The 68,160-nt window shown below is 43.3% G+C and overlaps 2 protein-coding genes across 7 annotated transcripts; one reads left to right on the forward strand and one right to left on the reverse strand.

The window, feature by feature from the left end:
* Positions 1–9,947: 9,947 nt before the first annotated feature.
* Positions 9,948–30,331, reverse strand: LOC141923963 (C-type lectin domain family 2 member B-like). 3 transcript variants are annotated; one of them, XM_074825728.1, is made up of 7 exons: positions 30,195–30,331; positions 28,611–28,856; positions 21,803–21,968; positions 20,907–20,957; positions 18,501–18,682; positions 16,278–16,381; positions 9,948–13,528 (listed from the first exon to the last, which is right to left on the reverse strand). In XM_074825728.1, the coding sequence occupies exons 3-7, from the start codon at positions 21,960–21,962 to the stop codon at positions 13,423–13,425; spliced, it is 603 nt and encodes a 200-aa protein (XP_074681829.1). In that variant the 5' UTR covers positions 21,963–21,968; positions 28,611–28,856; positions 30,195–30,331; the 3' UTR covers positions 9,948–13,422. The 3 variants fall into 3 exon arrangements, with proteins under 3 accessions (XP_074681829.1, XP_074681831.1, XP_074681830.1); XM_074825730.1 differs by lacking the exon at positions 30,195–30,331 and adding an exon at positions 29,089–29,338; XM_074825729.1 differs by lacking the exons at positions 28,611–28,856; positions 30,195–30,331 and adding an exon at positions 22,979–23,060.
* LOC141923962 (C-type lectin domain family 2 member B-like) lies at positions 29,436–59,018 on the forward strand. 4 transcript variants are annotated; one of them, XR_012623438.1, is made up of 10 exons: positions 29,436–30,529; positions 30,936–31,025; positions 31,873–32,036; positions 33,622–33,725; positions 34,647–34,957; positions 48,601–48,697; positions 49,812–49,880; positions 54,311–54,391; positions 57,057–57,200; positions 58,019–59,018. XR_012623438.1 is itself a non-coding variant. In XM_074825727.1 (5 exons), exons 1-5 carry the CDS (start codon positions 30,295–30,297, stop codon positions 34,780–34,782), a joined length of 729 nt encoding a protein of 242 aa, XP_074681828.1. In that variant the 5' UTR covers positions 29,436–30,294; the 3' UTR covers positions 34,783–36,514. The 4 variants fall into 4 exon arrangements, 1 of the variants encoding a protein (XP_074681828.1); XR_012623437.1 differs by lacking the exon at positions 49,812–49,880; XR_012623439.1 differs by lacking the exons at positions 49,812–49,880; positions 57,057–57,200.
* The last annotated feature ends 9,142 nt before the right edge of the window (positions 59,019–68,160 follow it).

Below are 68,160 nucleotides of genomic sequence, written 5' to 3' on the forward strand. Positions count from 1 at the left end.
GCTAATTTGACTCAAGGAAAATGAAAAGGACATTTAAAATAGTAATTTCTTTTTTGGCTTCACAGCAACACTGGCAGCATGCATAAGTTGTCAGTTCTCTGAGAATACGTTGCCTTTACTGAATTTATGCCTCACTTAATTGTTTTTGATGGAATCAAATTTGCATCAGGCCTCCTGTAAGACAAAGCCAGTCTCAGTATTGTTGTGTTGATGCTATCGTTCTACACTGCATAGTTGTTTGAAGACTAAAGTGTCTCTTCAGCTTTTGGCAACAGTTAACACGACTGTGAGGACTCGCTGTTCCTGTGTTTACACAGAGGTCTGAAGCACCAGATCGGTGATGGGACGTGACTTCTGGTAAGTTATGCACTTCCCTCTCCTAAACACTGACTGCAGACTGCTAAATCGCTGTATTTCTTTCCAGCTGGGGAGGTGAGATTCCTGATGTGATTCTGGGGGTTGAGGCCACAGTCAGATGTGCCTCTGCCTTTGATGTTTCTGAAGAGAGGAAACCTTGCACATCACATAGTGACTTTTGTACAGTTGAGCAGCCTACAGAGAGAAGCCTCAGCACTTGAGCAAAGCTTCTTCAGGTCTAGCTTTGGACAAAGCACAAACAAGACAGATCTTACATTTTTCTCATCAGACTGTGTATTTTCTTTGTGACTATGATGGGCACTAAGAGCAGACCCCCTATGGTAGCTGGACCAGCAGGCTTCATGAACAGCCTGAACCCCAAAGCAGGCTCGGTGTGTCCACGCTGTGCATGTGAGTTCAGGCTGCCCACATTTCCCAATTCTGCTCTGCGGCAGATGACCTCAGGGTCCTTCTGGGAAGTATGTTTGAGATGAACTGTCCTGTGATAGGGAAGACACAAAGGTGCAGCTATGAATGGGGTACTCATCTGAGCCCTGAAGTAAAAGGCACAGCTGAGGTTTTCTCTTCTGCAGAGGCTGGGGTGCTCTGCAATGTCTTTGGCTTGAGCAAGGAAGCAGCACAGGTAGTAAAGTTAAAGCACAGTGTAGAGAAAGTGAGGAAATCTCTGCCACAGTGCTCACATTGGTGGCCTTCTACAGCTGCCTCTCAGATTAGTAGGAATGGTAGATGTTCAGCAATGCTGGGAAGAGCTGGGAACTGGTGATGACAAGCTCTGCTGCTACCTTGAGTGAATCCCTTTGACATTCTATTTTGCTCTCCTAGCTATGAAGCCAGACTCCTATTTCTAGATGCTATAATATTCTACTAGGTCAATGATGCATAAACTGCAAAATGCTATGAAAATCCTGAACCTCAAGAACTCAGAGTTTCTACTTACACAACTAGTGGAGACTTTTTGTAATATTTGGGCTTTATGTCTGAGAAATTTCTTTACATGCCTTAAAGCAACTATGTTTTTAGCAGATCTGAGTGGTTTGCTATCACTCAGATGCATTGGGAAAATAAACTCATTTAACTCTGAAGTGCAGTAACATTTATTTTTTTAAACATTTTAATGGTGGCGTGAACATTGTTACAGTGCAACATGTAATAAAACTGCATTTCTCAAAATTCCACTTCAAAACAGGTTTCATGTAAATGAAGATCAACATTCCTGTAAGTGGCAATAACCCCATGTAAAGAAGCAGGAAGCTACCTACAGATTTTATGATACAGATCAAAGGACAGTGGAGGTGCTTTAATAAATGTAGATGCTCTCATATAGTCAGAAGAAAAACAAGAGCAAAAGAATTTTGCAAATCTTTCAAATTACTAGTTCCCAGAGCAGTTCTTACCACGTTACAGATGCTTCTGCAGCCTTGTATTCACAAGTTCAAAACCATTCTTGCCTGCTAGCACTAGGATCACGAGCAGATCTCATCATGTCAGAAGAAACTGGAGGCTGACACCCTCTTTTTCCATAAAGTCCCTCACTCTGCCTTTTGATTGCTTCTGCAACTTCCATCTTAATTTTGCCTCTGCAAAGCAGCCTGTAGTAATGTGCTATGTTTTGTAAGCAACTCCTTGCAAAGCTGTTTCTTCCTGGGAAATAGGTCTGCATTTAGTAACGTTACTCTCACTGATGGATGATTTTAAGAAAAACAGTGCAAATAGTGTCTGAGGAAGCTTTTAGATGACCTGATTTGAGCTACAAGCAAATACCACTGTGGTTTCAGCAACCTTTAAGCCTCCGAGTAATATGAAAATGGTTGCTGCAGGAAGTGGAGGTAGTGTCTACATATGGGCAGTTTCCATTCTCTCCTTGCCAGGGCTGAGATGAGCACTGCCTGTCACATCCACTGCCTTCCAGCTGTATCAGGACTGGCTGGCAGACGCATTGGTACAAAGTTGGAGGTGAAGCCTTGAGAGTTGGGCTTAGAAATGTCTATGGTCTTGATAAATCACTCATCTCCTCTCTATACTCAGGCTTTCCATTCCTACCATGCCACGGTCAGTCCAAGCTCTTTAACTTGCAATTTATTTCCAGTTGGTGTTCTCTTCGTTATAGCAGGAAACCCTACAAAGGGGATAGGATGTTGGAGAATCAGACGCCAGGCGTAGTTCTCACACGTGTGTTTGTTCCTGCACTAAATGTTACGCCCCCCCCTCACCCCCCAACCCACTCCAGGGGACTGTCAGGGGTTACTCCAGGGACCCCCCCAGGGGTATTCAGGTGAACAAGGGAAAGAAGAAAGATCTCTGTGGGTGTAAATAGCCCTCAGCCCTGACAGAGCGGGAAAAACTCCTGTAGCTGCTGTTGTCCCAGCAGCCACCACTCTGCTGCGTAACACAACGGGGCAGCCGAGCCGCCCAACTGCTGCAGTGCCATGCGTGAGACAGTTTCTACTTCACCACCTCTTTCTCCCCTCTCTGAAGGACAGGGTCTGTGAGTCCTGGAGACCTGCCTTGTCAGGAGGGCTGTGATGTTCACCCTGTTCAGGTTTGAGAACATCAAACCTCAGGAGTTGGGTGCAGAATTGCTGGGTGCTACTGAAACGAAGAGCTTCACTCAACAGTCAGAATTGAGTATAACTGTTCAGCAGGGATTCTTTATTCGCAGCACTGGGCAGCACTGAGGATCACTCCACCACAAGTGCCACGCTTACTCACAAAACTCTCTGACTAATATACACAGAAAGCATACATATGCATTAGATTTCTTAGAAAAGGCAGTCTTATGCTAATGGATTCTTAGAATTCATTTACATAGTCTGAGCATGCGTAGTAAAAATAGAGCGAGGGTCTTCTCCCCTCCTAAGGGGTCTACATAGCCTTTCTCACACTGTCTGTTAGTGAACTTCAGGTTTCTTGTGTCCATATATCACATAGAGTTACTTCATCCGTCCTTCAGCCCCTGTTTGTTCCAAGGAGGAACACCAGTTTTCGAGTTTACACCAGATTTCAGTCACTTATCTTGACACTGGCGTCTTCTTAGGCACTTGTTTTCTTTAGGTTCCTGCTATTAGGGATGTACTCATGGAGTTTTTTCAGACTGTCCAAGGTCTGTCTTATCTTTACTAGGCAAAGAGTTAAAGGTTTTAAAACATCTTATAAGTGGGTAACTGGGTAATGACTACACAGGGTAGTTAGGAAAAAGTATAAATGAAATTATATACATTACAGTAAAATACGGGAAAAATAGAAGCTAGTAAAATACCAGTGATGTCTAATGTTAAAACTAAATGTCTTATATTACAGGTCCCTGTACATTAGCAATTTCAAGTATACTTGTAGCAACTTCCCTTCACTACAATCACTGCAGTTTCTGAACCCTAAAACATCAGGGTCCAGTGGATCCCTATAACCACACTTTGTAGAGTTTTCAGTGCTAGCAGAAACAGGATTATTGCATGTGACATGAGCAGCTGCCAGATAAACTAAATGGAGTGGCTACTATCAGGATTTCAGTTAGACAGGACAGTTTTTCAGAAAGTGGGAGTTCATCAGACTATATAGAGTTACATTTACCTCACTTAACATTAGAAGTGCCAGAAAAGCAGTCTGTTCTGTTTTCCCCAGTAATTTTAGTTTATAACTCCAGTGAGTTAACAAGGGTATTCCACTTGCAAGTCCTCTGAATGAGCCTATGTCTGAATGTCAAGGTTATAGCCATATGGCCTCCATCTCCATTTCCACCTTTTTTTTACCTGGACATGGAGGGAAATAGCTAACAGTTTGTCTTCTTCAAGAAGAAGGTACCTGCTCCTACAGGCTACTTCTGACCTGTTGGTTGGTTGGACCATACTGCATAAACCAATGCTTTTCCTTCTTGCTTCCCACCACTCACATCATTGCTAATCTCACCTTTCATTCCCAAAACATAAAACATCACTTCCTACTTTCCAGAAGCAGTCCAGTTTTCTGCCTTTATACTTGCTGGTCCTGAGGCTCTGATAAAGCAGACTAGAGAAAGCTCAGGAACAGAAATTTAAAATATAGATACGATACAGATCATAAGGTATATAGAATATGTCATAATATATGATATATAGAATATATCATAAGGATATAGAAAATAGAGGCTTCAGAATACAGAAATAAAATGCAACTTAAGAACCTTGGATGCTTAAGTAGTCATCTCTCTGTTTTCTTCCCCAGTCCAAATATTGATACTTTTCTGGAAGTGCATTTACCTTAATTTGATACTGAGAATTTATAATTCACATCACAGAAATGCCCTCCTTCTGGGGACACAGGCATTTCTTTCCTTGAAACTGGTCTTAAGCAGCCCATCTGCTTTGATTCTGGTAGAGATAAACTCAATTCAGTAAGCTTCTGCAAGTAACCTTGCAAAACTGGTGTCTTTGGGAAGTGACGGTGATTTTGCAGTGGATCATGCTCTTTGTTCATCTATCTGTAACTGGTGGAAGCAGAATTTCTTTCAAACACTCTGGATTCATATACTCCCACTGCAGTACTACTCTTTCTAATGACAATACAGTACTGTACCTGCCACTCAAAGATACTGCACAACACAGGCATGTTGGAGAGATGATTCCCCTTTCCCCAAGTAGAAGACGATCTATTATTTTGGAGGGGCAAAATTCAAATGTGGGCAAAAAATCTTGATGTCCAATGACCTCTGAATAGAAATGATTTGGACACTAAAGACTTAATTTGAATGACTGCTGGCTTTGAGATTGATATCTCTCTGAAGTGTCTTCTGTTTTTTAGGTTTACCATGCATGGTTGGAAAATAGCTGAAACTGGGATATTTGCAAGGAATGGATATTTTTAATGAGTTCTTATGCAACTTACAAGTGAACCCATGAGAAAAATGACAAGTCTGATGAACTTCAAGGGATCATGCATGATTAGACATTCAGGCCTTCCCATCTCTGTTTAGAAAGGTTCGAATCAGTTATTGCAATGTTTATTTAACAGAGGCCTGTGTGAGTGTGTTACTGTTGTTGTATCAGTCACTTCTGGATAATTCCCTCACTTTGCAGCTTTCTGTGTACATGTATTATATGTCCTCAGCACCTGATCCTGAACACTAATGTTGTGGTGAAACAGTCAGTCATTACCAAGTTGAGCAAACAGCACCACAGAGCCCTGATTTATCTGTAGATGTGCTGGCTGGCTGGTGTCTCTGGCTGCTGTGTATCCCCGAAGTGTCGCGGATGAAAGTATTAACATGGTAATGATTTAGCAGAAAATCAAGATTTATTAATGACTAGCAACACTTAATCCTTAACCAATTTAAAGATTTACAGAATAATTTGGTAAAATATGTTATGATTGAAATTGTGACTTAACTACAGATTCAAAGATGACAAGATTCACACTAACTTACTAAACGGTACCTTAAATCTATACATATATACATACACATTCACAAACACAAAACATACAAACACAAAATGTACAAACACCCAGACAGACAACAGTATTTGGATCCAGTAAAAATATGTATGTCCCCACACTCGTGAAAATAACTGTATACACCTACATCGGTAAGCAGAGAGCAAGTGGGTGAAAGAGAAGCTAGCTCAAAGTAAAAATTTCCCTCTTCTCAAGTTTAAATACTCACAATGCCTCAGCGTTCCTCAATGGGTGATAATCGAGACTCCAGCAGGTCAACTTCTCCCTGGCCTCCCGTTGGCTCTATCAGTGGACAGTACCTTGAGGAGTTAATGCCTGAGAGGCATCCCAGCTCAGGAGAGTTGCTGGTCACAGGCCAATGTGGTCCAGGAGAGCTCAAAGGCTCTCACTTGGGGACACAGGGTCCAAGACAATTGACTTTTGTCATATACTTATCACTCCAGCCTAGCCTATCACACCTAGTAGGTGTTCTAGCTGTTTGCCAAGAACTTGATGGGTGTGCAGTTCTGTTATTGTCCTTGCAGGTGGTGGGCTCTCATAACTATTCCCAAGCGATAAGGAGGGCAGAGCCAGGCTAGTCAAAGGGTATGTGGCTCAGGAGGGGGGGATGGGAATTGCACCACCACAATCCACCCCGTGACTAAAGTCAATTTATCTTGTCCATAGAGTGGCAGTGTGGTTGCCTCCTGCCTCTATGCCTATAAACAGAGAATGCCATAATCCGATTATAATTTGAGGGAATTTTGTGTTTCAATAGCTTCTATTAGTAAAAAGAAAAATTTTCATTATTTTGGAGAAACTTTCGCAACTGCCTAATCTGTTTAACCACCCTCCAAACCTTAATATATAACACTATTATAAGCAGTAAACATATTAACATTATAGTTAGGAAAATCATGACCAGGTGAAGCATGGAATTAAACAGTCCTGTTGCTCTGGTGATCATCCAGATAGGACTTCCCACCATTGGTGTTCTCCATCCCTTTTGACTCTAATTAACACTTGATGTATTTCTTTTATATCATGCCGATTTGTGATAAGAGTTTTTTGTCCATTTTCTCATGTTTGTTGTAGAAGGTTGATTAAATCAGGGTGTTGCAGGAGTTGCTCGATTATGGTTAGGTTCATCCTGATGAGTGTAGGTTGTAACTCGCAATAGAACATGTAATCGAAAGATAAGTCATCATAGGTAGTTATTGGCACAGAGAAATTAAAATCACAACCAATAATCACAGAAAAGTTACACACATGTAGATTGAACTGGTTGGTTATGTTATAGACCAAATCATCTACTAATAAGAAATTACATAATGTTTGCGTGCAAGCACATCCTTTTCCAACATATAGGACTATGGTTTCAGAGGTTTGGTTTGGGTGGATCTCAAAGTGGCAAATGTTTTATTCAGTATAAGACAAATGTCTTGAGCTTCTAGAGTATTACTTTCACAAATGAAACCTTGTTGTTCTCACACAGTACATGCATTTACATCAATTGTTTGCCATTTTTTCTCCTTTTGATGGGCCCACACTCTATGCTCTAAGAGATAGAGTATGGATCCATCGTGATTCAGTCCTAACACAATGATTGGGTATATATTGTACACTGAAGCATTGTGTATGGTGAGGACAAAGGCAATAATCTTATCACTTTCTGCATGGTGAGTGAAGTTGACCAATTGCCACCATGACGTAAATTTCCTTTCAAATTCTGAGGCATTGTCCCAGATCAAATTACAGATCTCAGTGGGTGAGGTTCTCAAATTACAGATCTCAGTGGGTGAGGTTCTCAAATTACAGATCTCAGTGGGTGAGGCTCCTCCTTCTGGTGGAGTTCATTATTTCTGAAAAAGAGAAAGAAAAGAAAAGCTATCTCGGTGGGGAAGACCAAATGGGTTACCCCTTGATACAGGATAAATCCATCATAGTCAATAGCATTCCATGCTAGAAGTCCTCATGATTTGACCAGGGTTACTGGTATTGTTCCTACAGATGGTATTTTTGCCATCACAGGCTGTCCTGGCTTCATCAAAGACCAGGTATGTTCATTGTTTAGGGGGGTTTCCGGAGAAGGTGTTAAGAAGGCTCAAGTAATTGGGCATCCATAGGGACCACACTGATTATTTAACTGCTGTAAAGTTTTAGAAAGATAGCTTTCCCATTGTCCTTCATGTGATTTAAGGTATTTTTTCAACAGTCCATTGGCTCGTTCGACTATACCATTAGAGTGTGGGTAATCAGGTGTGTGAAATACTCACTTTATTTCTTCTTGTTTTGTCCATTCTTGTACTTCTTTGCCAGTAAAGTGTGAGGCATTGTCACTCTGGATAGAACCAAGGACAGGTAAAATTGAGAACCATGAGGAGAGGCCTCAGATGGTATTCTGTCCATTAGCTTTTGGCATCTGGTAGCTGTAAGGAGTCCAGATATTATTTCTATACCTGTTAAAACATACTTGTACCCAGCAGAGGATTTTAAAGGACCAGTGTAATCAATTTGCCAAGTAGACCACAAAGTTTTTCCCTCTTTAATGTGTAAAGGTGGTGCTTTGGCAGGGTGATCCATTTGCAATTTTAATTTACACCGGGGACATTCAGTATGGATGGTTCCACATGTTTTTCTATTAAGGAGCCAGCCTCGGCTTTGAGATGAAAAGTGCTTCTTGACCTGTGTGGCCTAATTTTTGATGTAACCATTCTCCCAATCAATACCATGTGGGGTCTGAGGAATTTTCAGTGTCTGTTTTCCTAATTTTTGTCGATTCACCTACCTCTTGGTTCCAATTTGTAGCTGGTTTATTGTCATTGGCATGAGCTTTTACCCATCCTATTTGGAATGGTGTTTTTCTGGCTAGTCTAATAGTAATTGCCAGTCTTCATCTCTCCAGATTGGAGATTTATTTATGTCCCAACTTAGGGCTTCCTATTGACAAAGCCACTGTGTGGCACCTGCCCAAACAGCGTAAGAGTCCACATATATGGTTTTTGCTTCATTTTGTGCTGCCAAAACAACTGCTCTTAATTCTCCTACTTGGGCACTGCCCTCCCCCTCTTCGATCACTTGTTTACCAGTTTTGATTTCTTAATGTGACAGCTTTATATTGCCATTTACCATCCATTCTTTTTGCTGAGGCATCCAAAAACCAAACACCCTCATTTGGTGTATCTTCAGTGAAGGGGGGTGCATCTAGAGTTGGTGAAGGTTTAAATGGCTGTTGTGATGCTAGTGGGTCAGTGTTAATAGGCATTTGCAATTTAGAAACTTTTGGGTGTCCTTCAGTCAATTAATTGCATTTCATCTGCTATTCTCATTAGATAGGCATACCATTTCCTAATTGTAGGGTTTTGTGCAATTCCCTCTGGGGGAGCAGTCCCTTTTAGAACTGTGTCTAATAAATTAAACTGACCTCTAGTCCGAACAGCTTGTTCTTGACGTATTTTCTCAACTTGTTTAATTGCAGAGACTAAAGAAAAAAGACCCTTTTCCCACTCAGAATATCTTTGTTCTGTGTCTTTCAATGCAGTTGAGCTAAACAGCGAAGGTCTTTTCGGTCCATCAGGACCAGCCTGAAATAAGTTACAGTAAGTACCATGTTCTGCAAAACCCCATTCTGCTCCATGAGGATGGACAGGTCCTAGCGATTGGTATGTTTTTAATTCCAGTATTAGCGTTTTAATTGCTTCTTCATGTTCTGAGTCCCATTTCCACAGTTTTCCCTTTCATAAAAGTGAATACAGTGGACAGGCAGTGAGGGAGAATCCAGGTACATGTTTTTTCCAATATGCTAAAGTACCCATTAGTCTTTCCTAGATTGGGGCATTTGTGGTTGTTCTATTTTATTTAGAGTATCTGGTAGAATTGCTGCGCTTCTAGCAATCCACCAAGTGCCCAGAAATTGCACTTTTTTGCTTGGTCTCTGGTATTTTTCAGGTGGAATTTCAATTTTTGCTTCATGCAGTTTGCCAAACTGTTGCTGCCACTTCTCCCACCTTTGCAGGAGAGGTTCCTCCAATTAGAATATGATCTATATACTGATACAGTTTTACATCTTCAGAGAGTGAAATTGTCTGTAAAAGTTCGGTAAGTGCAGCATGAGCAATTGTGGGGGTGTTACCATAAACGTCGGCAGAGGAACTCTTTGAGACTCGTTTTGGAGTGTTAGAAAGCAGGAGTTCTTTATTGCAGCACTGGGCACACACACGAACAGCTTCGCTAAGCAGCAGCTAATATACAGTGAGATTTATGCGTATTCATAACTTATCCGAGAAATGAGTTACATATGCATTAAATTTCCTGGAACTAATTGCAGTATCTGCATCCTAATTACCCATGCGCTATCTTGCAGGGTGGTGGTCTCGAGGGGTCATTGGTAGTCTTCCTCACCATGCTGGTTGCTCGTTGGTAGTCTTCCTCACCTCAGTGCTCACGCATGGTCACAAAAGGTCTGTTTAGGAGGTGTTGTGCAGCTGTGTTGTGTCTTGAGCTGGTTTAATTTGTCCCGTGCTTGTTCCTGTTACCTTCAAGAATAGGCCCTGACTATCTTATTTATTACTGTGTTACCTTCAAACCCCTTTCTTCTTCACGAAAGCACCAACCTTCTGCTGTGTCTGCACATACCAGAAGCTACATTGACACTGACCTCATTTATTCTCAGTAAAAAAAATGTTTAGCAAGACAAAAAAAAAGTTAGCAAGATATTTTGGCTTGCAGGTGAGTGTTTATATCCCCAGGGGAGTTTGTTAAAGGTACATTGGATACCCTCCCATGTAAAAGCAAATTTTTCTTTATCATCCTCCTTCAAGGGGACCATGAAAAACATCTTTTACATCTATCACTGCCATCCAAGGATGTGCAGCAGCTTGTAGTGTAGCTGTTAAAGTCACAATATTAGGGACTGCAGCTGTTAATGGGGCTGTACTGGCATTTAAGTGCCGATAATCGGTTGTTAAACACCATCTCCCATCCAGTTTATGGACTGGCCAAACAGGAGAATTATATGGGGAATGAGTCCTGGAAATAATTTGTCATTTTTCTAAATCTGCAATTACTTTAGAAATTCCAGTTTGGGCTGCAGCAGAAACTGGATACTGTGGGACGTTAGTGATTTTTGATTCAGGAAGTACTGGGGCTGCGCAGAGTACACAGACTGTGTACTCTGTTGATTTTTATTAGGGTGAGGGTTGGCATTTGCACCTAAAGAACACAAACTACCATCTGGCAAACGCCAGGTCCAGCCATTCAATGCATCAAAACCTGGGGTATTTTCATGGTGCTCTTTGATCACAAAGCAAAAAGATGTTAGAGACTTTTCATCAGGGAGCTATAAATTAACCTTTGTTGTTTGACACACAGTGCTAGTTCCCATAACTCCTTTTGCCATGCAGGCTGTATGTCTAGCTTATCAGCATCTCGCTATGCAATTATTGAAATTTGTGCCTCAGTATCAATTAAAAATTTTGTTTATTGTTGTCAAGGACCAACTGGAATTAGAACATAAGGGCCATTCTCATTTAACCATTGACAGGCTTTTACTTGCCAGACCAGCAGGCCCAATTGCCGTCCAGGCATTATCAGTTTTTTGGTCTTGGGTTTTGTGACTGATCCCCGTGAGGGAGGAAAGGGTTATCTCTCCCCCTGGAAGCTGGTGATGGAGGCACTGGAGCATTTGGGGTGTTATGTTTTCGAAATGCCTGAATTAGACTCAGAATAACGCCAGTAGGCTGTCTCTGACTCGCAGCTCTAGGAATTCCTAGTGACAATGATTGTTTCCATAGTCCGTTTCTCCACTCCTGACCCCTAAATTGTTGGTCAGAGGATTTTGTTCTTGGGAATCATTTCAATGCGATTGCTTAACTTGCCTAACAATGTGACAATGTGACTGGGAATTGTGTGCCATCCCATTTCTCAGGCATGATTCATAGTTTTATACATTCATGTCACCCAAGTGGGCAATTCCCTCTGTTCTAATTCTCCTTCCTCACCACTTCCAAAAGTCCATGTTATGTTTGCCAACTTGCTATAATTTAAGTCTCTCTGGATCTCATCTCATTTTGCAATGAGGAAAGGTTTGAGTGTGGCAGGGGCTCCTTTTATTGGTGGTTTAAGTATAGCAGGAGCTACAGGTGCCCAAACAGGAACATCAATAGGCTCACACTGATGCACGGCTTGAATATAGGCAGCCTTTGTAAAAGCTGTGGAAAGCTCATTTAGAGATTTGATAGGTATTAACAGAGGTTCTCCTCTCTCTAAGGCATTGGTGCCACCAGCCCAATATGCCACTCTGTTAGTGAGTGCAGATCATTCAGGGGATGGGGGCCCGCATTTAAAAAGACACCAGGACCCAAATAACCACTGGCTTCGTCGTCATCTACTAAAATTCTATCTCCCCTGTTTAGAGACACTCTCTATAAGTATTCAGTTTCAGTTTCTCCAGGCTTACGGCCATAATGATCTTGTAAACTGGCCATCTGAATTGGATCAAACAGGGTTGTTTTACTGATGCAATTTCTCACACCACATGGAGGTGCCGTTGATTGAAAGTGGGAGGGACTCAGGCGGTTGAAAATAATTATTTACATCTGAGATATTATTATCTGAATCACTCCAAATATTGCCATCCCAGTCTTTGGGGGACACAGTTAATTTTCTGATTTGAACTATATTGGGGGGGTTGGAGACTGCAGTAGAATCATTTTGATGCGTTCCCCTAGTTTTTCCTGGTTTGATTTGGATTCCTTAAGTTTTTTTGCATCTGTTCTATTTTAATTGATAACAGCAGCTCGGTGGATTTGTGCCCTGCAATCTCGCCTTGTAAATCTTGTATTTTATGACTAAATTTTCCTCGTTCCTGGCAGGCAGCTTCTAGACACACTCCCAACATTTTATAAATTATACAATATATATAAAACTGTATTCAAATTACAAGATATATATAAAATGCATCTGTTCCAACTTTAGTTGTACCTCTAGCATTAGTTAACTGTTTTTCTACCTCTTCCCAGTTATGCCAATCATTATATGCCCAGTCCTCTGGGAATGTGCGATTTGGTTGGACACCGTGTTTTCGTAAGTATTCGGTGATTTTACTTGTCATCCTGCTGACTACGTCAATTTGTCGTGGATGAAAGTATTAACACGGTAATGATTTAGCAGCATATCAAGATTTATTAATGACTAGCAACACTTAATCCTTAACCAATTTAATTTGGTAAAATATGTTATGTTTGAAATAATGACTTAACTACAGATTTGCAGATGACAAGATTCACACTAACTTACTGAACGGTACCTTTAGCCTATACATATATACATGCACATTCACAAACACAAATTGTATAAACACACAGACAGACAGAAGTACATAGATGCAGTGCTCTGAGGAAGGAAAACATGAAAAAGACCCATATTTATCGGAAGACAATCAGCAATCCCACTGAACCTTCAGCTTCAATGGCCAGCACTTGTATACTCCACCTTTTGGACATTTTGGAAGCCAAGACCAATCCTCTGCTCTCCGATATTGTTTTCCAGATGGTCTGAGACAATGTGAGAGCAGCAGGCGTACCATCTATCCAAAGGGATGGATGTGTCTTAACTATCAAAATGAGGATCTAAGTCATTGCTTCAGAGAGTCTGGATACAGATCCAGCGCCTAGGCAAAGAGCATGATGATGTAGAAATAGTGAAGGTATCCAGGTAGGCACACTCAGAGTGATTCTGTATGTGGAAACTGAAAACATACAGAAAGAAAACAGTGATTACTAAATAATTTCTACTGCTAAGCCAAATATTCTAGTCTGCTGTAAACCAGAATTTCTGCTGAAGTAGTTTCCAGTTGACTTTGGTCCCTTGTGATATGGTAGTTTCAGGTGCTAAAAGCAGGGAGAGTGATAATCATGTTAGAAAAGCCTGTTTAGCTCATGCAGTGTTGCATGAATCTCCATTTCCATGACCGGCCCATACCAGGTAACATACAATAACAGGAGGAAAGACAAAGGACAGTTTAGGATATACCCTGCCTAGAATTACTGAGGTCATAAACACTCTGGAGAGCAAGACAAGGGGAACTGCTGTTTGACAAGCCTGACGCAGAGCTGATGTAGCCCACACATTTTATAATATAAATAAGCGGAAAATCTGGGTAGTCTGCAGGTTGTGACAAATGCACTAAAGCAGACACAACTTTTCTTATGAAGCCGCTTAATCCATCTTAATCCATCTGAAGATGATTATTCCCTCATATCGGCCACTTCATTCTCATTCATCCCTAAAAAATGTACATGCATTTGCTAGATATTGTGCATTTCAGGAAGACGAGCACTTGTATCCAAAAATTCTGAAGATCTGAAAAGAGACTGAAATACCTACACTATGTACTGAAAAATATGTATAAATTAAGGTAAATAGGGATCAGTAACATTATCTTGATGTGCTGCTCTACGAAAAAAACCTCTTGAGTCAGGGACCTCTCTATTTTGATGCTATTGGAGTTAGGTCAGTAATAACTGCTAAGAGTTCATTTTTAAAGTCATAGTTATAAAACACAAGAAAAAATAAGAATCCTGATAGACATAACATTGTGCTGTAAACCCTAACTCTACATTTGTTTAAATAGAATTTTTTTTAGATTTAAATCTGGCCAGTGATGTCAAGAGCCACAAGAAAAGCTTCTACAGGTACGTCAGCGATAAAAGGAAGACTAGGGAAAATGGGGGTCCTCTCTGGAAGGAAACAGGCAACCTGGTTACCCAGGATATGGAGAAGGCTGAGGTACTCAATGACTTTTTTGCCTCAGTCTTCACCGGCAAGTGCTCCAGCCACACTGCCCAAGTCACAGAAGGTAAAGGTGGGGACTGGGAGAAGGAAGAACTGCCCACTGTAGGAGAAGATCAGGTTTGAGACCATCTAAGGAACCTGAAGGTGTACAAGTCCATGGACCTGATGAGATGCAGCTGCTGGTCCTGAGGGAACTGGTGGATGAAGTGACTAAGCCACTGTATTTGAGAAGCAGTGGCAGGCCAGTGAAGTTCCTGCTGGCTGGAAAAGGGGGGATATAACCCCCATTTTTAAAAAGGAAAAAAAAAGAAGACCCGGGGAACTACAGGCTAGTGAGTCTCACCTCTGTGCCAGGCAAGAACATGGAGCAGATCCTCCTGGAAACTATGCTAGGGCACATGGAAAATAAGGAGGTGATTGGTGACAGCCAACATGGCTTCACTAATGGCAAATCGTGATTGACAAACTTGGTGGCCTTCTATGATGGGGTTACAGCGTTGGTGCATAAGGGAAGAGCAACTGACATCATCTACCTGGACTTGCACAAAGCATTTGACACTGTCCCACACCACATCCTTGTCTCTAAATTGGAGACACATGGATTTGATGGATGGACCACTCGGTGGATAAGGAATTGACTGGATGGTCACACTCAAAGAGTTGTGATCAACGGCTCCATGTCCAAGTGCAGAGCAGTGACGAGTGGGGTTCCTCAGGGGTCGGTGTTGGGACTGATGCAGTTTAACATCTTTGTTGGTGACATGGACAGTGGGATCGAGCGCAGCCTCGGCAACTTTGCTGATGACACCAAGCTGTGTGGTGCAGTTGACATGCTGGAGGGAAGGGATGTGCCATCCAGAGGGACCTGGACGGGCTGGAGAGGTGGGACCATGCCAACCTCACGAAGTTCAACAAGGCCAAGTGAAAGGTCCTGCACATGGGTCGGGGCAATCCCAAGCACAAATCCAGGCTGGGTGATGAGTGGATTGAGAGCAGCCCTGCGGAGAAGGACTTGGGGGTATTGGTTGACAACAAGCTCAACACAACCGGGCAATATGTGCTTGCAGACCAGAAAGCCAGACATATCCTGGGCTGCATTAAAAGAAGCGTGGCCAGCAGGTTGAGGAAGGTGATTCTCCCTCTCTACTTTGCTCTCGTGAAACCCCACCTGCAGCTCTGGGGTCCCCCATGCAAGGACATGGACCTCCTTGAGAGAGTCCAGAGGAGGCCACAAAGATGATCAGGGGGCTGGAGCACCTCCCTTATGAAGACAGGCTGAGACTGTTAGGGTTGTTCAGCCTGGAGAAGAGAAGGCTCCAGGGAGACCTCCAGAGAGGCCTTCCAATACCCAAATGGGGCCTACAAAAAAGCTGGAGAGGGGCTTTCTACAAGGGCATGTAGGGATAGGACGAGGGCTAATGGTTTTAAACTGAAAGAGGGTAGATTTAGATTAGATATAAGGAAGAAATTCTTTACTGTGAGGATGGTAAGACACTGGCACAGGTTGCCCAGAGAAGCTGTGGCTGCCCCCTCCCTGGAAGTGTTTGAGCAACCTGGTTTGAGCAACCTGGTCTAGTGGAAGGTGTCCCTGACCATGGCAGGGGGGCGTTGAAACTAAACGATCTTTATGGTCGCTTCCAACCCAAACCATTCTGTGGTTCTATGATTCTATTATACATGTTGGACAATCACAAGGAACTTACGAGTCCACCTTCAAGGCAATATCATTCTCCCAGTAGAAGGTTTCACCTTTCTTGCGCAATCCAATCCAGAAGTCATCTATTTTCAAAAGCTTAGCTAGAGATTGCTAAAAAAAAAAAAAAAAAAGGCATTTTTGATTTTTGTCAACATGAGCTCTTCCATTGAAAAGCAAATTCCTGCTGTGATTTTTGAGGAGGACTAGTTCACTACTGTCATCTAGAACACTTTCATAAGGATTTCACTGAGAGTTAAGAGCCTAATTCTGCCTTTGAATTGACCCTTATAGTATCATAAACTTCAGTGAAGCTATTCAGTTCTATACCCTTGAAAATTATTACTGTTCACTACACACAAAACTACCCAAATACCATGTATTGGTTGTTTCTGTCTATGTATGTTTATCAATCTCTACATATGCAGCTTGGTCTAAATAGGCTGGTACATACAGGTACCTGCATTTCAGATGGACATATGTGAACTCCTTCCGTTCCCAATTATTATTTCAGTAATTTAAATTTAAACCTTTTTATCTGTGGTTGTACAGATAAAAAGAGTAGAAGACAGTTCACTGCTCCAGAAGTTTGCAACAACATGTATCAAACACAGCAAAGAATGATGGAAGATAACAGAAACAGCACTTGCAATGGATGAATATTACAGAACTCCCTGCAACAAGCTATCTATCATTAGACTCAGTAAACTTAAAAATGAAATAAATACCAGCTGACAGCATGGACTCTAATGGATGTGGGAAAGAGTGCATCCTTATACTCCTCCACTCTCCCCTAGCAACTTCAATTCAATCCAGTTCAGAAGGAATTGTCTCCATATTATCATTATTGTCTCAGAAATACCATTTTTGCAGTTTTTAGTGTACCCTCCTCTGGTCTGGCTCACACTATCCAGTGCTAGAGACCAGACAACACATACCACAGAGCACTAATCCAGCCTAGTAAGCCAATGTCAGTGTTCCTGTGCTTTTCTTTCATAAATTGTGTCTACAGTTTGTAGGTGCAACGTTTTTGAGCAGCAGTTTAAGTAACACCAATATCTGCTTAGCTGAGTATTGCAGGAACTGAATCAGAAGTGAAGCTTTCAGGTGTGTAAGGAAGAGAGGCATTTGCAAATCTGGTAAGAGGTGATCACTCACAGGGCAGCAATGCAGAAGGGGCTTGTGGAGAGGGGACAAGCTGGCAAAATTGGTTGGAATTACTGGAAAAGAAAGAGGTCAGATGATGGAATAAAATGAGAGACCATATTTAGTAAGGGACTCATACCTGAGGTAAGAACTAGGCCCTGCATCTTTCTCATTATTGAATTTCTTGTTGCTGTAAAAATATTTATTAGCTCAAGTCAAATTCACATGTGACTTAATCTGTGTAATTTCACTGAGGTTTCCTCAATTACAGTATCTGCTACACCGTTAGTATGTACCAGCCAACTGGAAAAGTAGCCTTTTGACTTCAACAACCACAGTAACAAGAAAGCTCAAATGTCAATCTACCTAAAAGCTAACTTTCTGATGAAACTAGTTTCTCATTGACAATACTCAAAAGACAGCAGATCTGTAAAAGCATATTACAGTTTTAGTAACATGCAGTAGCAAGATGTCACTAGCATTCAGCGACTCAATGCAACTGGACCATAATAGTGGCAAATCAAAGTATTTTAACAAACTTATTAGCATGAGAAAATGTCCAAAACAGCTTCATATGGGTATATTCCCATGGTATAAGCATGCATCTCCAAGAGGCATCATGGCATATCTAAAAACAGATGCAAGCAGACAAAGATGGATAATTTCCACTATGCTGAGAAATGGTTTTCAATGTTTGCTTCCTTATAGAAACCAAAGTATCCATCCATTTGTCTGTACTGGATGTCGGACAGATTCATACCTGCTTTGAAGACGAAGGTCCATAGGACAGAAAAGTAAAACTAGGCAAACTGATTCATAACAAAGAGCTTTTCATAAACATTCAAGTCAAATCCAGACACCAAAGCAGTGTGGGGTGGCTGGTACCGCTGCTGCATGTGCGGCAGCCAGTCAGCTACTTCCAGTGACAAAGCGGGTACCTCCCACTGCCTGAATTCACATGGCTTACTTATTTTACAGAGATTTAAAGGATAAGCATTGCATGCAAAAAAAAATAAAAGCTTTGCCAAGAGAAGAGAGAGATACAGAAGTTTCGTTCCATTTTGTTATTGGGTTTTTTTCCCATTACCATTTCTTTCTGGTTTTCAAAAACAGCTAGCAAGGATTGATTCTTAGCGCAGAAGGTCTGACTAGATGTCCAGTTTTTTTCCTCCTCTGAGATGAAGTAACATTTCTTTTTGTAACCTATCCACTCGCTGGGGCACTGTTCAGGAGGAAATTTTCCATAGTGAGATCCCCCATGTCGTACAGCTACAAAGGAAAAGAGAACAAAATTACTACCTGGTAAAATCTTAGCATTCATGAGCATAACTCAACCTGATTATTTGGAAGCTACACTAGCTGCCAGAAGAGAAGCCAAAGGAAGGGCAAGGATCCTAACCTTCCCTGCCTTTCAGGCACTGTCTTCAGCTGAGAAATGTGAGAGCTGGGGGCTGCAGCCTAATTATTACAGTCAGAAGAATATAATTAAGGTTTGGAAAACACTCCTGAATTTTTGAGAATTAGAGGCATTGACAATTGACGATTTATACTTGACACATTTTAAATCCAGTAACAGGGTAATAAACCTCATACTGTTAATTTATTGATCAAATTCATCTTAAATAATGAAGTTGCTTGAGTATCTACAACTGGTGAGATATTTCATGAAGACAAGTCGCTTTGATTTTGTATCAGACCTTTAAGTGTTTGATAAATCCGTGTGAAGGTAAGTAAATTAGGTGTTGATATGATGCTAATGAAATTTGTCTCTTAATGAAGAGGTAAAAATTATTATTATTGGCAATAATGTTTTGAAGAATGCTTCATTGGAGTTGTTCCCCAGCTTGTTTTGATGCCCCCTCTTCATCTTTCTGTCACAGCAGCTCTGTGGGGGCAACAGGACTCACTGGCATGTTTTGTTTCAGTGCTGAGTTTAATTTCTTGCAATGAAGAGAATTCATTTGCATTTACTTTGGTTTCTATATTCCAAACAAAAATAATCTATGGTTACAGTGACCTTTTCTGTGCAGCCTGGTGTCTTTTGTAACATATTCAGGCTCACACAGTGTATAAAGTGTATTTCCTCGGTCATCCTGCTGGGATCAAATCCAGACCTTTTGCACCCAAAGTGCTATTTACCCACTGCTTAAGCTTGGAGATGGCTAATATTGAAATGAAAGTAACTGGCTGCTATGTGAGTAGAGGGGCTTGCAGAAAGCGAATTGATCTCCCAGACTCTGCAGCCTGCTGCTGCCATGCTTGCTCTCTTTTCCTATCAGCTACTCTCTTTGCTATATGTAATTGGGGACCCCTTAGCAAGTCACTGGTGAGCACTGCCCTCACCTCCTCCAAGAAAATGTGACTGATTCCATTTAAATAAAAGCCTAACACAGCAAAGGAAAATCAACAGGGACAGATGTCACTATCATCCTCCATTTGTTTCCATGTATGTGCAGAGGAGGTCACTACTGTACCTCATGCTGTTATAGGACGCAGACTGAAGCTGTATTTAATGCAGAGATTTTAGCCTGGATATTAGGAAGTATTGTATTTCTTTCCAGAAGGGGTTGTTGGGCGTTGGAATGGGCTGCCCAGGGCAGGGGGGGAGTCCCCATCCCTGGAGGGGTTGAAGAGTCGGGTTGACACAGCACTGAGGGATAGGGTGGAGTTGAGACGGTCAGTGTGAGGTTAATGGTTGGACTGGAGGAGCTTCAAGGTCTTTTCCAACCTTGATGATTCTGTGATTCAAAAGCTGCCTGTGCAAACGGGGCTGCGGAGGCTCCACTGAGATACACATACACCCAGGGATTTGGATACCTCAGGTAACACTGCAGGCAGCACAGCCTTTGCTCCTACAGAAGAGTTCTGCATGGGATAGTGGGAGCACGTCTGGCCTCTGCTGCGCCAGTGGGAAGTAGGGGTGACTTCTTAAAAGTACAGCACGTAACACAAGCGGATTTTTAAAAACAAAAAGGCAGAATGATCCCCAAAGACTACACGTATAAAAAAAGACAAGCCACCTGTATTATGTAGTTGCCTTCCACACATGACAATAAAGGAGTCCTCAAGACCAGATATACAAGCAGCCCAAACGGTAAGTCTGGAGCCTCTGCCTGGAGATGCGATGCTGACTTAGTGCACTAGCTGGTATAATCAGGTAAGTTACTGGTGATAAGCACAAACAAGACATGCATACACCACATGCATGGCCAGGCAAGAAACTACACTCTTAATAGTAAGGATGCAACAGAAAGAAAAAAAAGTTTACAACTGAATCATCTGGAGGGAGAATTTTCTCTCCTTTTAAATTCTGCCTGGAGGTTATTCAACTTCATATCAACATCAAAATAACTGAAATAGTGATGGAAGCCCCAGGTTTTGTGACTCTACAGGCGCTACAGAGTGCTAATGCTGGTGCGCTTGACTGCTGTGATCCTGGAGCCCAGCAGTCAGAGGAAACTTATCTCAAATGGAAAAAGTCCCAAAAGCTTACCACATACAATGATGCACAGCACGAGTCCAACAAGTAGGCTTAGCCAAATAACTGCGAAAAAGAAGAACATTAATGGTTTTATATATATAAGCACTTAGGCTCAGGCTGTGTTTCAGTATCAAGTGAGAGCAGCAGGATTTAAGCTCCAGGTATGTAAATAGAAAGCACTACTGAAGTCAAACAGGGCACTCTGAATAACTGACATTTATGTAATTGGACAGTTTGATAAAATGGCCAGCTATCACCTAATTCGCATTTTTTTTTTGATCCGTATACACCCTACAGTTTTCCACAGATGTGCAGATCCCTGTATAGCAAATTTAAGCCTTCCAGTCCCAAGTTTATCATCTCCTCTATGTTTTGCAGACCTCGTAGCAATAATCTCTGGAGGCTAAGAACTTGCAGGTCATCACTAACTCCAGTCAAGCTACATTCACGTTTGGAAAAGAGGAGCACGTTCTCATGCGGTTCAAACATTAAAGGTTGAGGTTCAGAGAATGGTTGCAGTCTTGAACCAAATGCATTTTCTTCTTGCCACAAGCTGTCCTTCACACAAATTTCAATGCAGATATGCAAGCTCATCTGTTGCAAAGGCACAAACTATTTTCTCTAATGAGATGTGGCTTCACTTCCTACATCTTATCCAAGAGTATTTCATACAGGTAAACTACCACATGGAAAAATACCCACTTTCACACAAAAGGATCAAATATAAACAGTTCACACTTGGATCAAACGTAACGGTTATATTAATTTTTGTGGCTATGGCTTTGCCTAGAAGTAAACTCCCAGGTTTTGTCCTGTCCAAGGCAGGGGACCTGGAACGAGATTTGGAGGTAGACTTCATACTTCCTGCAGGAGGGTGTCTTACCTAACACCAAAGAAAAAAATCTTACATTTTTTCTGCAAGAACCACTCTTTGCAGAGCCTCCCTGTCTTCCGCACCCATGACCTAGCTGCCGCTTCTTGTTCAGTGCCTTGCTGGGCATTAGTGGAGTTCACCTTCCAAACAAGTGCTTGTTTCCCCTCAGGCTTCTGTTCATCTTCAGACTCCATCTACAGCTGGGAAACAAAGAAAGAAGCTACATTTAATGAGTGCTTCCCCTACTTCTATAAACAAGTGGAAACAGCAGAAATCCCGCAGTTGCCTTAGTTATTGCCTGTACCTGAGGGGATGAGGGCAGGGTGGATGGAGAAATGAGGAAACAAATAGAAAATAAGGAGCTTGTGCAACATATCTGAGGCCGACTGAAAGGAGAAGGTGGGCCTCAGATATGTTGCACATACCCTCCATCCCAGGGTGGGAGCCGATGGGGAATGAGAACCATAATGGAGGGAAAGGGAAGGACAGAGCAGATGGGAACAACGTAAGAGGGAAGGGATGGGGCATATCAAGACAGAAGGGAAAGGCCACAAAAAACAGAGCTTTCTGCTTCACCACTATGTAGTTTAAAGTAGTTTTGTCTGCAGGCAAAAAGGTCAGGCAATTTCCCAAGTGGGGCTGAACCTCGTCTGCAGAGGGAAATTCACTTGTGCTCAGTCCAGCGAGCGACGATTTCCTCACAGTTTTTCTCAAATCTCACTTTCAGTGACATAAATTTAACAGAAAAAGTCACCCAAAGAAGAATATGCAACTATAAACGTTATGGTGTCAGTGCAGAAATGTCAATTCATTTTCATGAGTTAGGTTATAACAGGGAAAAAAAAACCAAAACACTTCTCTTTAGAAAAAGCTTCAACATCTTTACTTTCATTACTGTTATTATTTATATTAACTGGCACATGCTTAAGAGACCTCCTCAACTCCACAAACTCATACCAGTAATTAGGTGCTAAAGTGTCTCTAAGAATCAGACTCCACTTGCGCTTGGTCCATCCAACTGTAATGGTTTAGCCCCTGCCGGGGTCTGAGACCATGCGGCCGCTGCCCCTCCCCCACAAAGGGAGTGAAATACAAAGCCCCGATCTGAGATAAGGAGAGGTTTAATACAGCAGTGCAATAGCAACACAACAAACAACAACAATAACACTAAGAATAATAGTAATAACAATGAACAGGGCAAAATATCTACCAATATAGCAGTGAGAGAAAACCCGGCGGCGCGAACCCCACGCGATCACCAATTCTTCCCACGCGATCACCGATTCTTCCCGCGCTCTGGCCGCCTGGACGTGACATCAGCATGGCATATGAATAACCTGGCTAAAGCTTCCTCCCCCACTGCTGGGGAAACTTAACCCTATCCTGGTTAAACCAGGACATAATCCACCTCTTTATTCTATACCATGTGCGTCACATCCAGCTGCCACTTAGCAATTAGCATTGACAAAGAAAAATTAACAAAAGCACAGTATAACTCACGGTGCGTTTTCACCCACAATCAAGTCCCCTTGTGGTACGCATCGGACCTCTCCATCCTTCTGCATCACCCACCAGGTGCACCCAGGTCCTTAAGTAAAGCAATCCCGTGGATGGGTTTGCCTTTGCCCGGCGCAGGACTAACCCAGACCATTTTTCCCAGCAGGTCCCTCATGCGCACCACAGGGACTCTATCCCCGTCCACAACACGTGGAAGTTTTGACTGAGCCGGGCCAGCTCGATTGGCAGATCCTCTTGTGTTCACTAACCAAGTGGCCTTTGTCAGATGTGTGTCCCAGTGTTTGAAGGTTCCACCCCCCATTGCTCTCAATGTAGTTTTTAACAGTCCATTGTAGCGCTCGATCTTCCCGGAGGCTGGTGCGTGGTAGGGGATGTGGTAGACCCATTCGATGCCGTGTTCTTCTGCCCAGGCATCTATGAGGTTATTTCGGAAATGAGTCCCGTTGTCTGACTCAATCCTCTCTGGGGTGCCGTGTCGCCACAGAACTCGCTCTTCAAGGCCCAGGATGGTATTTCGGGCGGTGGCGTGGGACACTGGATAAGTTTCGAGCCACCCAGTGGTTGCTTCCACCATTGTGAGCACGTGGCGCTTGCCTCGGCGGGTCTGTGGCAGTGTGATGTAGTCGATCTGCCAGGCCTCTCCATATTTATATTTCATCCATCGATCTTCATTCTGCTGGGGCTTCACCCGTTTGGCTTGTTTGATTGCAGCACACGTCTCACATCCGTGGATGATCTCTGCGATGGTGTCAATGGTGAGGTCCACCTCTCGATCTCGAGCCCACCTATATGTTGCATCTCTGCCTTGGTGGCCTGAGGTCTCATGGGCCCACCGGGCTATGAACAGTTCACCTTTACGCTGCCAGTCCAAGTCCACCTGAGCCACCTCGATCTTAGCAGCTTGGTCCGCCTGCTGGTTGTGTTGATGTTCATCAATGGCTCGACTCTTGGGTATATGGGCGTCCACATGGTGCACCTTCACAACGAGGTTCTCCACCCGGGCTGCAATGTCCTGCCATACTTCAGCGGCCCAGATGGGTCTGCCCTTGCGTTGCCAGTTGTTCTGTTTCCATTGCTGCAACCACATCCACAGGGCACTTGCCATCACCCACGAGTCAGTGTAGATATAGAGCCTCGGCCACTTTTCTCGCTCAGCAATCTCCAAAGCCAATTGGATGGCTTTCACCTCTGCGAACTGGCTCGATTCACCTTGTCCCTCAACAGCTTCAGTGGTTTCTCGTGTGGGATGCCACACTGCAGCCTTCCATCGTCGATGTTTTCCCACAATGCGGCAAGACCCATCAGTGAACAGGGCATATTGTTTTTCTTCCTCTGGCAGCTCGTTATATGGTGGGGCCTCCTCAGCACGTTTCACCTCTTGTTCTGGTGACATCCCAGCATCTTTGTTCTCTGGCCAGTTCATGATCATTTCCACTAATCCTGGGGGGTCGCGGTTCCCTATTCGAGCCTGTTGTGTTATCAACGCAACCCATTTACTCCACATGGCATCTGTTGCATGATGTGTGGAGGGAGCCTTTCCTTTGAACATCCATCCCAGCACCGGCAGTCGGGGTGCCAGGAGGAGCTGTGTCTCAGTGCCAACCACTTCTGAGGCAGCTCGAATGCCTTCGTACACTGCCAGTATCTCCTTCTCAGTCAGGGTATAGTTAGCTTCAGAGCCTTTGTATCCCCGGCTCCAAAAGCCTAGAGGTCGGCCTCGAGATTCCCCATCTGCTCTCTGCCAAAGGCTCCAGGAAGGGCCATTCTCCCCGGCTGCGGTGTAGAGCATGTTCTTAATCTCCTGCCCTGTCCGGACTGGCCCGAGGGCCACTGCCTGGGTAATCTCCTGCTTAATTTGTTCAAAGGCTTGTTGTTGCTCTGGGCCCCATTTAAAATCGTTCTTCTTGTGGGTTACATGGTAGAGAGGGCTCACAATCAGGCTGTAGTTTGGGATGTGCATCCTCCAGAACCCCACAGCGCCCAGGAAAGATTGAGTCTCTTTTTTGGTGGTTGGTGGGGCCATGGCTGTTATCTTGTTTATCACCTCCATTGGGATGTGGCAACGCCCATCTTGCCATTTTATTCCTAGGAACTGAATCTCCCTTCCAGGCCCCTTAACTTTCTGTCACTTGATGGCAAAACCAGCCTTCAGAAGGATTTCAATTACCTTCTTTCCTTTCTCAAAGACTTCCTCAGCTGTGTCCCCCCATACAATGATATCATCAATGAACTGCAGGTGTTCTGGAGCCCCACCTTTCTCCAGTGCAGTATGGACCAGTCTATGGCAAATGGTGGAGCTGTGTTTCCACCCCTGGGGCAATCGATTCCAGGTGTACTGGATACCCCTCCAAGTGAACGCAAACTGTGGCCTGCACTCTGGTGCTATTGGAATGGAGAAAAACGCATTAGCGATGTCAGTCGTGGCGTACCACTTGGCTGCCTTCGACTCCAGCTCATACTGGAGCTCTAGCATGTCCGGCACTGCAGCACTCATCGCTGGCGTAACTTCATTCAGGCCACAGTAGTCCACGGTCAGTCTCCATTCGCCATTAGGTTTTCTCACTGGCCATATAGGGCTGTTGAAAGGTGAGTGAGTCTTGCTGATCACCTTCTGGCTTTCTAGTCAACAGATCAGCTGATGGATGGGGACCAGGGAATCTCGGTTAGTACGGTACTGCCGCCGGTGCACCGTCTTGGTAGCAATTGGCACTCGCTGCTCTTCAACCTTAAGCGACCCCACTACCGAGAGGTCCTCTGAGAGGCCGGGTAAGGTGGACAATTGCTCAACCTCCTCCAGGGCAGCTATACCAAAGGCCCACCGGTACCCTTTTGGGTCTTTAAAGTACTCTCTCCTGAGGTAGTCTATACCTAGGATGCACGGGGTATCTGGGCCAGTCACAATGGGGTGCTTATGCCAGTCCTTCCCAGTTAAGCTTACTTCAGCTTCTAATAGGGTCAGCTGTTGGGACCCCCCTGTCACTCCGGAGATGCAGATGGATTCAACCCCACTGTGGCTTGATGGCATCAGGGTGCACTGTGCGACAGTGTCTACCAAGGCCTTATATTCTTGTGGTTCTGATGTGCCAGGCCATCAGATCCACACCTTCCAGTAAATCCGATTATCCCTTTCCTCCACCTGGCTGGAGGCAGGGCCCCTCTAATCCTGCTCACCATCACTCACTTGATCTAAAAGTGACTCCTGCAGGAATGACTTCCTGGTCCCCTCAAGAGGGTCAAGCATACTGTTGGCCATTCTATTCTGTCTGGGGGATTTCTGACTAGACACTGGAGCTGCATCTCTCTTGGAAGACTCCCCTTTCATGGTGGTCTTCCCTTTCAGTTGCTGTACTCGTGCAGCTAGGGCAGAAGTGGGCTGTCCATGCCACCTTCTCATGTTTTCCCCATTGTCGCGGAGGAAGAACCACAGGGTGCCCCGTGGTGTGACCTTCCACTGCCCTTCTCTTGGGTGGGGAAACGCCTGCTTCTAATAGCTGAGACATCGGCCCATGCAGGTGGAACATAGGACATGTCCTGTTCCACTTTCTGGAGCCTCTGAGACAGTTCCTCTACGGCTGAAACCAAAGCATGTTGGGAGGAAGGGAGACTTCCCTCATAGTGCCGGAGCTGGATAGTCACTTCATCCACTGTCTGAGTGTCTCGTCACCAGGATGCTACTGCTAATGCTTTGGAATGTCCCTCTGGTCCACTTTGCAGGAACTTCCGCCACATCAACTGTGTATAAGGGACCTGATCTGGATCCATTGGTGACTGCTCATCATTCAGATCACCATAGATCATGTCAAACACAGCCATTTCCCTGAGGTTTTGGATGCCTTTCTCCATGTCGGTCCACTTGCCTAACCGACATAGAGCATCATCCTTATAGGGGTACCTCTCCCTCACGGCGAGCAGGAGTCGCTTCCAAAGGCTGAGGGTTTGAGCCTGTTTCCCTATTGCCTTGTCAATACCAGCCTGCTTGGCTAAAGGTCCCACCTGCTTGGCCTCTCTCCCCTCCAATTCCAAACCAGCAGCTCCACTATCCCAGCACCAGAGCAACCAGGTGCAAATTTGCTCGCCTGCAATGCGGCTGAAATCCTTCCGCATATCTCGCAACTCACTGAGGGATAGAGATCGGATGATTACCTCCGGCTCTTCCTCCTGCTCTCGTGATGGGCCTGGTTCATTATCACCCTGTACATTGCGAGGGGATTTTTTGGTATATTTGGTTTTCCGTATCGGGGCCACTGATATTGGTACTGCTTGTCCCTCTGGCTCAGCTGCTGTGCTGGTGGAGGCGACCAGTACTGGCACTGCCTGTCCCGCTGGCCCAGCTGCTGCACCAGTAAGTTCACTTTCAGACCCTGCAGCTCTTTCGCCCCCTTGAAGGCAGTGATCAGTGTTAAGGGCAATGCGGTAAGCATGGGCAAGCCCCCAGCACATCGCCAGGATTTGTGTCTCCCGGGGTTTGTCAGATTGGCAGCACACCTTTTCCAAACACTCCACCAGTTTATCAGGACTCTGCACTTGTTCGGGAGTAAGATCCCAAAGCATTGGAGGTGACCACTGACTCAGGCACTTGCCCATCTTTTCCCACACACCCTGCCATTTATAACTATCTGCCCCCGGGGCAGGTTTCAGGGTGGTGCTATTGTTGGAGAAGTACCGCATGGCCCAAAACAAGATCTGGCAGACATTTAGGAAGCACAGAGCCGCAAGCACACTGGCCTGGGTGCTCCAGGGATAGTTGAAACTCTCAAAAACTGAGAGAATCTCTTCCCCTGGCTCACCCACAGACGGGGTGAGACCCTTAACAAAAGCCCAGGCAGCAAACAGGTACTGGTTCACCCCCACAAGCAGCGAAACGAGCCCATTATAAGCAGACAGTAACCAGTAGAGCAAAATAAAGCCCTTGACACATTTTCCACCGACAATAAATGCCACTACTAGGAGCACAGAGTGGATATGAGGATTAATCCAGCCCCACCACGCAAGCAAATTGCCCAGCATTGCAAACATTTCTTATCAAACAATACAAGTAAAAATAGAAAAATTACACCTAACAGATTGCTCTAACACACCTTCTCCTTTTGTCCTTATTTCAGTCTTCTCCAGCCTCACGTTGGGCGCCAAAGTTGTGGTGGTTTAGCCCCTGCCGGGGTCTGAGACCACGTGGCCGCTGCCCCTCCCCCACAAAGGGAGTGAAATACAAAGCCCCGATCTGAGATAAGGACAGGTTTAATACAGCAGTGCAATAGCAACACAACAAACAACAACAATAACACTAAGAATAATAGTAATAACAATGAACAGGGCAAAATACTTACCAATATAGCAGTGAGAGAAAACCCGGCGGCGCGAACTCCACACGATCACCGATTCCTCCCGCGAGAACACCGATTCTTCCCGATTCTTCCCGCGAGAACACCGATTCTTCCTGATTCTTCCCGCGAGAACACCGATTCTTCCCGCTCTGGCCTGGACATGAGGCTCATGACGTCAGCATGGCATATGAATAACCCGGCTAGAGCTTAGAGCTTCCTCCTCCACTGCTGCAGAAGCTTAACCCTATCCTGGTTAAACCAGGACACCAACAAAAGCGGAAAGAAACAAAGGCTTGGAATTACGTTCTGCAATAAAGTGCTCTTTCCCCAAAGACGCTTCTGACTGCCCCAAACACATCCCCAAAACACGTTTTAGTGCCTGGATATTCGCTGTTTGGTACACGAGTGTATGTTTGCTCGTGGGCTGGGCCTCTTGCCTCCAGCGAGCATGCTACGCTTTGTCACTGTACTGGAAACGCACTGGGTTTGACTCCAGCCGCAGGGATGTTTCTCCTGAACCTTCTGGTCCACACTAGGGAAAAGTCTGTTCCCCACCCTTGGCTTTTGGGATGTAACAGGGAGTAACACAGCCGGCCGGGGGTCAGGAGAGCTACCGGGCTCTGTAACACAAGGCATTTCTTGAAGGCAGGTGCTGGCAAAAGAACGTTTGGAAGATTGAAGAAAAACATGCAGCCTAAAGGCCAGCAATTTTTCATTGAGCCACAAAAAAAAATATTTCCAATTCTGAGAGCTTGAATCCAAAATTAGCTCTCACTTTTTGCGACTTTTCCATTTGAAGGAAACACCAGCAGGAGCTCTGTTTGCTCTTAGGCCACAAAACAACTGCAAGTGAAAGCCCCAAGGTGTAGGCCACGCCCCCCGCTTTATACGAGCACTTTCTCCTGTTCTTCAGTCCTCATTTTCGTGCTCTTTAATCCTCACTTTCCTTCTTTGTCCTCATTTTTCTGCTCTTCAGTCCTCATTTTCGTGCTCTTTAATCCTCACTTTCCTTCTTTGTCCTCATTTTTCTGCTCTTCAGTCCTCATTTTCCTGCTCTTTAATCCTCACTTTCTTGCTCTTTAGCCCTCACTTCCTGCTCTTCAGTCCTCACTTTTCTGCTCTTCTGCCCTCATTTTACTGCTCTTTACCCCCCACTTTCCTGCTCTTTAGCCCTCACTTTCCTGCTCTTTAGCCCTCACTTTCCTCCTCTTTAGCCCTCATTTTCCCGCTTTTCAGACCTCACTTTCCTCCTCTTTAGCCCTCATTTTCCCGCTTTTCAGACCTCACTTTCCTCCTCTTTAGCCCTCATTTTCCCGCTCTTCAGTCCCACCCTCCCGCAGGCTTCGGGGCTGGCGGGAGGTGCCGAGGGGCGCCGGGCTGGCCCCAGCCGTCGCAGCCCCCTGCCCACCCCCGGCGCTGCGGGCGGGAGGTGTCCGGGGACCGGCCGCCGCCGGCTGCGTGCGGGGAAGCGGCGGCCCCCGCCGGCCGCCCCGCGGGCACGACACCGGCCTCCGCCTTCCCGCTGCCTCCGCGCCCGCATGGCCCTTCTCTGCCCCGCCGCTGCCCGGGTCCCCACCCGCCCCTTACCGGGGCCGCCGTCGAGGGCCGAGGCCCTGCTCCGCTCCGCCGCGGGCACCTCCCAGGGGTGAAACCGAAAGCAGCGGGCGGCTTCCGCCCCGCGACGGCGATGGAGGTGGCAGGCGGCGGCGAGGCCTCGTTCTCCCCGTCCCGGCGCCGGGATGAGCTGCGACGGCTGCGGCGGCTCCAGCGGCGGTTCCACTCCGACCCGCTGCTGCCTCGGCTGCCGCCCGGGGACGGGTCCGCCGCTGCCCGACGGTCGGTGGCGCCGACGGGACCGGGACCGGAGGGAGAGCGGCGGCTCGGGGCGGCGGCGGCTCAGCGGAGGCGCCGAGCGCGGGCGGGTGAGCCGGGACGGGACGCAGGGGACGGGGGCTGCGGCGAGGCCCCGGCCGTCCCGGTGAGGAGCGGGGTGGGATGGAGGGGGGCCGGGGGCCAACGGGCTGGCCGGGCCGGCGGAGCCGCCCATCTCCCTCGACGGCGATGCCGCGGGAGTGAAGCACCCGGGGCGGGGGGGGGCGCTAAATTCTGACGGTATTTCTGTGGGGTTTGACAGTTTAATACCTTTGAAAATCTGCTCGAGTTTTAGAAGTATGGAAGCTCTTGAAGTACCCAGTCGTTTTAAGTGCAAGTTTTTGGTAAAATCTTAATGGAGTTAACATATCTCTGCATGGAGGTTTTTTGACCCGATTCTTCAGATCCTTACATGTGCTTTATTCATGACACGCATAATATTATTTCTCTCCTTAGATATGAGTTTACACCTCTCTTTCTGGAAAAGAATTGCAGGACTTGTCATCGCTGTCGCTGTGATTTTACTCTTATCGTGGATTACCCTAAGTGAGTGCATTTTTAAAAAAACCCTAGCTCTGGAAAGAGGAATTCAGTACTTCTGTCTCTCGTGATACTGTCTCTTCATGGCTGAGGGGTAAGAGGTATTTCCACTGGTTTTCAGCTCACCCCCACACACACACCCTGATACGGCTGCTGTTACAGAGGTTAGAATCCAGAAACGGAAACTGAAACTAAATTCTGTTACTGGTTGTCCTGGGAGAGTTGCTTCTGGTAGCGCTAAATTGACTTTTGTGGGTTTTTTTAATTTTCTGCAGGATTTCATTGTGCTGCAGCATGGCAAAATGCTGAGGAATGACAAAGCCATAAGCAGAGTTAGGGAGGCAGTACTGACTTCTTCACTTGGCTTGGCTCTGGCCTAGAAAGTTATTTTTGCAACTGAATACATTGAACGAGAAGCTGTTTAGGGTCAAATTTGAGCAGCTTCATGGCAGATAACTAGTATCTGTGTTTGCACTCTTTCTCAAAGATGGCCTTCTGCCCTGTTGTTCTCACCTGTGGTGTCTCTGGTGTAGCTGGAGCTTTGCACATGCACATGTTGGAGTCTGTTTGCTGGCACATGCCCAGCATGTGAGCATGTAATCAGGGATCACTGGACCCACCGTAGCTGGTATAACTGGAGAAAACTAAGAGTGAGCACAGTCCTTCAGCTGTATTGTGTTCACCCATAATTCATCTTATGTTCACTCATAATTCACCTTAATTCAGCGCAAGGCACAGATATTCTTCAAATAGAGGAAGCAGGTCCAGAACGTGTAAATATGTATACAATTGTATTTTAAATATGTAAGGATAAGTAAGTAACGTTCTCTTCATTTCTTCATTTGAACAAAAGATCCACCTAAATTGCCCCAGCTGGAGCCATGCCCTGAGGACTGGCTGTACTACAAGAGGAAGTGTTACTATCATTCAGGAGCCGTGGCAGATTGGGACTCCAGTCAGGAGGCCTGCTCTGACTACGGAGCATCCCTTGCCGTGATTAACAGCCGCCAAGAGCTGGTAAGGTGTCCAGCGCCTTGAATTTGCTCTGCTGCCCTAACAGTTGCTGTAACTCCATCACTTGTTCCCTTGTATAGCTTGAAACCCACCATACTATGTGGCAGACGTGTGCTGTGAGTCGGTACAGCCTACAGACTTTTTCAGTGTGGTGTGGTCTGTTCACTAAAATCCGCTGTAGAAATTCTGTTGTTACTTTAGAGGGTATTTCAGAAATTTAAAAGGCAAACTATGTACAAAGCCTGAAGGAATATAAAAATGGAGTTGTGACTCCTAATTCCTAATAAAGAGGGTGTGGTGGTTTTTTTTTAAACTGGCAATTTCTGTGTTCAATTTAAGTTAGGCAATTTAGCCTGTCCACTTGCCTCACACACTTGACGTTCATTCCCTCTCCAGGATACCCAAAAATACAGTCAGCAGCAATTCCCATACTAAATATAACTAAACTAATTGTGGAGTTTATGAACCACCAGTGCACATCTATGTGTTTTATCTTCTTGATACTCTTTAAAGACACAGTTCCTTTAAAGAGTGCTTTCTTTAGCATAACAAATGGTGTAGTGGCCAACTGAAAAACAGAAATGTGGTGTTAGTTCTGTGCACAACAGTCAATTTCTCTTTTCCCACAAAAGGTGAAGAGTGGCTGTGGTTATGTGGTGCTGGGCCCCATGGTATTGAAAATACCCAGTTTGTGCAGTAGGTTCTGCCTGTGGTTTTTGTTGTTTTCAAACCATTTTTCATTTTACTATGTTCTTTAAGCCTCCTGTTTACTATGTTCTTTAAGCCTCCTGTAGTGTCCTACCAATTCAGGATGTTCTGTACAGAAAAACAAAAGAAAACAGCACTATAGCAAGTGTGTTTTCAGAGACGATTATAGGATCATAAAGAAAGAATCGAGAAAGACTGTTTCATTCATACTGCAGATTATAAACCATGTGTGTGCCCTCAAGATGTCCTGGAGCTTGGGTTTACGTAGTCCCTAACTTTACAGTCAGAAATATAAGGAACAAGAAAACAGAATGAACTCACACACTTATATGATTAGTGTTGAGTAAAAGTGTGAAAATTGGGAAGTTGGAGGATCTTAAATGTGTGACTTGAATTTGATAGAGACACAATCCAAGAAATGATGGTGATGTAAGAGTCAAGGCAACCTGTGACAAGTCAGTCACTGTGTTCCCACCAAATCCATGTCCTTGTACTGAAACGCCATTCTCCTGGTGACACAGTGAAACCATTGTACTAGCTGACTATTGCATAATGTGATATGGTATTTCTAATGACATGTGGATGTTTTTAATGACAGGGCAGGGCAGGGTATAGGTGGATGGTCAGTAGCACTCTGCATGACTACCAACTAAGTAGCTGGGACCTCACTGACTATCAGTAATGGATCTAGGGCTCCCTTTAGTATTTCAACTAATTAAATCTAGCAGTAAAACATTAGTGACCTGTGAAAAAAAAAGTCCATCATTGTCTATTCTGTGATGCAGTTTATATCTGTGCAGTTTTTATACAAAAAGCTATATAATTATAATCATAAAAAAATCTCATATCCATATGTCATTTTATTCTGTGTTTTGTCTAGAACTTCATAATGTATCGAATACGCATAACAGACTTCTGGATTGGGCTGCGCAGGAAAGGAAACGAATTCTTCTGGGTGAATGGAGAGTCATTTGACACAAACTTGTGAGTTTCCTTTCAAGTATACTATGCAGGAAGAGAGTTGGCTTTTTTGTCCAAGTAGAAAAGTTATTCTGTTACATATTCCTCTGTAGATAAACTGGTGTATCTTACCAAATGAGGGCTGTCATGTGACTGTAAAAATGCTAATACTGTGCTAATAAAAGTAGTTATGTCCCCAGAGAAGTGGGAAAGGGGCATCATTGCTTAGTTTTTCATGTTGTTGCATAGCAGCTGTTAGGTTAGGCCTAGAGTAAGTTGTTTCTGTACAATCCCACTATATGAGATGGATAATATTTGCCTTCTTAGGAAGAATTACCAATGTTAGACATTACAAATGGTTTGAATTAGCTCGCCCTGTTGGTCTTGCAGGGTTGAACACTCAGCCAGTATAGACAGGGCCTCCTATGAACAACTGAGGTGCTCAGGACCACTTTGGAAGGTCACTGGGCTGGGGGGTTGTGTCTCAGAAGGCATCGCTTTTGCCCACTTTGTATCCCGGAGATTGGCTTCTTTGCAGCCACATCCCGAGCAGAGGCTCAGCAAAATTGGTGGGAAGAGGTGGCAGGGCCCCAGTCTGTACTGGAGGAATACTGCTGCCATGGGTCCCTCTGGGATCCTCTCTCTCCTGCTCTGGAGAATTGTGCCTTTTGTGCTCACAACACGTTGTAGACTGAAGTACAAGCACAGGTGCTACATCTCTGTGGGGATCAAAGCAGCTTGCTTTAATAGAAGGTGCATCAGAGCATCACCGTGTGTTTCACACGTGAATTCTGATCCTCCCAAGAAGCAGGGCTCATTTTAAATCATTCTCTACTTTGTTCTCCACAGTCTTAAAGACCCAGTTTTCTAAAGAATAAGAAATAAGTCTTCTAATTTTTAGACCAAAGTTCTGCTCTAATTTTTATTTTTCTCTTGGTGTTTTAGATTTCACATCAATATAACAAATGATGGAGACTGTGTCCATATAGATTCATCCTTCATCTCTACCAGAAGGTGCTCCTCAGTCAGGAACTGGCTTTGCACCATTGGTTGGTTTAATCCCAAGACAAGCTCTTTGTAGGGAACAGCTGGCTGTGCAAATACAGAGACTTTCTCCTCAAGAAGTTGGAATTCAGAATACTGAAAGTCCTTGCTGTAGGAAGTCCACAGGGGCAAGAGGTGCCATGGTGTGGATCATAGCCAGACTTCTCCAGGAGAAGCAATAGAGGGATTAATAGTGACTCCATGTGAAAGAGGTAATTGCTTAAGAAGTGACAGTGACGAGGGGAAATGATGATACAACGGCCGTGGCAAAGAACGGAAGTTGCTTCTTGGTAATACATTTCATTGTTGAAAGGGCTGAAGGACACAGGAGTGGATACTTTCCTTGAGAACTCTTCACAACTGCAAAACCTACTTTTTTAGGACAGCTAAAAACATTATTACAATGACATGAAGGTCCTATTGAAAATGCAGTTCATAGGGAACCCAGTGATGTGTTTTTTCCTGTTTTCTCTGGAGCTCGGTAGTTCTTTGTCTGAAATCTTTTAGTTTGTCTTTGTGGTACATGGATGAGACTTCATAAGGTGTTTTTACTTCCCTTCCCTTCTTTTTTCATGGGGTTTTCAAATGTGATTGGTATGTAATGTCCAAAGATATAAATGGGAGCTTTGTAAACCAGGAAGGCAGATAATGACTGGGTCTTCTAGTGAATGGCACTGATGTTACAGGGCGTATAGAGTGGGACAGGTTACGGATACTCTTTATCCCTCTGGACCTATCTGGAAACATGACTGCTACTACCCAAACTTCCCTGAATATGTGGCTGCAATAGAAAAGTTCCCAGACTGAATCACGCACAACTGTGGGAGGGCTGAGAAAGTCAACTGGATTTAGAAGTGGGGAGACATGTATATGTAGCATGGAAAGGGTTCTAGGGCAGCTTAAAGTGAGGTACTGTGGTGCTTAACTGTTTGCCTGTGCAGGGGAAAAAAAGCTTTTATTGTCTCCAACATGGCTATTTTAGTGATTTGTGTGGGCAAGGATAGTTTAACAGTTCATGGGACAGATTGTGAGGAACCGAAGGAGTTAATGCCTCAGTCATTGACAGGGAAAGCCTCAAGGACAAATTGTGGCTTTTGTGGTTAGTCTAAGGAATGAATTAATAGATTAATCTGTTTACATTCTTAGTATAATGCCTGCGGATGGGCAGTGGGGGCATAGGAGGCTCCCCAGGAAGGTCTGTGGTTGGTTCCTTCCTGTTCACTCTTAGATTCAGCAGATACTTGTACAATGACTGCTTCCCAAGATACATGATTTACAAAGGGTGGTTACTGTCTTTAAAAATGTGAACCAGAGGAAAGGCCTTTTAAACTAGGAAAATGTTCTAGTCTGGAAACAGAGTACCATGTTGAGCTCAGAGAAGCCCACAGGGAAGATGAAGCGTCTGGCATATAGATCTCCAAAGAAATGGGAAGAAGAAATTGCAGATTGCTATAACTGCACTTGGTATTTATCCAGAAGATGTACTTCTTTGGAGGGAAAGAAATAGGTGAGAGGAGAAGCTGGAGCAGAGTATTCAATATATCTTTGCTTGTCGTTCCCCAAGAAAGGACAAGAACAGAAGGGGAAGCACTTTGCAAGGAACCACGGACAGGGGTTAGATTGCCAGGGTAGGGACCTGTTTCCCACCACGTGTCAAAAATCCAGTTGAAAGAGTCAGCATAGAGTGCCAGAAAGGGTAAGAAGTCCATTTTGCTGTCTCTGTAAATTGCCTTGTAAATGTGCCAATAAATACTTCCAGTAATTGCTCCTAGTGATGCTTTTGGTCTCTGCTTTTTGTTGAGCTTGCTCCTCTGCTTTAGGATTGTGGTAGTCCAAGACTGCTCTGTTTAGCTTGTGATACCTGCTTCCTTATGTGTGTTTAGTTACTGTCTGTAGGTGGGCACAGAACATTTTTTGACAGTGAAATTAGAACTCTGTGTAGGACCGTGACAGAGCCTGTGAATTCATCGTGAGCCTGACTGACTCTGCAGGGTCACCCCTCAGAAGGGTCACACCTCCTCTCACACCCCAGCCCAGGGGCTCAGGACCCCATTTCGACTCAACCAATCCATTGGTTTCCCAGCTTGACCCCAGACCTGCCCTGATGATCCGGATGCTTGGCTGAGCCAGGCCACTGACTGCATCTTCCCTGCTTGCATTAGAAGTCTCACGGCAGCTAAATTGCAGCTAATTGCTAATATCTGATTAAATAGCTTTAAGAAAACTGAAACCCATGTGAACTTCCCCTCATTTTAAGTTGTTTTGTCAAGGAAAATTGCACAATATTCACCAGTGTTGTGACCTTCCCAAGCAAAGTTAGATGAGGAACATAGCAACAGAGACATACAAGAAGGGATGTTGTAATGCAACTCCAACAGGTGAATTGCTGAACACAATTTCCTTTTTTAAGTTTTCAATTAGTGTAGCAACCCAGGGGGAAAAAAAACAAAAAAAACCCAAAAAAACCCAAACAAAACAAAACAAAACAAACAAATAAAAAACAAAAAAAACCCCACAAAAAGTTGAAAATAATATTTGGATAAATATTGCTGTGTACATTTCCTGGATTACTTATCTACTGTGATTAAAATTGAAATGGGCTGGATGAATACTTTATTTCTTCCTCTTCTAGGTTATAAAGTTCTTGTATAGTGAGGTCTTTGGCAGGCAGATCAGTTCTCACTCCATGATCTGCACAGAATCCAACGTACTTGTCTGTGATCAATTAATACAATAGTAATTAGATTTGTTATAACAGTTACATTACATGCATTTTCAAAAGTAGTTTCCCAATTCACCAAATAACATTTTCCACCTCCCAAAGTATGAAGTTCCCCTGTGATTCCCCTGTGCTTCCCTACCACACTCAGACACGCTGTGAACATTGTCAGCTCCCAATGGATTCATGCTATCCCTAATTCAGTAACTGATGGAAAAGTGATGATTTTCTTTCAAAAGAATTGACTGGTACAGGCAAATAAACTCAGATGGTGAGAAATAATCAGCAGTTGGGAGTTTTGCACAGTGCTAAACTCCAGGGGAAGAGCAGAAGTTTGTGGCAACTTAATCTCCTGCCCTGCAAATCTGTGGCCTCTTCCAACAGCAAAACTAAAATAAAGTCAATCCCCATTTCAGCTGGACTAGGTTGCAAGTTCCATAAATTTTAGGGTCCATCATCATGTCCTCCCACCAAGAGGTGGTGGGACCTGCTCCTGCAAAAAACATTATGCCATGATTTCACATCACGTTAAGGTCTGCACTGGCATACACACTGTTGCATTTCACCGTGCTTGGCATAACTTTTATCTCGGGGGAGGCACGAGTACCCACTTTTACACCTCTCAAGTTGCAAACCACACACACAAGCCTTTACACTGGCTTTGTGCTTGCTGTGGGAAATGTAACCCAGCAGAGAGGTACCATGGCATGGACGTGCACAGCCTGGTTGGGTGTGAAGTCTGCCAAAACACCACCCAGAAAAATGCATCTTTCTTGCTGCTGCTTCCCTTTAGCCCTTATGGGGGCTAAAGGGAGTGGGGAGAGCGCAGGGTGCACAAGGCAGATGTGCAATATGAATCTCTACCCTGCAAAATCACTCCTGGCTTCAGCTGGAGCTGCTGGGTTGGGTGCCTGTTGGGCCAGGGCAGCTCTTGAACACTTGGATGCTCTACGGCATCTCCACAAGGCAGGAGGCATCAGTGGTGCAGCTGCCTCTAGGCAGGGGGAATTCACACTCCTCGTGGCCATTCCCTGAGTCAGGCTGATTGGAGTCCACTTCTTTCCATCCTCCCCAGACAGGCTGGTCCTTGCTTCTGCACAGCCATTTCCACACTAACTGCTTTAGCAATCGCTTCCAGTCACTTCTGCTTCCTTTTCCAGACTGCCAGGCTGTGGGGAGGGAAAAGAGGCTTAAGCATGGGTGCTGATGAGGAGGTCCGAGGAAATGAACAGATCTTCACAGTCCAACGGGGAAGGATTACAGGAAGGGTACTGGGAAAGGCCTGATGAAGGACTTCCTGCTTGCAGCTGAGACTGATGAAGAAAGGTTTGTACTTCAGGCAGGTTGGATGTGCAAGGTGACCTTTGAGAAGTCTGGACTGAACTCACTACACAGTTGTCAAGGCAGCGTCCCATGTGTGCTCACCATTCACTGTGGTGAAAAGGAAGTAACCATTATATTTGGAAACCAGTGACCCTTAGTGGTCCCTCCAGCTGCCTATGGCCGCTCAGCCCAGTGTTGGGCTATTCACAGCTGGAGATGCTGTGGATTGGTGGATGCTCTGTCCGCAGCAGATACTCTGGTTGAGTTGAAACCTCCAAGTATTGAGCAATTAATCCATGGGGAAGCTCTGCCACTCCAGCTGGTCTCAGGCAGATCGGTACAGGGAGCATATTCCCTCTCCTGGGCCTGTACTGCGCTGCTCTGGCCATGAAGCGATATATGACAGTGGCTTTGTAGGGTTCAGGTGCTGTGTCTATCTTGAACAGCTGAAGCAGAATAAATGTGTAACTCAGATGAAGTTTCCCCCCTCCATGACCTGGGTGCCCCAAAAGATTTGTTCAGACCAAGGATGTCACATCCAGGGCAGGCCTCAGAGCAGAAGACCGAGGGAGGAAAGTGGGTGCCTGGTTGGTTCACTGTCTTTAAGTCTTTTGTGCATGTTTTTCTGGATACCACAGGAAAATATCTGTCTAGGCTAGCATTAGCAAAGGAAGGAAATGACAGGGAGAGGTAGGAGCACCTGTCTGTTGAAAGAACGCAGTGGGAGCCCAGCCATCATTTAATGCACAAAGGCTCAACTTTATTAGTACTCACACTCCTTTTATATCTACAATAATCAGTTCATACATATTGCAAAAAGTGAGCTCCTTATAGGTTGCTAAGGTTAGATACATTGGTTGCTAAGGTTAAATACCAATCCCTCTCCTTATGATTTCTACAAGGCCTTGTACATAGTCTTGCTTCTGTTCTTTGTTCTTCTTTGATACTTTTCGGTATTCTCCCATCACGTCGCCGTTGTCAGCAGTTCCTCGGTGCTGTGCCCTTTCTCACGTAGCCAGTTGTTAGCAAACTGCTCCACATCTCCCCTGTTTTCTTTTTGCACTTGTGCTAAAAATATTGCAGAGGCAGTCTTCTGCAGGGCCCTTTGCAGAAGACTGACAATACATGGCAACATCAAAAGCACAGTCACAATTACCAAGATCATGACCCCTATAGACTTGATCAGAGATATTAACCATCCTGAAAGTCCCCATTCTTTTAACCAGCTTTCAATCCCTAATCCATCTACTTGTTTCAAGCTGTGTAGACCTTCTTGTAATTTCTTAATCTTTGCATGGACTGAAGAATAATTGTCTGTCAGGTTCATGCAACACATTCCTTCAAATTCCTCACATCCATGGCCTTGTGCTAAAAGCAAAAAATCAATTGCAGCCCTGTTCTGTAAAGTAGCATGTCTAACACTATCAACATCAGTTAAAAGGCCACTTAAAGCTAAAGAAGTAGCGTTAGTCTGTTTGCTAAGCCAACATCCCAACTTATTCAAAGTCGTTAAGGCATTTGCAACACCAACTCCTGGTGCCAATATGGAGGCCGTTATGATCTGGCCTGGATTCCAGAATTCAACGTTATCTCGACAAGAACTTTCAAACCGATGAACGGTCCTTGGGACTCGCTTATGTTTTCGAGTCATATTCAGAATCATTGACACATTTGGTGTTAATAACGTGAGACGTCCGAGGCTACACGGGCCTCCATTCAGTTTAGATGGGACGCCTCCCCAGGCACGATCTCCACAGATTAGAAACACACCAGGAGGTAATGCAAGAGGAACAGCAAAAGATCGTGAGATGTTAGTCGAAGTATAATTGCACCAAGCAGTTGAATTATGATAAGCAGCATTAGTTGCATTCACATTTTGCCCTCTCCGTGTGGTGTTACAGGAGTAATTAAAAAACACACAAGCATCCATTATAACAGAGCCTAGCAACTCTAGCTCTTGGGGTTCTTGCGTAACCTGTGGAAGGTGACTATATACACCATCCCAATTATCTGTACAATTTTTTGAAGAGTTGCAAAGAGAGAAAGCCTGAAGGGTTTGTGGGATTGGCCATGTGTCTACTGGCACTCCCACCAAACAGGTGGAGAATGGATTTTCCGGGTTCGCAGTAGAAAGGCACAAGGTTTCTTGATGTGTCATATTTGCCAAAGTTACCCAGATATTCTGCTTGGGTTGTGGAACTACCCATCCTTCAGCCTGATGCAGGTTCCAGCACAGGCCGAACACACCGAGCAGGAACCCAGCGAGGGCCGGCATCTGTAGAGACACAAGCATAACCCCTGCCCCAGGTTAATAATTCACATGGTCCATTAAACTTAACCATCGCCCAAACTACTGCCAACAGTTCCAAAGTTTGTAGTGTGTCTTGTGCTGTGGCTTTTAATATCTCGTGTTTCCATGTATTATCTTCCTGCCACGTTATAGCTGCTGTCTGAGATTTCTTTCCTGCATCTGTATAAACTGTGATGGCATTCGGAATCGGCGCCTGTTGTCTTTTTGGCTGTTCAATCCAATGTAATTGTCCTAACCATCTCAAAGGTTCCATAGATAATTGATCAGTTGACAACATCATTGGCCCATTTAACATGGCTTCCTGCAATGCTATGCTATTTGCCAGGTACCATTGCATGGTTTCCTTCTGCATTGGACAGTATATGAATTGAGGTTCTCTTCCACTTATTTGAATAACTCGCACACGACCTTTCTTTACTAAATTTGCTAGTGCCTCAATTTTTTGAAGTAAAGATTTTGATTGTTGTAATGCTGGCGTGATCCATTCTAGCACCCATGTCTCCCCCGTTTTCTTTTTAGATTGCGTAATAGCTCCGAGCAAATGCTGTGAACCCATCCACACAAGTATGTCCAGGGGGAGCTCAGCATCTCTCCGACGCACTTGTCCAGAAGTAATACGGTCCATAATCTGTTGTAGCACTCGCTTCTGGTCTGCTGATAAAGACACCACCTGTGCAGGGTCATTTCCTTTTAACAGTGGTCGTAATTGTTGTAAAAGTTCGTTTGGGATGCCCACTATAGGTTTTAGCCATTGTAAATCTCCTAATAGCTTCTGAGCATCGTGCAGTGTTGAGATTTCAGGATTAATTGTCAATTTTTGTGGTGTTACTATTTGTTTCATCAAAGACAATCCCAAATACTTCCATGGAGCTGTTTTTTGTATCTTTTCTGGTGCAATTACCAATCTTTGCTTTGCAAGGGTGTTTACAATTTCTTTTATCTGTGTTTCTGTAAATGGTTCTTTCTGTGCAAATAATATATCATCCATATAGTGATAAATTATAACATTAGTCCATTTTTGACGTAATGGCTGTAAGGCTGCATCTACAAAAATCTGACATAAAGTTGGACTATTTCTCATTCCTTGTGGTAAAACTGTCCATTCAAACCGTTGATCTGGCCCTTCTCTATTTATTGTTGGTAAAGTGAAAGCAAATCGGCGCATGTCCTTTTCATGAAGCGGAATCGCAAAGAAACAATCTTTTAAGTCCACAATCAATATAGGCCATTCATAAGGTAACATAGCTGGATTCGGCATACCTGGTTGTAAAGCCCCCATTGGTTCCATTTGTTTGTTTACTTCCCTAAGGTCATGCAAAAGTCGATATTTGCCTGATTTCTTTTTTATGACAAATATCGGAGTATTCCAAGGACTAGTAGATAATCTTAAATGTTCTTGTTGATATTGTTCTTGTACTAGCAGGTGTGCTTGCTCAAGACTTTCCCTTTTTAGTGGCCACTGCTTTACCCATATTGGATCGTCAGATGTCCAAGTTATAGGGATCGGGAAAGTTCAAGCAATGGCCATTAGAATAAATGGTGATCGTTTGTCAAAACTATTCCCATTTGTTCTAACACATCTCTTCCAATTAAACAGTTTACCCCTGGAGGTAATTGCACTACAGCAAGCACCGCTGTGACTGTTTGTCCTTCAATTGTTAATTGTAGGGGCGGCGTTCGATTAGCTAAAGTTAAACCACCCACGCCAGTGATGGTGGTGGTATGCTCTTGTAACGGCCAGCCTTGTGGCCAAGAGGAAGGCGACAGTACGCTGGAATCTGCGCCTGTGTCTAACAACCCTTCCACAGTTATTGCGTTACCTTGAAATGACAGGTGAACAGTCTTTCTGGGTCTCGTACTCAGATTCAGTGTTAGCAGGGTCAGGCTTCCTGTAGATCCGAAGCCTTTGTTTCCGCGACTCTCTTCAGTCACTGGTCGTATTGTTTGAGTCACTTGTGGCAAGGGCACCAGCTGTGCAATCCGTTGTCCCTGTGCAATCTTTACTGGTGGATTCAGTGTATATGCCATAATATAGATTTCACCTTCATAATCTGCATTGATAACTCCCGGTAAAACAAATAGTCCACATTGTGATGCCGATGATCTTCCTAATAATAAAGCTCCCATGGCTCTCCCATTAATAATGATAGGTCCTCGTACATTCGTAGATATTGTTTGAGGATTATTTGTTAACAGGGTAACGTCTACTGCTGCTGCCAGGTCCAACCCGAGACTTCCCCGGGTGGCGGGTTGAAGGACTGCGCTGCGGCTGCTACCGAAGTCTGGAAAGGTGCAAGGGCTGCCATAACCTGACTTTGAGTAGCCTGAGCCTGTTCTTTCATTTCTTCCCCTAATTTCTTTATTGCCTCTACAAGAAAAGCCTGAGGTCCAGTAGGTATCGATGACGCCTTTTCAAGTGCCTCCTCTACAGTCCAATTTGCCCCTAATGTATTCAATAAACTCTTTGTAGCAGGATTGCCATTTTGCAAAATACATTGTTTTAAGAGAGCACCCTGCATGTAGATAGGTACTCTTGCTCTTTCAATTGCATTTACCCACTTATCTACAAAACTGCCCAAAGTTTCTTCTCTCCCTTGCTTAATTCCCATATACATTGGAACTCCGCCTGGCTCTTTCACTTGCTCTATGGCTTCTCTCACTAACCTCATTGCCTCTCTCACTTTATCCGGACCGAGCAGTGCTTGAGTTTCTACTCTAGCATAAGGTCCTAACCCCATTAATTCATCCATTGTAATCCCTTGTAATGGATCTCCTGCTTGCCGCTGTACCGCTACCGATTCTAATACTCTCGCTTGCCAATGCGCATTAAACAACAACAACTGACTAGGAGAGAAAATTAACTTTGCTATACCCCGACAATCTGTAGGCAAAAGAAGTTGAGTGCTCCAGAGATAATCTAACATTTGACGAACCGGTTCACCAGTAACACCATAAGAACTCACTGTAGAGCGCAATTGTGACAAAAGCTTCCAATCTAATGCCGTAACAGTAGCATTTATTCCACCAGCTGGGTTCGGCTGAAACTGAACTGGAAAAGCCATTGCTGTCGCCATCTGAGTCATCGCCTCATCCCCTTTTTCTAACCCCTCTCGTGCCAATGCATTCCAAGCCCGACACCTTTCTTTAGCGATCTCTATCCCCAGCCCATCTTCTGAGCCAGGAGTAGAATTCTCGCTTTCCGGCGTCACAGTGTGGCTGGACGCGTCAGGGCTACTCAGGGCGGGGGCGGGGGGAGCGGTAGGGAGAACTCGTTCTGAGCTTTCCTGTCCCGTCTCTTCGGAACGTAAAGGTGGTAAAACAAGCTCACGAAACGTAGGCGGTAATGGCCACCTAGTTTCCTCCTCCCCATATCTGGTGTTTTTCTCTTTTGCCGCAACTGCGCTCTGTGCAGCTCTTTTTTCCGCCTGATACCTTAACAATTCATTATGAACCATCCTCCATAACTTTCCCAACTTTTTTGCTGTCTTATCATCGTTCAATGTTAATTCCCATAACTTATCTCCAAATTTTCGCCATTCCGATAACTCATGAACTGCATGTGGATTAATAAAACAACCTTGCTCTACCCCATAAGCTAAAAGACCCTGAAGATCCTTTTTTACATCTATTCCCTCAACCCGGCGTTGTGTCAGCCAGGATGCAAATAAATCATATGCTGCTTGCCTGTCCATACCTGAATTTTTCCGTTGCAGCCTTTCCAGGTCTCGGCAGCACGTATCAGCAGGGTTCACCTCTTATGACACCCAGGGCGCGGGCCTTTTCTCTTATTTCAGTCGCCTTTCGCCGTCCTCGCTGCTTAAGGACCTGAACCACCTTCACTGGTCTTTATCCTTCGTGGCGCCTTATACGTCCTTTGGCACGGATCACGTCGCGGTCACCATTTGTTGAAAGAACGCAGTGGGAGCCCAGCCATCATTTAATGCACAAAGGCTCAACTTTATTAGTACTCACACTCCTTTTATATCTACAATAATCAGTTCATACATATTGCAAAAAGCGAGCTCCTTATAGGTTGCTAAGGTTAGATACATTGGTTGCTAAGGTTAAATACCAATCCCTCTCCTTATGATTTCTACAAGGCCTTGTACATAGTCTTGCTTCTGTTCTTTGTTCTTCTTTGATACTTTTCGGTATTTTCCCATCACGTCGCCGTTGTCAGCAGTTCCTCGGTGCTATGCCCTTTCTCACGTAGCCAGTTGTTAGCAAACTGCTCCACACCTGTCTTTCTCAGCAGGTTCAGTTTTGGTGTTTCCTGGCATTTATAGAATACCTATCATCCTTATCTAAGCACTTTCTTCTAAGCTACGGGAGCCATTCGGGCTTTAACTGATTGAAACAGAAGGACAACAACCCTTCAAACAATAGGGAGCTTTATTCATTGTAGAATTACAATGTTTATCTCCTTTAATTCCTTAATATGCAAATAATACTCCTTCAAAATTATACAACCAATAAGTTATCCAAGCTCGCAAATGATAGTTTAGGTGAGCTGAGCAAGGGACAGATCAGAATTCAACAGTTTACCTTCTTAAGCCCACGTCCAAACTAAGACATCATGGAATAAGCATAAGCATAGGAATAAGCATAAGCATAAGATTAAATTGCTATGAAGGCTCCTGCAAGAATAACACAGCAGTATGAGAGCTTTCAGTTTGTCTCTTCAAAATTTCATTAATATATTTTCCTAGGAATTTTGTCTGAAGTACCACTGCTTCTTGTGGGATTTCACAACAGTTCTGAGTTTTTTTAATGCATCATAAAACCTTTAAAATCGAGACTTTTTTAAACATCCATAAAATACTGCATTACTTTTTGCCAGAAGGCAGACAGTTATTAATTTCAATGCAGTGTCACATCCTTGCTATTAATACCTTCTATGATATACACTGTGCAGTACATGCAGACTGCTCTACTCGGGCTTGGGAAGATCTTCAAATGCCTGAAATAAGGTTGTTACAGGAAATCTTGCCTGAAGCTTTCTGCTGATAACTACAGAAGGAAACAGTAGTGTCTCTAGTCTCCCAAGCAGACTGGGAATCCACTCAAAACATACTCTCCACACCCGGGCTGTTGTTGCCCTTACTAAAGTTCAACAGGAGCTGGTAAGGCACTAAACAAAGAAAGGTCCATGCATTAACACTTCTCTTGCCTCTGATTACTATGAAAAGAATTACTTTTACCTGAACATGTTGCAGTACAGCATCATACTTGGTCTTAGTTGCAGCCAGTCTAAAAAACTTTCCAGTACTTTTGAATGCATTCTTAAGAGATACATTGGTCATAACAATAATAAAAGTATTCTCCTATTCCCCTTCTAGGAAAACATAATTCTTAAGGGAAATGGTGGCTAATTATCAGATGGCAGGGCTTCCACCCTCATGAAAATACAGGATTTATTTCCCAGGCATAGTAAGTTTGCATCTGCCACCTCACACAGATTGCTTAAAAGAAAAAAAGAAAAATACTATTTTAATTATTCCCAGTGGCTGTTATTTTGCTTGTTCAGCTCTAGTCATCTCTTCAGCTTAAGCTCAAAAGTTGAAAACTTAAAAGTGATATAGTGTCATATCTGTGGAGATTTATATACGTAAGTTATGTACTTGTTTTGGATATAAGTGATATGAATTTATTCTCCATAGTGTTCAAAACCATGAAAAAAATAAATAATCATGAAAAGGTTGAGAAAGGATTTCCACAGATTGCCCAGTTCCTACTCTGCCCCAGTGCAGGAGCACCAACCTATTATCTATTTCAGGGGGAAAAAAGCTCTTTCTTTTAGCCTAAGCCAGGGGATTTCCTTTAACTAGGTGTTATAGTGGAGCTTTAGGTCCTGGGACAGAGCAGGCTTTACATGCAGAATATTATATGTCAGTCTTAGGTGGATGGGTAGTTGCTGCCCGTGGGAGAGAGCTGCCTGGAGCGAGACATCTCTTCCCTCCCAGCTTTGCCAGCACTCTGCTTGCTGTACCCCACCGAAGTCCTATTACCTGACACCACCTTCATGATCTAATTAGCTAAAGATCTTGAAATACCTACTGTGGACTTTGACACCTTCCTTCACCTCTGCTACCATCATCACTATCACAGGATACGGCTATTGCACATCTGTCCACAATATTGGTTCCCCACTTCCCCCACACTCCTGTCCTCCCCATCAGGACTGGTTTAAGCTGCTTAAGGTTATCATTCAGTTTGAGGGGTACAGTTATATCCCAGTATCTCCACAATACTTTACTGTGTTGGTCCTGGTTAGGAAAAGCTTACTGCTAAGTCTTCTCTGCTTTGTGAACTTGGAGCCACCACCCATCTCATCCACTCTTTTATCTTTCAGTCTTCTTTCTCCTTCACACTCTAGTTATCTCTGACAAGTTATTTTATGCCACTCATACGTTAAAAAAAAACAAACCACTATATAAGCATATAAAATTTTCTTCAGTTTAAATGGAATATAATTTCTGATATATTTTATGGTGCAGTAGAGACATCTAGTGACTATTTCATGTTATTGAAATGCAAAGGATTAATGTATGAGGGCAAACGACTTCTTCCAAATCGTTGCAATATCCCTCTAGTAAGAGGTACATCTTTACATGCTCTGCCCAAATCCACTAACAAAATAACTTTGTCAGTTCTGTGCAACTAGTAATACACAGGATGGAAATCAGTGATCAAACACGACTGGCTTCCGTGCCTCCAGAGCCTCTTTTTTCCCTTTCTCGGGTGTCTTCAAAAGCCTTGGATGCTTCTCTGGGAGAAGAATTCAAAGTTTTGGCACCATTTTAAGTTATCATAAACCTCCAAAAATTAGAAATTTCTATGTGGAGGAAAATCTGAAGAAAAAAGAAAGTTGGCCTAATAGCAACATTTTGTTTCAAATTCAACTTTAAAAATTAATTTTATTCAGTATGAAATAAATAAAAAATAATTTAAGATACAGAAAAAATTTCTCTCAAAAGTCTTTAAATGAGGTGCTTGAGCAATGTCAGATATTCCTTCCGTTCCTTCCCTCATCATTGTTTTCTGGTTTCAACCCTGAACTAATGAAGTTTAGGAGGAAGTGATATGATAATCACAAACTGAAGCAATCTAATAATCCTGACTGAGTTTTGTGTTAAAATACATTTTAGTGTCCACTTGGTTTGAGTAGGATACGTTCATACTCAGCGTGTTGCCAGCTCAGGCTCCAAATGAAAATTATGTGTGGCCTGAAGGTCACAGTTTATGAAAAAGTTGATAAAAATCAAAGCTATACTGTTTTTATTAAACATACACCAACAGAAGGGGCTAAGAATTAAGAACTGTTTATCAAAAGCTGCAAGGTGAGAATTTACATTTGGAAAAAAAAAAAAAAGTATCTTGTTTCCTTCCGCTTTAGAGACATCTAAACATTTTTTTTGACCTAATGTGGTGTGATGGGTGGGGGGAGGCCAAAAAAGGATGTAATATAGGGTACTACTTCAATGAGTCCATTTTGCTTGCAGATCTGAAAGCATCTTTTCAAAATGGCAAGTGAGGTGGTTTATGCAGAGGTATCGCCCAAGGGAAGAGTGCATTTTACTTCAGAAACTTCAGATACAGGTAAAAAGTCATCTTATTGTTACTTACTTTTCCTTTGTTCAGTGACACATTCTTAAAACTTTCATTCTTTCATAAATTGGAGCATTCATAAGAAGCCGAAGTCATGTTGAAAGCATTTTTATAACTATTAATATCCACCTCTGTTTATTACATACCTATTTTCTTGGCAAATTCATGTTTATTAATAGAAGGAATATTGAATTCTAGCAAAGGTAAAGAATGACCTTTAAAATCCCATTCTGGATTTCAGTAGTATGGCTGAAATGTGCTGTTTCTGAAACACATTAATGATCAGACATTGAAGATATTAATACGGGTGATTGGAAACTCATTGGCAGTTACAGTGCACTGATGACACAGAATGGACCTCTCTCTCCTGCAGTATATTTACATTTTATATTTTAATTTGATTCATTTGCTTAGACACCGGAAATATTTTTAAATTGTAAAATGATGGGTCTGTTTCTCTTTTCTCTTTTTCTCTTTTCCTTTTTCTCTTTTTCTTTTTCTTTTTCTTTTTCTTTTTCTTTTTCTTTTTCTTTTCCTTTTCTCTTTTTCTTTTTCTTTTTCTTTTTCTTTTTCTTTTTCTTTTTCTTTTTCTTTTTCTTTTTCTTTTTCTTTTTCTTTTTCTTTTTCTTTTTCTTTTTCTCTTTCTTTCTTTCTTTCTTTCTTTCTCTTCTAAAATTTCTACACTGAGAAAAACACAAATCAAGAATCAATAGAAGTTTCTATAATTCTGAAAACTGTTAGTCCTACAATTTGTGTATGACCTACTGATAGTCTTCAACTATAAAACATTACTTCAAAAAATTATTTTCAAGAAATAAAGTTAATGTCTTTAAAACAAAAGTATCAAGTTTTATTTTTTAGATTCTAATCAAAAAATAGATCTTTGCTACTTATAAGACAGTTAAGCATGGAAAATTTATTTAAAATTATAATATTCAGAGGTCACAGTATGAAAGAAAAATGTGTCCTGAATATGGTAGCAAAGCAACATTTATTCTATAAAAATAAGTTTTATAGATTTGCTTCTTGGGACACAGTACTAAAAATATCTGTACACAGGTATGTTGTCTTTGTCTTTCATTTGTTAACTCAGTTTGCCCCTTAGACTGTGTGGTCATTTCACTGTGGAAGAGCTGCCAGGACAATCTTTGGTACCCCAGTGTAGAACTACCCCGTAAGTACTTACTGGAGATGCACACACATGCCCACTACAACCATCTGTGCAAAATGTTTCAAAATTTGAGAGCATAAAAGTCTGTTCCATCTAATTTTTTTGTTTGCTCACCTGACACTATCCTTTAAATTTCCAGTTATATTTTATAATTTTAAGTGCTTTCACACAGCTTTTAATGTACTTCAGTGCATTATGCTTAGAAATTGCTGCTGTAAGTTATCCTGAGAGCGCTTTGACCCAGTTACATACTTCTGAAAGTTGCCAGTATGAGGTCCTTGGAAAGACAGTGTCTAAAAAATTTTGATGGCCTATTATGAGGCTAATTAAGTAACCAGATTTCAGGCAAAATGTTTTTCTTGTGCTTTAGGGTATGACAGTATGGTGTTTGCTCTTTTGTAATCCTTTTGAAAAATCTTTTCAATTGCAATCCGTATATTCTTGTCACTTAAGTGAATTTTGCATTCCTTTCAGTGTGCTAATAAATGATTTACTTTAATAATGTCCTAAAACAATGACTTCTGCAGGCTGATTCTAATATTTTCCATAAAGAAATACTTTAAATCAGTCTTGAATTTGCCACCTATTAATAGTGTCACTGTGTCTTAGTGAGATATAGTGAAAAAAACACCTACCTATATAATTAATCTTTCATGTTCTTATATATATACATTTCCATTATACATTTTTACAATCCCTATCCTTGATTTCTGTATGTGCTCCATTGTTCTCATAGTTGAGAGCACAAGTGCAGGAAACTGTGATAGTCACCTTCTGCCAAACGCTGTTAACTGTTCTTACTCCTTGGCTGCTGCACAAGAAAGAGGCTGCGTTTAACACGACCAGGATTCGATAATGCTTGGTACTAAAAATGGTTTAGATTCAACATTTTTCATAAGTCTAAGGCAGATCTCAGCAGCTCTGGCACCCTTAGGAGGTTGCTTTTCTTCAGGCAAAAGCTTGGTATTTGCCATGCTACAGTGAGTTCAAAGCAGTTAAGTTGGCTATCACCCACCTGCCTGAAAAAGCTCAAAGGAAGCAGTTGCTGTCTTACTCCATGAATATTTTACATTAGATCATCAATACAGCAAGACTTGGAAAAGCTAAAGTTGCTCCAGTGAGACAGGAATAATAACCTAGGCCAGCAAAGAAAAGGGGTTTCATACTGCCCTGCCTCTGAGCATATTTTTGAGTTACAGACTTCAACGTTTGTGTTGTCTTACCTGATTACATAGCTCTAAGTTTGGTCTTCTTCCCCATGGCCACTATGCCTGTCCCCCGGCTAGTCTGCACCCCATTTCTCCTCTGCCTTCAGCCCCTTCTGCTTTCTTGAGTTTTTGCATGTGGCAGATAGATCTTTTAATCTCCATGTTGCTGGACTTGTCCTACATTTTGCACTGAGGAAGTCTGCATTTCCTCATCTTCCCTATGGCACCTCAGAGAAAAAAGTTTGGTTTCTCTCTTAAGAAAAAAAAAAAAAAGTCTTATTTCATACACTATCAGCAAGCAAATTTGATATAAGTAGCTCCTGGGAAATGAGGCAAAACATGCAAAGCAGGCAACCTACGGGCGGTCTGTTGCAGTTGATACAAAAATACAGCTTTTCCTTCCTTCCGCTGCCACACCTATTGAAATCTGCTGGGGGCAGTCAGGCATGTCCCATCACTCACCGCTTTCCCTCTCCCTCCTACTCTGACAGATCTGCAGATTTAATGTCATAAGATGGAGGAGAAACAGCGTCACAGGGCAGTTCACCACCTCATTAAACCTGCAGTCATGTTCCTACTTATACCTCTTCCCATGAGCTTTTCTCATTGTACAATATTGCTGATTTGGGCCAGTCATCCTGTAGACACCCTCTGGGCAGTGAGATGTCTTCTGGGTGTACCTTTATGGACATGAATTTGAAAGCACTGCCTGCATGATGCAGGTCACTATATAATAGAGGTCAGGTACCTAAACAACATCTTTGCCTTCCTTGAGCTTTACATCTAGTACTGGCCTGAACTAAATAGCCGCAGGATGCTCTGCTTTTACAGTGATACTGAAACAGATCTCTTCTGCTATGCAGATGGCCAGTGTAAGCATCCATACATAATAACAGACAAGTGTAGGCAAGGCCTCCAAAGATAAGGAGAGCAATGCTCAGCTCTTGGTGTTAAAGCAAAGCAATCTCAGCAAACCACCCTTTCTTGGGAAAGTGAATGGCTGCTGCTGAAAATCCTGTTGCCAATTCCCTTTCCAGCCCAGTTTGTATTATTGTTAGCAAATCTGCCCAGGTGATCAAGCACTCGATAGTGCAGCAGATGGGAATTGTCCCCTATTGAGGCTGGGAAGGCAGGGAATGTGCAGTTTGGCAGGCAATCCCGCACCTTTGGGGAAATCCACCCTGACAACATTTCTTATGCTCTCCATTGGCTGTAAAAAAAATCTTGTAACACACGGTGAAAACATTTTTTGAATGGTTGCAACCATGAGTGTCCCAACCACTCTAGTGGTTACCAGGGCATACGAGGGTTTTCTGACTGACCACCAGATACAGCATGGGGAGATTTCCAGCAGACCCCGGTATGTGATCATGGCTGAGCTCTGCCATGTCACATTTGGAAGCCTAATGTGAGATAGTGCGATAGAAAGTGCTGGAGTGCTTGCCACAGGCTCCATGCATAGCAAGAGGCAATCCTTCGGCATCCCTACTGGGATATGGAAAGCATATCTCCCAGTAAGAGAAAAGTCATGGTTTATTCTGCCTGAATGTGCTCTGTCTTAAGGCAGTTCTTTCAGTGCAGCCATGTCTCACTCTGGTATAATTTATGGAGGCAAATATCTCCAAGCAGTCTGAAGATGCTAGGTAGTTTTGGGAGGGAACTGGTGCATGCTCTGAGGCACAAGCACCTGACAAAGGCTTCTTCTTGATGTGTGTAAAGGCACTCAGATCAAGTGTAAGCACAGAGGAGCTTTTTTTTGCAAAATAAATCCTAAAAACAGATATCTGAGAACAAGGATGCTCTGGGAAAATCTTCATCCTGATGAGCAGCTGACAAATGGGAAAAAAGTCATGAAGGATCATGACAAGTAACACTTGGAAGAAACCGAGAAGAAAGCAGTGATGGAGGAATATCAGTTGTTCGCTGTGGTTTCTAAACCTCATTACAACAAACAGCATAAACTTTCACAGTGAGAGAAAGACCTGCTCCGTTGCTTTGGTTTGTGAAATGGGGATTTCCAAGCCTGGAGGAATGGGTGTCTCGACTCAGCAGAGATGAAGGCTGCTGCACTTTGAGCAGCCCTGCCAGCTCTGCATCGCATATGGAAAGCTTCCCTTGAAAATGGTTCTTAGTCATGGGAAGCATGTGTCCATGGCACTGATGTCCAGGCCTCCTCTGCTGGCAAATGAGAATGGTCATAAATTAGCAAGGCAATAAAGATTCAGATAAGTCTATTGTTAATTCTTTTCTCCCCAAGTTTCTGTCTTCTGTGACTAACAACAGCGGGGGGGGGGGGGGGGGGGGGGGGGGGCGGGGTGTGAAGCTGTGTTTGGACTATTCTATCTGAGAATTACCTACAGACAGGCTTTCCTTTCCCCTTTTTGTAGAGAAAGTTTAATTAATGGTTTGTACTGAAAATCCGTGCTCTGTCTGCAGTGGTGCTTGCCAACCATTGATTAAAATATCATTTAAATACTTAGAATAATGAACTTGAGGAAGAAAAATCTGTGGATGACATGAAAATAGTATGTTTATATTTTGCATAATGTTTTACATTTGGTGGTTTACTCTGAATTGTTAAAAATTATGTTTAATTCATAAGTGATTGAAAAATAGCTTGTCTCTGCTCTATGCACATGCATAGCTTTGCATCAGTAGGAACTGTGCTCCTCTCTGAAAGAAGAAGCAGTAGAAAACAGGCATGCTTCCCACCCATGTACAAAATCTGAATTCACTAGGAAGAAAAAGTTTATTGAGAAACAAATAGAAAAAAATTAATTTAGTTTAAAAAGTTGCCATTGATAAACTTCTGCTTAAAGATTGTCAGAATGTATATGTGTATAAGAAATGGAATAATAAGACAAAAAATAGAATTAATAATAGAGTAGTTCAGTGTATGATAACCTACAGTCATCTACAGTTTTGGGGTTTTTTAATTTTCTGAAATTTAATAACCAAGTAACATTTTTTGTATCTCTTTGGAAAGCTGCACAGTAGGACAATTATTTGCATGAACTCTTCTAGTAATTTTTTTTTGGCACATTCATCAGCAACACACAAGTCTTATCAGAAAAAAAAAAAAGATGAAAAGAGTCTCTCTTGCATGTTCTTGCTCTTCCCACTTTCTCAGAGAAGGTCTGATGCTGCAGGGTACTGGAAGCAATGAGAATGGCAACAGCTGGCCTCGGACATGTTCACTAATTGTAGCATCTTTTGTCTCTACAGGTGATCCAACTGTATATGCTGAGGTAAATGTGAAATGCCGATCTGACAGACCTGACAGGACATCCAAGACTACACATACAGGTACTGCAATACTACAGGACATTTCACAGTTTCTTATTATATTTTACCCTCTTTTATACTATCATAATTATGTATTTACATATAGTGGAGGAGTTGCTTAGGGATAGGTACCCAAGGAGATGTTGGTATGATCTAGGCAAAACTAAAAAACCTTCAAAACCTTTCGTAGCTGATGGTTTTCCCTGGAGATGCCTAAAGGCTGCTGGTGACTGTTTTCAAGGTCAGCGGGTAGAGCCACAGGCCTCCAGGTCTGCATTAGGCTAAACTTTTTGTGCCTTGGCCCCAGATAAGCCTGTGAGGACTCACGTCCGTGTCCCTTGCCTCTGGGGCTCAGTCTAGTGAGCCTTTGGCATGGCACAGAAAACATCACAATACGCCCCTGGGAACATAATAAGAGGTCTCAGGTAGACCATGGGAACATCCACTGGGGATGCTGCTGGAGATCAGTTCTGGGCAGAGGAAGTAAAATTTGCCACTGTCCATATCTGCACTGTGGGAAAGGAATGGTTCTCTGGAATACGACCAGCTTTCTTCTGAGAAGGGACCAGACAGTTCATCCCAGAAGGATCCCAGAAGAAAATGAACATGCACCATGCAGGCAATGTGGTCCACTGGAGGACCAGGACCTGGTAGTAGGACAAACTGCCATTCTGTACCTCTAGTGAGTTAGACCCACACAAAACACAGCAACCCCCCACCCATTCAGCAGCCAACTAGAAGACTTTTCCAGGGTATGGGACAGTATCACTTTCTATCTTTGCTGCAAGTGATTTTGATCCATTTTTCCCTGCTCCCCACTCCTGAGGGATGCTCATAACATGTGGTTAAAATTCATTTTTCTGTGGAGGCGCTTGCCAACTCTTCTGTTCTTTTTAGCAACAATTTCCGTGTATTGTTTTTCATTTGCAAATGCATTTAGGGTAAACAAGTGGGTCAGCATTTAAAGCACAGAAACTGAGTTACTTTTAGAAAGTGATAGCTAGAAAGCAAAAGTTAAGTTTTGAATACTTATTTGACAAGTTTAGATAAATTGTGTCTATCTTTTCTTAAGTGAAGATTTTAAGATATATTGAACTATTTTCTCAAACTGTGTAACCAGCCCTGAAAGTAAATTTTGTTCTGCAAAGGGAAGTAATATATTGGATATGGGTTTTAACTCTCCTCTGTGAGGTGAAAATGAAGAAGAGAAGGAAAGAAAGTATTTCATTTGTGCAATGCATAAGAACAATTAAGATATTTATAGAAAAAATGTTAGTTGCAGAAAATGCCGGTGAGAACAAATGTTTCCATTGGTGGGTTAATCTGGCCTTGCCACAAGGAAAAAGAAACTGAAAGCTTCAGATGGTCTTTCTGATTAAAAGTCGGGCAGACAAGAGAGTGGGCCAAGTGGAGATCTTGGTCCTGCTGTTACAAAAACAAAACCAATTTACTGGCTTCATTTAAATCCTCTGATTTTATGTCAGTAAAGCTGGGATTGGACCGCAGCATGAAAATATTGTCAGTAACACAGTTTTGATATATTGCCATCAGCCCATCTGTTTATTGGTTGCCTTTTTATACACCAGTCCTCACTTCCTCCACTCCTTTCTCTGATGCTGCTTACACTGTCTGTATGTCCAGGTTTTCAGAATTTTGTTCAAGGAATATCAAAATCCATATATGCTATACCTATGGATAAATGCCATAGGTGAGCTCTGTCCCTTCACATTCTTCACTGAAACCTCTTTAAAACCACATTGTTCTAATTCTGGTTTAGATTGGAGGGGTTTTTTATCAGATCAGCCTGGAAAGTGTTAAGGAATGGGGATCAAAAGAACACAATGATCCCAGACAGGATTACAGTCGGAGCTGAAAATGATGGAGGCAGGGATTTAATGACTAATTAAACATGTATTTCTTTGTTGTGCTTAAAAAGGATGATAATCTGGAAAACGGGTCTCTAGAATTTCACATCACCTATAAAACCTTGTTTTGAAGCCTGAACGTGAACTTCAAAATTTCCTTGTGGGTCTTCAGTTGTGTAACCTCAGAAAAACAACCCACGATAGCACAACCATTGCAAGCCCTTCTCCAAGGGAAAGGCTGGGTATATTCCAGAGCACTGTGCGGGCGTTGCAGGCAAACTGCACGGCGAAGGGTTGACCCAGTAGTGTTGGCAAAGCTGTGGACAGAAGGTGAAAGGTCACGTTTTTAGGCATTTTCTGAACAGTTGTGATCATAAAAACTAGGACAGGCCAGGGAAAGGATTCTTCTGATCCTGAAAACGTGATTTTATATATAAATATTTATAGGTTATATATACATATAAACCTATATACATATATAAATATATAAAGATTTTTTTTTCACTTAATAATTAAAATGCTAGGACCCACTTTCCAGTTTTCAGGCATTCGGTTTTTGTTTAAGAAAAGAATTTCCAAAGCAAGATTTAGCCTCTACAGGTACATTTAGCTGAAAAAACTCCAAAAAGTTTTCAGTTGCATCTGCAGCACACCAAGGATATCCTCAGAAACTTGCTCTTCACTTTCCACAGGTGCTAGGTCTATAGCACACAGTGTAACATATTCCTGCTGAAGGCCTAGCTGCAATGATTTTCCATACTCCCATAACTCAGACTTGCTTCTGCCTGTGGTGAGACCCCTCTCCCTTGTCCCTTTGGCAGCGACCTGCTTGGACAACTCGCCCTGGTGTTACGTTGCTGTCACCCTGTACTTCACTGCAGTGATTCTGCTCATCACCGTCATCCTCTTGGCGGTGAAATGTTACAACCTCTGAGGCAGCTCCCGCCGTCCTGCTGATGCACAGCGTAAGCCATTTTTAGCCATGTTTGTATTTTCACACGTTTGCATTTTTCAGAAGAGGTGCAAGGAAATGTCCCAAACCAAACGCTAAAGTCACCGTCACAAATTCAAGCCGCCAGCAATTCACAGTCACACTAGATAACATCTAGGCATGCTGCACTTAATGGAGTATGTTTATACCCAGCAGCTTTGGCAGAACCACCTGACAGAGCAAGTATTGGGTTCTGCTGCTTCTACTCCAAGAAAATTCATCACTTAATCATAGGTGTCTCCCAGCTGTGGAGGGAAATAACCCCACGAGCCTGCCATGATGTGAAACAAGCACATGGCTGGGTGCAGGTGGAGGTGATTCCCATAACCACTGTCCAGGCCAGGATAGGCAGTGACCTGCTGAAGTGACAGGAGACAAGCCAGCTGCATTGTTTGGTCTGGGATTTGAAGGAAACCACAGGAGAACAGTCGTCCGATTCGGACTAGGAATGGTAGTGAACAGCCCTCCAGAGAAAACCTTCCCATCCACAACTAGTGCTTCTCGTAGAGCTACAAAGCTTATTTAATCACTTCTCCAGGTCGCCTTCCCTGGAAGCCATCACCAGCCACGCTGAAGACACCATGTCCCCTCCTGTGCCAGAACCAGTGCCCCTGTCCCTGAGAGGCTCACTAGTCATATCTGCATGACTGTGCCTCCACCCCGAGGCATGGCACATCTTGCCTAGTCCTCATGGCATACGGGTGCCCTCTCCTTACTCATAGGACACTCACAGCAGGTTCAACTTCAGTGAGATGCTCTACTTCTATTAGCTTTTGTCTCTTTTATTTCCAGATAACTCGGCATGGGAAGGCTCTGCTTCTTCAACAAAACAAGACATTATGCTTGTTTACTTTTACTTTTTTTTCTCTGAAGAGATCTTTATGAAAGAAGACATGCCATCAGTCTGAGCACTCTTCAGTTATGTCTTCCAGTATCTCCATTAAACCTCTAACCTCTCCATATATGGACAAACATAACTTTTATTTGGAATTTGCTTAATACTGTAATACTAGCAAATATGCGATTACATCAGTGTGTGTACCAAGGCATGGGCTCAAGCTGCTACATCAAAAGTTGGATTTGGGTCTTGTCTCGACAATATAACTGACCAGGTGGACCAGTTTGACACATCACTTTTAGTTCACACCTGACTTGATTTTGCAATAAGCTTTTAGATTCCATATGGGCAAAAATTCATGGATAAAACAGGGAATGTGAAAGGTTGCACTGAACTTTTTTTACGAAGGCTGGGTTTGGATGTGATTTTTCTTCTCCTGACAGCCTTTAGTGGGACTTGCATGAAAGGGGTATTGAAGGTGCAAGAAACTATATTCGTTTAGTAGAGAAAACTTAGTCTCATCCCTCCCATTGGCTTGAACAAAATTATTCTGTTCTACTTCTCCAGAAGAGCATCTCACAGAGATACAATATGTTGTTCCTGTCTTGGAGCGGTAATTAATTTTGTATTTGTTTTGGGTTTTTTTTCCCCAAATGCTGTAGCTTCAGTTAAATCAGAGTCCTCCACTGGAACTGAGCCACCAAATGCATTTGTTCATAATTATTATTTTGCTGTCTGTTTTTATTTTATTTTCAGTTCTTATCAGTTATAACTTCTTTGGGGCAGGCTGATATCAAAGATTCACAGACCCTGAGTAGGAGGAATCAGTACAGCAAATATTTCTAGAATTGTTCCCTGTATTTAAGCTTATCTGTACTTAAACCACATTGTTGCTGTTGGTAATATGTACCCCATTTTTATAGTATATGCACCCGAAATCAATAAACAAATTTAGGAAAGCACTTGACATGCTGGTGTTTGTTCTTATTTTAGTCAGACTAGAAGAAAAATAACATTTAGCACTGGTATGACTGTAATACCTCTGAGCCATTGTCATGAAGCATGATGCTGCTCTGGTAAGTACTGTCTAAAAATGGAATCCCTGCCTCACAGAGCAGAGCACCAAATGAATAGCAGAAAAAAAAGGTTATGTTTTTCCTGAGATCATCCTTTTGCCAGGTGATAAACCCAGGTCTTCAAATACCATGGAGAAAGAAATGATTAAAACCCAGAGATAATAAAAGAAGTGGTGGCAGGTGACATTTTGACCTGAAATGGATCTGCATGTTGTTGTTATTCGCTAACCTGATCTGACTTTAGCTGGAAGATTCTTAGGATAGTTGTCTTTTACATCAGACTCTCAGATAACCCTTACAACCAAATGAAATTGCCAGTCAAAATTAATTAGCTCCAGCTTTCTTTAGGAACAAGAAAAATTTCAGTCTTTGAGAGCTAAAGTGATGTGGTTTTTCATATATAACTTGTTCAGTCATAGCAGATACAAAAAGAAGCACGCAGCAGCAGCAGTCGTGGTCATTAGTTCCTGGCATACGAGCCCTACCAAGTAGAAAGTCTTCATTTCAGAACAAGGCAGCTTCACAAAGAGCTCAACACACATCCACCCAGATGGTGCCTATGCAAAAGCAGCAAAGGGAAATCCATTTCAGGGCCAATTAGAAACCATCACTGATTATAAACCAGACAGCAACTCCCACAGATACCCCAGTCTCCAGTTGTTGCAGGCAAATCTCCAGGAATTTCAGCGGCAGGTCCTAGCATCTGAAAGACAACCATTTGCATTGTGTAGACAACTGGGTAAGAAGTATGCATATACTGCCCGGTAACTCTGAAGGGGGGGAAAGTACTCTGATTAAAATGAGAAGTTATTAATGAAAACTGAAGTGACTGGTTTTTTTCTGGTTACTGAGAATTTGATACACTGGGCTGTGGTTTTGACAATCCACTATAGCATTTAAGGCAAGTTTTAATAAACTTCATGCTCCTTAGGCAGAGAATATAATTGTGTTCACCGAATTTGGGTGAGTTTGTCAATGTTTATAATCTATTTAGCATCTCTGAAATGGGAAGTATTTCCTAGCTGATGGCAGACACAAGGCTAGGGATGATGGATGGGCAGGTGTGCAGCAGGTTTTTGCAGGTCTCTGCTGAGCTCTAGTTACTTCTCGGCGGGTGGAGCCACCCCAGCTGATCAGCTCTGTGCTTCCTCAGCCTGGTTGCTCTCAGGGACGGCTTGCTTGCGATGGTTTCTCATCCTAACACAATTAAGGATATGGGCAAACAAAATGCCTCTCTCCTTGCATCTGTCTCATGCTCACACCCTCCTGCTCTCAAACAGAAAGACAAACTACTTAGACACAGAGGGGAAAATGGCACATTCATTACTGAAGTGTTAAAACAAGGTTGTCTCATCATTACTTATATATATGACATTATACACACTACACATGACATCTAGCAAATCATATGTGACTGTAAATCCAGCACTAGGGAGTTGTCTCTTCCCTTTGTTTCTTGCCCCCTTCCTTTTCCCTGGAGCTTCTCTAATTCCTTATACTGCATTCTTTCTCCCTCTGGCTTCAGGCACATCCTGGAGCTATGAGTGGCACTCATTCCTGCTGTTCTGGCTTGACCTTTTTTTTCCTGGCCCTTCAAGCCATCCTCTCAGCCCTGACTGATAAGCACCATCCCTTTTATTCATGGACACAGTGATGCATGTGTAAAGACTCAAGGAGATAATGAAAAGAATGCAAAAAAGCCCTTAAAAGGATGGCCTTGATTAAATTGCACAGGCTAGAGAAAACATTTTAGAACCTTAATGAAGGCAAATATGAAAATGTAAAAAGGACAACCAAAATCCTAAACTAGGGGTAGCTTCAAACCATTTTCTTTGGAAATTCAGTACCAAAACCAAATTGGGACCTTAGTGGAGAAGCAAGAGGGGAATCTAGTTTACAAACAAATTGTCGACTGGGCTGGCAGCCCAGTGGTCAACCATATAGTAAGTTAAACCTGCTTCTTCCTATTTCTTTCTTACAGCTTTTCTCTAGTTATCTACCAAAAGGTCGACTGAAAGAGCCAAAATATCCTCGCCTCAATTCTTTTTCCCCAGTAGACCCATTAGGATATTTGTAATTTAGCAAAGGATTGGGTGGTTCCTGTAGTCAACCACTCCTCAGCCGTACACACCCTACCCCAGAGATTTCGTGAGGGTGTAAGATAAGAGCTATGCAGGAAAGCAAAATTGTGCTTTGGGAGAAATTCCATTATTACAATCTTCAGTTTTGCTTCAGGGGGAATGAAGCACTGAATGATTAAATTTTACGTCACAAAGCATTTTGGGCAAAAATGCTTTGGGGTTCCTCAGAAGATTTACTTTCACTACAAATTAGGATGAGCTTTTATTTTAACTTGTTTCTATTTTTGTATTTTATTTCTCTACTGGAATACTGAAAGGCAAGACCACAAGGGACCCTGTAAGACCAGCCAAGAGTCCAGCCCTCTAGGTACTAAAGGGAGCTCTGCCTGAATGTGTACCACAAACGGCACAAGCTCTGTAGTACATTATATTTTTCTGGAACTAAGAAAATACATTTTGAAATGAAAACTTGAAACTCTTTTGCTGAAACTAAGACAGCATATGAATTTCATTCTTTATGACTTAGTAATTCTTTGATGTGAGTATTGGGAAGGTTTTTTTGATCAATCAGTATTTAAATACAGAAAAATGTTCCATTAGAAAATTTCTAACCAGCCCAACCTAGAAGAACTCCATACATTGACATTACACCTTATTAAAATAATTACATGTTTAATCATGTAGTTACTGAGTTACTAAGCCTCTGCTTTTGTTCTGTGCAGATACATCCAGCATCTCTGAAGAAAATAATGGAAGTAGATCAGATGTGAATTCTTTTCTTGGCATCCTACTTTTCTCTAAAAAATCAGTCTTACTCTTGATATCTATGTTCCTTATATTAAATACAGGTGGTTTAGATGGCTAATGTATTCAAGCTGAACTGTCACTGCAGGCAGTTCAGTTATCCATCATATTAAATGACAGAAAAATCAATGATAAGAAGTTGTGATTTGATTTTTTTTTAACTGTCTCTGGAGTTGAGATTTCTTTGGTAAAATGAAAGTCAGCTTAGATCTAGGTCCTTTTATGTATAAATGGCAGCTGGATCCATCTGCCCTCATCCTGCTACCCAACGACATGGCAACACAGAGAACTACATCCCATGTACTGTTATTTTTCATAGCTGATACTTTGCTGTCAGCCCATCCTGAAGTTTGGGATATGAAAAGTCAAGCTACAGACCACTGGTGGCACCAACCCTTTGCCTCTCTATCCTGCGACTTGATTCAGTGGCATAACTTATCTCCTAAATATCTATGGTATCGAGTAGTATTTGTATTGCAGTTCTGCATCTAATCTATTTATCTAGGTTGCCTCTAAAATATATACCTAAACTTCACTGTGCAATAACATTTTTCACTCATTATATCTTTTCTCTCTCCCTCTGTAGTGTATTACACAAATGCACCACAGTGGAAGTAAATGGCCATTTTCCTATGATTTCATTTATATGAAAGGAAAATTCAAGCCTCAACATGAAAAGCATTTTCCCTGATCAATAGAAGTACATTAAGCATTAGTAAAAGAGTGCTGTGGAGTTTGCTAAATTCCTAATACCCGTGATGATTTTTTTCACCATGCCTTAGGGTGAAAATGGTCATGGAGAATGATTGTGTAATAACACACCTATTTTTCAGCTTTCCTCTATGTAAATATCAGAGTGACAATCTACAGTGATTAATCATCATCAGCGTTTTGTCTGTGCTCACCCTACAGACTCTGCAAAGCTGGAATAGGGTGAACTGGAGGCTACTACTTTTTGTGCATCATCTAGAGGATGGCTTACAGAAATACAGTCACACTTGTGCTCAGATCCTGATGATGGTGAGACATGTCACTGAGGGCAGAAATTTGGACAGCGGGACTTCCATTATTGGTGATGATGAAAATAACACAACTCAGCCCAGTTCTTGGAGCTCTGTATGGTTTGGCAGGGGAAGAAGCTGAAGGTCCCATGTTTTATTTGCAGTTTAATCTGCAGTAACTCAAGAAGCCTGGAGCTTTTTCTGAAGCCTGGAAGGACTATCAGAGTAGGAATCTACTTCTGAGACAAAGTGGATGGGTCCACTGAGAGATAGTGTACAATTATTACAAGATTTTAAGAATGTCCATGTTACTGAGTATTCTCCAAAATAAACTCTACTGCTAGATGATGTAATAAACACAAGGCATGTTAAAACGTGTGAAGAGATTAAAACAGCTGTTGAAGCCTTCTCTTGTCCAGAGATTGCATGTCATTTTTGCCCAAACCTCCTTCACCTCCTGGCACAAAAATCACACAAAAAAGAGAAAATTATTATTAAAATGTAACAATGAAGCAATCCCTTCATTAGGAAATCTCAAAGGGATTCCTGAAGATGTTGTGCTTCTGAACATGACTCATGGCTTAAGGCTGTCACTCAGTTTTCTTGATCCATTTGTCCTCCAAGTCCATTTCAGAGCCTTATACATCTAACCAGAAGCTGGTGCAGGGTCTGGAGCTCAGGTCTTATGAGGAGCGGCTGAGGGAACTGGGGTTGTTTAGTCTGGAGAAGAGGAGGCTGAGGGGAGACCTCATCGCCCTCTACAACTCCCTGAAAGGAGGTTGCAGAGAGCTGGGGATGAGTCTCTTTAACCAAGTAACAAGTGATAGGACAAGAGGGAATGGCCTCAAGCTGCACCAGGGAAGGTTTAGACTGGATATTAGGAAGTATTTCTTTACAGAAGGGGTTGTTAGGCATTGGAATGGGCTGCCCAGGGAGGTGGTGGAGTCCCCATCCCTGGAGGGGTTTAAGAGTAGGGTTGATACAGCGCTGAGGGATCTGGTGGAGTTGAGACAGTCAGTGTGAGGTTAATGGTTGGACTAGATGATCTTCAAGGTCTTTTCCAACCTAGATGATTCTGTGATTCTGTGATTCTATAACTGGCAGGATTATTTTTTCCTGTCTGCCAGACTAAACAGCTTTTTAATCTACATCAAAAGACAGTCCACCCAGCTCCCAAATTCCTTAAGATCACTGAAGTTAACTGTTGTCTGCCTTGCTTCCACATCCTGAGCTCCCTGAAACCTTGTGTATCTTTAGTGTTAGGCAGTTCTTTGGCCTCCCATTGGCCATACTTCAGCTCTGGGTTCCTGCAAAGCTACTGTCTCTAACTGCAGGCTCCAACACTATCCAGTTCAAAGGCTTGATTCAGCAGCAAAAGTAACTCTTGGACCCTTGAGAGTTACACCGGTTACAGTAGGAGCTGGATCAGTGCTTAACTGCTTGCAGCCCTCCTTCTGTGTTTAGGCAGGACAGTGGTAAGCTTTCTCAGCCCCAGCTGTACAGAGAGGAGATGGTTCAAACACAGTTGGAAATTTAAGAATGAATTTCTACAACTCAGTGAAAACCACACACTTAAACAATCTGCCTTTGAAGTACCACTTTTACAACATGTTCTTGAAGCCATATTGTTATATACATTCAGTCTAAAAAAACCACATTTCTAAGCTGATTTCAGTGTGTGCTTTAATTATGGACTCTTAGTTCTTTCCTCATAACAATGGTCAAACTGCTCCACAGCTTTTTACCCAGAACGTGTGTAACTTTAAGGCAAAATGCAGACTTTTTTTCACAGGATCAGGCCCCCAAGCTCAATCAATTGTGCTTGAGCTGGAAGCCAGCTAATAAACAGCAAATAACAAAACACAGCCCCTAAAATCGGAATGGCAAAACACCCTAACACCCAACCTGAGATGGTAGGAAATGCAGTTGAGGCAGAATGGCAGACATGTATGTCCTGAATAATGTACAGATGTCAGCCCTGACATCAGAGCACATCCATCTGCATATTCTCTCCTTTCACACTTCCCTTTTTAGCAAATGCATATGCCTTAATAACTGACATTACAGAAATACATAAGGTTTGTCCTGAGGTTTCAGGGTATTTCATAATCCCCTGACCTGAGACTGGAGACTAGTGCAGAAGTCTCTTCATCTTCCCTTTCTTATTTTAAATCTTGGTGGTAACTTGGGTTTAGATAGTCATGCAGCACCAAGAAGGATAAACGTCCTGCACAACTGTATGAAATGCATTGTGGTTAAGAACAGGGTAACAAACGGCGAGCCCAACCTGTCTACCACAACACGAGGATGCTGTTAATGCTAAAATAAGACACTTCCTCTTTCAACCCAGAAATGCGACTGGTGTTTTCCAGGATAACAACCTGTGGCAAAGGTAAGCTTGTGAGCACAGCTGATATTGCATCCCTAACCTGCAGCAGAAAGGTTTGGAATAGGGAGGAGTCCATATATGACCAATCAGTTGGTGTAACCTGCAGGACCAGCAGGAATAATATAATCCCCTTAATTTGTCTGGTTTTGTGGGGAAGCCCATTAGTGGCACATCTGTTTTACAGATCTTTACCCTCTTTTTTTTCAGACTTACCCTAGCCCTCCCCTCTTGAGGATAAAGATACAGCCCATAAAGCCAGAAATTCATAGTTTCATCTCCTTTTTCCCTAGTGAAAATTCCTTTATTTTTTTCACTGCTTCCTCTCTGGGACTGCATCAATTACATGACAGAAAAGCTGGGGGTCAAGGAGACCATGTCAGCTAAGAGTCTCATCTAGAAACACTACATTGGTCACCTTTTAATTCTCTGCAGCTCACACTGGCTGAAGCCCCTGCCCCCTCTTATGCAGGCTGTGCCGAGCACTCTGCAGTATTCCACAACAGACTTTGCACAGGGTCTCTCAGATTCCAATTTGAAGCCATATTCTTCTGCAGATACTGTTGTTTTCTAGTGTTTCCTTATTTTGGATTTCTATTAAAACGCTTCAGAATTTCTGTGTGGTTAATCCACCATCTGGGGTTTGGGGGTTTGTTTCTTTTCCTAAGAGCTGAGCAAATATGCCTTGTAGTCTGTCACAGAGTATGAAGAAGAGACATTTTCTTGTAAGCAAAGAAACCGAGACCTGGCTTTGGCATCACAATAACTCTGTCCCAAAGTCTTCTAGTGTCACATCAAAACATCCTTAATTTGTGCTGTTTGAAACCTCTTACAAACATTGAAGGCTCAACTGGTTTTTTTACCTGACTTTTCATAGCTGGAAAAAAGCACTGGCTTAAATGCTGTCCCAGATTAATTAATCAGAAATATTAATGCATTAAGCAGAAATATTAATCTCATGCACAACTCTGTACTGCTCCTTAACCCTCCAGGGCCTAGGTCTGGTATTAATGACCACACAACTCATGACCTCACCCTGACTCAACCAGGAAAAGGTGTCTTCTAAAGAATATCTAGCCTTTAATTAAGACATTTTAATCACCTTGTCTCATGCATGCAAAGTATGCCACGTTTAAAAGCATGTTACGCTGTTAATTAAGGTAAGTCACTTGATTTCTAGCAGTTGCTTTTCCCAAGGCAGAGAGACAACTCCTTCCCGATGAGGAGAATTAGAAGGTGGTTCTCTGAAGGTGCTCACCTGTGTGGATTCATGGGTGTCTGATGGGGGGTCTAGCCACACTACAGCAGATGACTCCTGAGATGTTCACAGTTTGGGAAGACAGGTCATAGAATCATAGAATCACTGGATATCTACGAGCAATTCCCTGGAATTCAGTGGGGCTGCTCAAACGTAAGGGCAGAAGGATCCAATCTGGATGATCTGGATGGAAGAGTGTAATGGTGGCATAATGAAGGCCGATTTTTCTTTTTCTTCTTAAAAATAATAAGCGACTTTTATTTCAGGCCAATATCACAGAACCAAAGAATCATCTAGGTTGGAAAAGACCTTAAAGATCATCTAGTCCAATCATTAACCTAACATATAACAAAGTGCAAAAGAACTACTAAAAATAACCATCCAGAAAACTTCACACGTCCTCCCAAGCAGGGGACATAAGGCACCGTATTAGATTCTGTTAGATGAGTTTACAGCATGCGAAAAAAAAAAAAAACCCTAACCGTGCTTTCAGAGGTGCTGACCCCCCTCCTTCGGGCCTGGCGCTGAAGCTGGAAATGCCGAAGCCGGGCCGGAGCTGAGGGCAGCTGCCCGGAATCGCCTCAGGCGGGCAGGCCCGGCCGGGCCCCGCGCTCCGGGCTCCCGCCTCCCCCCCGCTTCTGAGGGACCCGCCCCGGGGGGGCAGCTCAGGGCTTCCCCCGGGCTGCGCTTTTGCAAGGCGACGAAAAGAGCCGAATTTCCACTGCCCGTAAAATGCGGGAATGCGTTTCGGGATGGCCTCGGCCTGTCCCCGCCCCGCGGCTGCTCCTCAAGTAGCGGCGGGGCCGCGCTGGCCGCCCGGCTCCCTCAGCGGGCAGGCAGCCCACCATGGCGAGGGAGGCGCTGCTCCTCCTGGCCTGGCTGGCCCCGCTGCTGGCCTTCCCCACCGCGGCACCAGGTAACCGGGGACCGTCGCTGCGGGGTGGGGGCGCTGAGGTGGCATTACCTCAGGGGCAGCCCGCCATTGGGGTGCACGCAGGCTGGTGTGTGTGCGGGCAGCGAGGCCAGGGCGCACAGTCCATCCAGCGTGATGGGGTTTGTTTGGGTAGAGCAGCTTTCTCCAGATAACTGTATTGGGGGGGGGGGGGGGGGTGTGTCTCGCAGCCTTACACAGTGTTTGTGCTAGGGGCTCTTCCCTGGCATCCCCATCTTCACGGGTTTGCTTGCGGGTTGTTGCCTGCTGTGCTCCATCTCACTCTCAGCTGAGATCAATCACAGAATCATCTAGGTTGGAAGGGACCTTGAAGATCATCTAGTCCGACTGTTAACCTAGCACTGACAGATCCCAACTACACCATATCCCTCAGTGCTATGTCAACCCACCTCTTGAACACCTCCAGGGATGGGGACTCCACCACCTCCCTGGGCAGCCCATTCCAACACCTAACAACCCCTTCTGTAAAGAAATACTTCCTCATATCCAGTCTAAACCTTCCCTGGCGCAACTTGAGGCCATTCCCTCTTGTCCTGTC

The sequence above is a fragment of the Strix aluco genome, chromosome 5 (assembly GCF_031877795.1).
Source record: "Strix aluco isolate bStrAlu1 chromosome 5, bStrAlu1.hap1, whole genome shotgun sequence".
Lineage (NCBI taxonomy): Eukaryota > Metazoa > Chordata > Aves > Strigiformes > Strigidae > Strix > Strix aluco.

Coding starts and splice junctions, on each gene's coding strand:
- LOC141923963 (XM_074825728.1), bottom strand. CDS start 21,962: ATGGAGTCTGAAGATGAACAGAAGCCTGAGGGGAAACAAGCACTTGTT. Junction 20,958..21,802: donor GTGGTTCTTGCAGAAAAAAT/GTAAGATTTTTT, acceptor TCTTTTTCGCAG/TTATTTGGCTAAGCCTACTT. Junction 16,382..18,500: donor TTGAAAACCAGAAAGAAATG/GTAATGGGAAAA, acceptor TTTTTTTTTTAG/CAATCTCTAGCTAAGCTTTT.
- LOC141923962 (XM_074825727.1), top strand. CDS start 30,295: ATGGAGGTGGCAGGCGGCGGCGAGGCCTCGTTCTCCCCGTCCCGGCGC. Junction 30,530..30,935: donor GAGGCGCCGAGCGCGGGCGG/GTGAGCCGGGAC, acceptor TTCTCTCCTTAG/ATATGAGTTTACACCTCTCT. Junction 33,726..34,646: donor GAGTCATTTGACACAAACTT/GTGAGTTTCCTT, acceptor TTGGTGTTTTAG/ATTTCACATCAATATAACAA.